This window comes from Chanodichthys erythropterus, chromosome 16 (genome assembly GCF_024489055.1).
Source record: "Chanodichthys erythropterus isolate Z2021 chromosome 16, ASM2448905v1, whole genome shotgun sequence".
NCBI lineage: Eukaryota > Metazoa > Chordata > Actinopteri > Cypriniformes > Xenocyprididae > Chanodichthys > Chanodichthys erythropterus.
Genome location: NC_090236.1, coordinates 6,201,548 through 6,260,748, shown reverse-complemented (window position 1 = coordinate 6,260,748; position 59,201 = coordinate 6,201,548). Strand labels below are relative to the sequence as shown.

Here is a 59,201-nt window from a genome sequence, read left to right as displayed (position 1 = left end):
TAAATAGTTTTATTCACTAACTAATGCTGTAGATGGTCTAAACGGATGGATTTCTGGATGGCTGGTGAATGGCCACCATGTTCCAACAAGACTGCAACGTCAGCAAGGAGCTAGCGGGTGATGATTTGGGCTGGAATATTGGGAAATTAGATGGAAGGTCTCTTTAGGGTCTCTGAGGGTATTTAAATGACTTTTGCAAGATATGTGGAGATCATAACTGGCCATTTTCAGCTATGGTATAAAAAGGAGGATAGTGCCTTCTGAAATACTATGCACTATGCACTATTCCATGCTGCAAAAAAAAAAAAAACACCACAGCAATAAAACTGTTTGAAAATGTATTTCTACACTCACTGTAAATGTTTCTCTTTGTTTGGTTTGGTTAGTGGTGTCTGAAATGCATCTTTACGCACAACTGCCAGCCTGCATGGAGAGCTTCTTGAGACTCCAGAGACTCCAGCAGCTTCAAATACCTGTTTGCTGCTCAACACTGGCTTTTTTATAGCTGCCCTTTTAATACAGTTAATTTTTTTGACAGGAACTTTCATTAGCCTTTATCTGACCGAGTTCTGCTGTGCTCTAAATCACTCACAAATCTTATGATAATTCGATAATCTCCATTCAATTTCACACAATATTAGTTGTTTTCATGCCTTTTGCACAACATTGCACCATTTCATGCTTTTCATCTTCAGAAAGATCTTGCTTCCTCTCCATATTGCATGAAAACTGTGACTTGCTTAATAATGTGGAACAACCTCTAAGTAGGGTTTCCAGATCTGGCAAATTATTTTGTCTGAGATTGATACCAGTTATCTAAAAAGACATGGATAAATAAACAAACAAACATTTTCTTAGAAAAACTAAAATCTGAATGTTTATTCTAGTGAAATCTTACTGATACTGTATGTCACTTGCATAATAATTTGGAACGCAGTGTATATCTCATTTTTGGGGGGAGTTAAGTTGATGTCATTACGCTGTAAAGAAAATTGATATATTTATACAAGTTGGAAACTAAAAAAACTAAAAAAAAGAGCTTTAGAACTTTTGAGAATAGTGTATATTGTGTTAGTTGAACTTAATTACATTAAAATTATAATTATACAGTTATTTTAACTTAACTGTTGTTTGGCTTTGAAAATAATGTTTAAGTTCAGTAATCTTACATTAATACAAATGATGTGAAACTTCCTTAGTTACTCTACCTTGTGTAGACCTCCATACAGTTATTTATACTTATTGAAATGGAAACTTAACTGAAAATAACCTTATTCACTCTAATAGTGACTTGAAACAAAACACAACTGTTACAATGAATTATAAAAAAAACATCATGTCATCATAACTCAAAAAAAAAGTTATTCAGGAGCATCATCCGTGATCAATCTGAGCATGTTCAGCAGCCTATTAGTTGCACCTGACCATAAAACCTGACATTTTAAGCTCTTGCCTTTTAATATTTTAATAATATAAGTTGCTCCTACTAAATTAAGTATAAATTTACATCTTTTTAATGTTGACCTCTACATTTGAAAGTTCGGTCAACCTTTAAAATAGATTTGACAAAAATTTTTTTACTGGGACATTTACCTGCTGAGTCAAGAATGGCTGTTCTTTTGGGGCAGCATCTTGAAGATTTTCTTGAACTTCATTTGCTTCTTCAAGAATTCTCATTTCCGAAACAGAAGTTCTCTTTACCGCAACTGCTGTTAAATGGTTGCGGTATATGAGAATGGTGTTGTGGAGGATGAGGTACCTCAGTATGTTTTGCTAACAATAGAGAAGCCATTAAGGCTTTGCTAATTTTTTACTCAGTGCATATAATTAGACTTTAATAAAGCACATTTTCATAAAAAATTGTAAATCTAACAATTTTCGAAATGTAGAAAACTACCTGTTTCGGTAATGATAATCGAAATGTCGTGTAAGCATTCTGACAAGAGAATATTTAACATTTAACTGGAGAGATATAAAGAGATGATCTTACCTGGTAGCCATCTTGAAGTAATTGGCCCATGTGCTTGGCTACTCAAAATCAAACTCTATTTAAATTCTGTATTCTGTGCTTAAACAATCCTCAAAAAGTGTTGCGGAGGATGAGAACATCTGGCATGGACACATCATTTTCCTAATTTTTCTTCTTTATTATTATACATGAATATTCAGTAAATTGTTTTTCTGTCATCTGAAATAATCTAGTAAAACATCCATTAATTTTTTTCTAAATTATTTTATGTTAATTTGTTTAAATTACAACATAACACACGTTCAAACACAGCCGGACGCATTGCGGTAATGAGAATTTCAGCAGAAAATGCAATAAAATTGAAAAATAATAAATTCTTATGTTGAAATCACACATTGTGCAAGGTAGAGAACAGTATTGTCTTTATTCTGATGCTTTTTAATATTACTATATTACACATTTTATATTTAAAATCATTAGTGCCGTGGTGTTTTAATGGTTTCGTGAGAATCACCCACATACAACTAACCTGACAGTTGAGTCCTTTACACAGGTTTTGTAATGAAAACTAGTCTAAAATTAAGAAACCCTTAGAAAAGAGTAAACATTGAGTTTACATGTGATTCATTTAAAATACTTAATTTATTATTCCAATATCCAAATATGCTAAAATATTTGGATATTGGAATAATATTGGATAGTAAATCCCACAGAAAAAAAAGGTATCTATTTGTAACATGCTGTATTTGAACAAGACAAACATTCGCTGAGGTTAGCCAATACAAACATATTTATAGAAAACAGTAAACAGTGAATAGACAGGACCCATAAGGGCAAAACGAATCGAGTATTCAAGAATATAAAGAAGTTAGTTATATAACGAGGGGTTGTGTTAACTAAAGAGTCCGCCATTTACCGAATCTTAAAAACACGGGTGGATAATTAAAAATGTTTTCTGACAAAAAAATAACACAAGCAAGAACAAATTTTAAACCACGGTAATTTTCATTTTACAATGATCTTCCCTCTCTGTGCTCGCGCGCGTTTGTGTGTATGAGAGAGCTCGCGCAGCACTGAGACAACGGTGCTTTTAAATGTGCTAGTTTTCATACAAAATAAGTAGGCTATGTAACATAATTAGGTACTTTAGTTAGTATTAACACAATAACGCAACACATGTAGGCTATACGTTTCTCAACACTGAGAATAAATAAATAAACGCCTGTTTCTCCAGACTCGCTCTTGTCAGTCAGTATAAGTTACACATCACAGCACTTTCATAATCACTAAGCCATATAGCGATTTCAATTTTATTTAGATTTGTTGTTCAACATTACTTGAGTATTTTATACCCGTTTACCTCAAGGAGTCAGAAGTACCGTGACTGCTGTACTGTCCTCGCCTGAGAATTCAGTCACTGAGACTGCAAGAGTGGAAGGAGGATCGCGCAGGATTTTGTGTTGCTGTCGATTTGCGGTCTCTTTTTATTGATAGGCCGTATACATTTGTCAATCATCCCCGCTTGCTATTTGGGGAAATGAACCCAGCGATATGATTGGTCAAACTCTTTCTTTTGCTACAGAGTGACAAATCGTACCAGCGTACTTTGAGGTCAAAATGCGTACTTGGTACGCAAAATGCGTACATGTTGGCAGGTCTGAAATAGTAATGAACTACAATTATATAATAGTATAAGTACAATAATATAATATCATAATAATATACCCAGCAAACACAGTACGTTGTGACGACGTCGTCAGTTAGTCGTCATTTGGTCAGGGTGACATTACTTTATGACAACGTTGTGAGGACGTCGTCGTAATGTTCCATTTTTTAGAATCTTGGCTAACGTTCCAGAAACGTCGCGGGCACGTCCTCAATAAGACGTCGCACGGAGAACGTTGTAGCGACGTGGTCCATAGGTCTCCTGATAACTTTCCAGATATTGCATTAAGCCAGCATTATGTTTGTTAATATGGCATTTGGATATTATGAGTAAATTTAATTGATTCAAGCTTTTTAAATGAATCGACATAGTTTTATTTATATTTAAGATATACCTACATATTCATAAAATGTTTGCCAGCAAAACTACCTAACATTTTACTTAATAAATTGTGATTATTCATATGTTTGTGAACAAGAGGTTTACTGAATGACAACGTTGTGAGGACGTCGTGGTAAAGTTCCTTTTTTTTTTTTTTTTTTTTTTTTTTTTTTTTAAGAATCTTGGCTAACGTTCCAGAAACGTCGCGGGCACGTTCTCAAAAGACGTCGCTGGTAAATCCCACGGAGAACGTTGTAGCGACGTGGTCCATTGGTCTCCTGATAACTTTCCAGATATGTAACTTTTTGTGTTCAAAATTTACAAAAGTTATACAATGGGAATGTACAACATGAATACATCTAAATCGTGTTTTTGTTGGACCCTATGGTACACCTAGATAGTGTTTATATTCGGACTATTTTAGACCAGTCTGGTATGAACCGCTGCGGAGTAGCACAAATACCTGCGTGACTCGTCATCGACATAAACAGAGAGAAGTAGCTCCGGCTACAATGTTCTTCCGCAAGATGCATGCCGTTCTGTGTAACCGTTAGAGCGCCACAAGTTATGGACATGTTTATATTATACGTTGTGTTTGTGAATGTAGGAGATTTATTGGATGGGGCACGCGCGAGACAAATTCGAAATTTTAAACGAGCAAGTCAAACGGACTTTTGTAACGGTCGACTTCCAGCAGACGGACACGGAGTAAAAGGTAAGCCCTACAAATGTACTTTTATTCATCGTTTTTGCCCATGTGACACTAAATATCACTTGTGATGAGTAATGTTAGTGCAGTGTTTTTGGTTTTCTAAATGTATTTCATAAATTACGTTTGGTTAATGTGCGCACGAGCGCTGTCCCCGTGAGGCGGTCTGAGGTAACGTTAAAATCTGAGACGCAGTTTTATATATATATATTTTTAGTTATTTTAAGTGTAACGTTCACTGTTTAATGCTATAAACGGCAGAATAATCACTTATATTCGTTAAACGGCATCTGTAGTAGAGTGTTTGTTAATTTTAGACCCTGCCTGGCCTCCCTGAAGCTCATATGAACCATAATGAAAATCCAATAAAATCTGTATAAAACGATTAATCAGACACGGTTAATTACTTCACGATTTGTTTACTTAAATTCTTTGTAATGACAATGAACCAGACAAATCAATGATTTAGAGTTGTTTATAACAAAATATTCTGCCTGTGCAGCAACAACAAGACAACAATGAGCATGCTGGGTATTAAATTAATTTCTGACTTATTCAGTACCAATAGATATAAGGTCTTGGACTAATATTGCTGCTATCGGTATGTATGTAACGTTCAGTCATTAATTACCCTTTATATACAACCACATATCATTCAGATAATCTCCAGGTGGACTGCATGGATCCAGGATCAAGAGATCATTCATCATGCAGACCATGTTCCAGGAGAAGCAGCGTATACTGGGTAACAACTATGCCTCATTTTTCCAATATCACTTAGGTAAGACTAAATGGATTTAAAGTGATTTCAATCATGGGTCATTTGTTTCAGGTCTGCTTGATCCTTTTGTTGTCCTGGATGTGAGAATATGGTCAAAATATGTGCCAATCAGCATCCAGCCCTAAAAGCAGCCTTCTCGTTCAAAGGCTCAGGAGGACAAACAGGTAATTCACAGGGTTGAATTTCACAAGTCAATTACTCACAGAGACAAGGAGATGTTAATAATTCTGAATTTGAGGGGTCAGCAATTTTACTATTTGATACATTTACACTTTTCATTTAATTCAGAATGAAATCATTGTGATTGATGAATCCGAATATAGTTGATGTGTACATTTATTTAGAAATCGGATTTGATATTTTAAAATGCACTGTCTGTCCAGAATTACAGACTTTCCAGCTTGTTCCAAAGCTGTATACATTTCTTCTGTTAAAAACCACCATTGACTTCCATAGTTTTTTTGGGGTTTTTTTCTACTATGGAAGTCAATGTTGGCCCAAAGCAGCCTGGTAACAAACTTTCTTTAAAATATTTTATATAGCTTTGGAACAAGCTGAGGGTGAGTAAATGATGATAGAATTTTCATTTTTTTGGTGAACCATCCCTTTAATTCGACTGTGCAACTAGTCCGATTACAAATTAATTATTAGGGTCCATGTAAATGCAGCTATTGTATAGTCCCAAATTATACACAATCACATTACATAGGCTGCTTGGCAACCCTATAACTTTTTAAAATCTGAAGCTATAGCAGCAACATTAGCTGTGTTTACATGGGCTCTAATAATCAGACTTTAATCAGACTAGTAGCACAGATGGAATAAAAAGTCACATGTAACCACATTAGTTGAAATGAATTGGCCGATTGGCATTTCATTCGGATTCAAAGGGCATGATTAAAGCTTTTTTAAAATCCGTTCGATTAAAACTGTTCGAATCAATTCAACTATCATATACAATCCCAAATCTTCTTCCCCTCATCATCTCATCCGCAAGCTTCTTGTTTTGGGCGTTGAAAGGAGCATTTTTACTGCTTGATAAATATAAACCGCATGGCACAAAGCTTAATGTGCTCATCATCTCCTAATTAGGACCCATAATAGATAAATGTTAAGTCTTTTTTTAAAACAAAGAAAAGCTGTGTAGTGCAGTCGTGCAATGTACCAACTGCTTTGACATGATTATCGGGTTAATTAACTTGTATGCAAAGGCTCACAAACTACTGAGTGTTCGAACTTACAAATTGTACGCCTGCCTAAAGGGTTAGTTCACACAAAAATGAAAAAAAAAAAAAAAAAGACTCGCCCTTATGTCATTCCGAACATGCAAGAATGTGTTGTTCATCTTCGAAACATAAGTGAAGATATTTTTTTATGAAATCTGAGTTATCTCCCTCAATTTACTGACCATGCAACTAACACTTTGACACTTCAAAAAGTTCATAAAGACATTGTAAAAGTGATCCATATGAATGGAGCAGTTGAGTCCAAACTTGAACTTCAAAGAGACTTGTTCGCTTAATGCAATATACAGTATGAGTTTAGACTTTTATTCACATATAAACATTAATTAGCGAACATAAATGGAAGCTCAACTGTACTTGTTTGTATATTCACTTGTGTATTAAATTTGTTCATTATATAAAGTGATCGAGTTTATTCAGAAAATTTGGACTAAACCCCTCAATATTCATTAGATTAGATTTACGGTCTGTATGAACTTTTGTTTTAAACATCAAAGTGGCAGTTGTGTAGACTGTCAATGGAGGGACAGAAAGCTCTCAGATTTCATTAAATTATCTTTGTTTGTGTTTTGAAGATGAACGAAAGTCTTAACAGGTTTGGAACGACATTAATTCATGTCATGATAAAAACAAATAATGTTGTAACTTACAATATATACATGATATTTTAATGGTTTCAAAATATAAAATATCAAAAATTAAAAAAAAAAAAAAAACGTCATAATCACAATTCATTTAGGCTACATGAAATATGCCCTTACTGTATTTTTTCTTAAAATATTTTTTTCTTGCTTTCGTGTACAGAAAGATGTATTTTTGAGGAGGCTACAACAACGATTAAAGCCAGGGCACACTTAATGACTGTAAGGCCGATTATAAATGTAATTTGATACTTTCAACTGATCTTGCCCAAACACGTGGAGTCAGAGCCAGTTGTGTTCAGTCTGTTTATAATCTGTAAGTATTTAAATCCACTTCAGTCGAAGGAAACAGTTTTTAAGTGTGTTGATTTCAGTCTTAGAATGTTTTTTCTAGTCGTTCAGTGTGTCCCCAGCTTGAAGGAGTCAGCAGTGAGGGAAGTAATCGTTAAAATGTAAGTTCTCTGAGAATTTGTGCACTGTTTATTATCTAAATGTAATAATGTACACTGCCAGTCAAAGATATTGAGATTTGGAAGATGTTGCAAAATTTAATTTATTCCATTGACGGAAAATTTTCGGCATATTTTTTCTAGTCTTCAGTGCCACTTGATCTTTCATCATTCTAATATGCTGAATTGATGCTTGGACATTTCTTTTGAAATGTGCTGCTTCATTTTTTTGTGTTCTTGAGCATCAAATCAGCATATTAGAATGATTTCTGAAGGATCATGTGACACTGACTGAAGACTGGAGTTAATGATGCTGAAAATTCAGCTTTGATCACAGGAATAACTTACTTTTAAAAATAGATTAAAATAGAAAACAGTTAATAGTAAAACTATTTTAGAATATTAAAGTAAAACTACTTCACAGTATTATTATTTTACTGTATTTTTTTTTTCATCAAATGCTGCCTTGGTAACTAGAAGAGACTGCTTTCAAAAGTAAAAATGCAACTTGTAACAATGTAATTCAACCTTTCAGCTGCCAGAGGAGGATGATGATGGCAGTAGTGACAGAGGTGACAGTGCAGCTCAGGATGAAGAAGAGGAACATGTAAGTTAAACATGCTTTCCTCATACCCTTCTAACAAACAATAAACCTTACTACAATAACTACTACAAATTTTTTTTTAGCTTCCAGTTTGCCAAAATCCAAAGTGAATATATAGAGACCATCCTCATATCCTTGCCTCAGAGGAACCTGAGAAAGACACTCTTCCTCTTCTCTCACAGCTCTCCATCTACCTCTGCAACACTGTTGGCAAGAGTGTTCTACACAGCTGAGGACACGGTAATGAGAGATCTCAAATTCTTCCTGAGAAAGTCCACATGTTCATTTTCTTGAACAAAAACTGTACTTTTATGTATTTTTGGGTGGGCCAAACTATTATTTGAAGGAATGCTAAAAATCTCTATATTGTTCTTTATACATATCTTTTACTCTTTATGAATGTCATCTTCTGGATTTTTTTAGCATTTGAGAAGCTCAAGGACTGTATATCTTTGGTAATTGTGATATTGTCTGGCAGTAAAGCAGTATTAAAGCAAATTACCTCAGTATATTTGTAGCAGCTGCCTCATACAGGACACTTAGGAAATGGTTTAAAATATATTTTTTGCAAATAAAGCAATAAAATATCTGCTGAATCTTTTTCATATCTTTGTCATTTTTGTGCCAAATTATGGATAGTAGTAATCATAAGAGTATCTATAAATATAATTGATAAAATCATTATTTAAAGGAACACTCCACTTTTTTTGAAAATAGGCTCATTTTCCAACTCCCCTAGAGTTAAACAGTTGAGTTTTACCGTTTTCGAATCCATTCAGCCGATCTCCGGGTCTGGCGGTACCACTTTTAGCATAGCTTAGCATAGTTCATTGAATCTGATTAGACCGTTAGCATCACGCTTAAAAATGACCAAAGAGTTTTGATATTTTTCCTATTTAAAACTTGACTCTTCTGTATAAATCGTGTACTAAGACCAACGGAAAATGTTGTGATTTTCTAGGCTGATATGGCTAGGAACTATACTCTCATTCAGGCGTAATAATCAAAGAACTTTGCTGCCGTATCATGGCTGCAGCAGTGCAATGATATTACGCAGCGTCTCTCACAAACTCCATGGTTGCAAGGCACGTTCCCTGTGCAAGCAGGGGCTCACGGGTGCTGCGTAATATCATTGCGCCTGCTGCAGCCATGGAACGCCAGCAAAGTTCCTTGATTATTACGCCTGAATGAGAGTATAGTTCCTAGCCATATCAGCCTAGAAAATCGCAACTTTTCATTTTCTGTCGGTCTTAGTACACTACAGAAGAGTCAAGTTTTAAATAGGAAAAATATCAAAACTCTTTGGTCATTTTTAAGCGCGATGCTAACGGTCTAATCAGATTCAATGAACTATGCTAAGCTATGCTAAAAGTGGTACCGCCAGAACCAGAGATCGGCTGAATGGATTCGAAAACGGTAAAACTCAACTGTTTAACTCTAGGGGAGTTGGACAATGAGCCTATTTTCAAAAAAAGTGGAGTGTTCCTTTAACTATACCTATATAATGATAAAACACTTTGTCAATTAAAAGAATAAAACATTAATTACTGGTTACATTTATTTATTGATTGTATTGTTTGATCTATGTGTTCAATTTATGAATTCATGTGTTAACACTTTACATGGTTAAAACATGGTTACATGGTAATGTTCAAATGTATTGGCTTAGTAATTGTACAAAGTAACAATGCTGATGATTTCATGGATGCAGTGTGTTTCTAGCCATTTTCTATCAGAATTTAATGAGGGTTTATATTGGTTTCCACTACATATTTTGATCTGCAAATGTATTAACCAAAGCAACACAATTCCCTATAACAATTAGAATTTATTAGGTTTTATAGCAGAGAATGAAGTGTTTATCAGTTCTGCATGGATTTCAAGGTTATGGACGGTGCACATCTCCATTTCCCGGAGTAAAGGTGAGAAGCAGATTTTAAGATAAAGGTCGAGGTGGTTTTTTGGTCTTTAGGACTTACCTGTCACGTTCCAGCAACGTACCACTATAACGTCGGCACGACGAATATGGGAATCACAAATTTACGTCGCTGGAACGTTATTCGGGACGTCATTGCAACTAATATGAGCCGATCCAGTTACGTTTTCACAACGTGCCAGTTTGGTCGTTGAGACGTACCTGTCACGTTCCAGCGACGTACCGCTATAACGTCGCCACGACGAATATGGGAATCACAAAGTTACGTCGCTGGAACGTTATTCGGGACGTCGTTGCAACTAATATGAGACAATCTGGTTACGTTTTTACAACGTGCCAGTTTGGTCGTTGAGACGTACTCCTCACGTTACAGAGACGTACCACTATAACGTCGCCACGACGAATATGGGAATCACAAAGTTACGTCCCTAGAACGTTATTTGGTACGTCGCTACAACGAATATGGTCCGGTCCAGTTACGTCGTCACAACGTAACTGTGTTAGCTGGGTATTGATTCACCTAACCTAAGTCTCTGAGATCCTGACACCTCACACTTCTGAAGACTCCAGGTAGGTTTCAGTACTGGGAAATGGTGGCGCTGGAAACTAAAGGGTTCCTGATGGTTTCACACTTAATTCTTCACCTTAATTCTTAATTATTTTGCAGTTAACGTGTCTTTTCTTCTCCAGCTGTTTTTGTATGACCCAGCTGACCCAATGAGCATTTCACTGTCCAATGGTCATGCTTTAACTTTGCAATTTCTAGTATTACATTAGTATTGCGTCCTTCTCATGAGTATTTAATAATTTTTGACTTTTCAGTCTGAGTTAAATCTCTTTTTTGGCTCATTTTATCTGTATAAGAAAACCTGCCTAATAACTCTGCACACCTGAATATAGGGCATTCTTCATTTCCAGCCTTCATGAACAATTATATATCACTTATAAATGATTAAAAACAATATTAATAGTAGTTATTAAGATTGATGTGGATTGGAATTGGCAAAATGTGCTTGGAAAAAAAATATGATCAGAAAATCAACTTGCCTAATAATTCTGCACTCCCTATGGAGTGCATAAAGGGACCTTTCTGCATTGTATTTATTCACTTTGTTCAGCCATGTCACTTACTCTGACTCAACAAAAACTTGTATAACATTGAAAACACACTTTGAACTTAAAGAAGTTTACTTTGAGTAACATGGACAGAAGACATTCAGTAAAAATAAAGTTAAAGTTCAGTAAGATCAGCATGATCATTTCAAGCATAGCAACATTGAATTCTTTGCATTTGTAATTATGTAGCTGAGCTTTTAAAACATATGCTGAAGTTTTTGTAAAATGTTTTAATGAATCAGAAAACGTTTTTCTCTGCATTTTTGTATACCCTCATTTTCGGCCAGCTGGCTTCTTCACTTTCTTGGGTGCAAGGGCCTTTTTCACTTTCTTGGTTGCAGGGCCCTTCTTCTCTTTCTTGGGTGCAGGAAGCTTCTTCTCTTTCTTGGGTGCAGGGGCCTTCTTCTCTTTCTTGGTTGCAGGGGCCTTCTTCTCTTTCTTGGTTGCAGGGGCCTTCTTCTCTTTCTTGGTTGCAGGGCCCTTCTTCTCTTTCTTGGGTGCAGGAAGCTTCTTCTCTTTCTTGGTTGCAGGGGCCTTCTTCTCTTTCTTGGGTGCAGGAAGCTTCTTCTCTTTCTTGGTTGCAGGGGCCTTCTCTTTCTTGGGTGCAGGAGGCTTCTTCTCTTTCTTTGCCACAAGAGAATTCTTCAACACAGTTTTGGGTACAATGGACTTAGGGTTATTTTCCATGATATAAGCAGGTGGACTTCCTAGGATCAGTAACATAAAGCACAACGATGATATTTAAGCTGTGTACATAAATTACATCACAACTGTATGATGTACAACCTTATTTCCAGAAAAGTTGGGACATTTTGTAATATATAAAAGGGTATAAAAGGAGCATCTCAGTCTTTGTAACAAAGATCACCAAGGCTCTCCACTTTGTGCCAAATTTCATGAGGATTGTCAAACAATTCAAAAGTTATGTTTCTCAGTGCAAGACTGTAAAAATTATAGGTTGTTCACCATACAGCATACATAATATTGTGAATTGATTCAGGGAATCAAGAGAAATCTCTGTGCAGGGCAAGGCAGGAAACCTCTGTTGAATGTGTGTGACCTTCAAGCCCTCAGACGGCAATGCATGAGAAACCATCATGCTACTGTGTTAAATATAGCCGCATGGACTCAGAAGTACTTTGGAAAACACTTTACCTTACAGTTTGTCGCTTCATTAAGCAATGCAATTTGAATTTCCTTCACGCAAGGAACTATACATCGAAGCTATACATCGATTTAATGCAAAGATGCTGCCAAGTTCTCTGGGCCTGAGCTCATCTCTTATGGTCCAAAAAAAAAAAAAAAAAAAAACAGTGGGAATGTGTGCTGTGGTCAAATAAGTCCACATTTCAGCTTGTTTTTTGGAGAAAATAGAAAAACAGTTCTCAGTACCAAAGATGAAAGGGACCATCCAGACTTTAATCAGCGACAGGTGAAAAAGCAATGGGGGTGCATCAGTACAAACAGCATATGTGTGAAGGTGCCATTGAGGTGGAGATGTATACTGGGATTGTACAGATACTGACATATACTGCCATCAAGATGACATCTTTCCTGGGAAGCAAGACAATGCCAGGCCTCATTTTGCATGTGCTACAACATTGGTTTTTAAGACACTATTCTACACCGTAGAATGGATGTGCTTGACTAGCCACCAGCAGCTGCAGATCTGTCTCTTACTGAAATGTATGGCCCGTCATGAAAAAGAGAATTAGACAATAACGACCATGTACTGTTCAGGTGAGATTAGGCAAAAATTCCACTTTCAAAACTGCAAAAATTAGTATTCTCAGTTCCCAAATGATTAAAAATTGTAATTAAAAGGCAAGGTGATATAACACAGTGGTAAACTTTTCATTTTGTGTTGCAGCCATCAAAATCTAAATTTGTTTATATTTACAAAATACAATTAAGTTGGTCAGTGAAACATTGAAAATATTTTCTTTGAACTTTTGTCAGTTAAATAAAGGTTAAATAGAACTAACAAATCACAGATTCTTGATTTTATTGCATTTTACAAAATGTCCCAACTTTTCTGGAAATAGGGTTGTAACATTACATATGAATGACATAGTACTAAACAAAATTAATCTCAGCCTCAGACCCACAGACCATCGGCTAAATGTGCATATGGCACACCTCAGGAGTTTCACTGGTTGGTTGAATTCTACAGGATTTTAGGTAGACGTGTGTGTTGCGTTCTTTAATGGTCCGCCTGGAAACAAAGCCGCCATGACACCAAACCCCCTCATGGAAGAATTTAGCCCTTGAGTGTGCACTTATACAAGGTAATGAACAACTAACCACTGGTTTGTCAAATGTAAAACTCTTAGACATATTTTAAAATGTCAGTACCATGAACTTTACATCATGGAATAGACATTTTAAAGGTCCCGTTCGTGATTCCATGTTTCAAACTTTAGTTAGTGTGTAATGTTGTTGTTAGAGTATAAATAAAATCTGTAAAATTGTAAAGCTCAAAGTTCAATGCCAAGCGAGATATTTTATTTAACAGAAGTCGCCTACATCGAACGGCCAGTTAGGACTACATCCCTCTACTTCCTTCTTTAATGACGTCACTAAACATTTTTTGACTAACATCCGCCCACAGGAAATACACAAGAGTTGCGTTTGTAGAGTGTGTTTGTCGTCGAAACGCTGTTATTTTCATCCCGCAGTCCAATCACCGGGTCTGATTCCGGCTCAAATTGATAGGGTAAAATTAAAGACATGTTTACAATAACACTGAGCGCGTGCATCTCCACGTTATGGTAAGAGGCGTGACCTTTCCGGGCAAGGAGCGCTAAGCTGCTGTCGAATCACAACACAGGAACCGCTGGCACAATCAGAACTCGTTACGTATTTCTGAAGGAGGGACTTCATAGAACAAGGAAGTCATCAGCCCGTTTTTATGACAGTGGAAACAGCGGTATACAGATAAGTAAATTATGTGAAAAATACTGTGTTTATTTACACGCGAGACATGAAAACACACGTTATATTGCACACTATAAACACAATCAAAGCTTCAAAAAAACACGAAAAACGGGACCTTTAAAATGTCTAAGAGTTTTACATGCCCATTTGTTATTGTAGGGACATCAACTTTAAATTTCATGCCCCTAATCATGACACTGAACAAAACAAACTGTAATGGTTGCTTTACATGTCAGTCAGACGGCCTCTTGGGCGGTCCATGCAAGAAAGCTGCCATGGAATCCAGACCTTCTACCATCAGTCTGATGGTCTGGCTACACGAGACTAAAACAAAATAAATTAGCAGAAAATGCAAAATCCCAACTTACCATTAACTATGTTGTACACAGTGGTGTATGCTGGTGCTGGTGTTTGTGCTGAGGTACTAGCATTGTTCAAATTAAGGTTGTCTTGTTCATTACTCCCAGTATTAAGTCCTGTGGCAAAGAAGACACATGAACAGTTCTTGATGATGCCATCCTTGCACATGAAAAATACTGTTACGTACAGTTTATAAAAGAAAGCATTCATGTTACACATATTAATGTATTGTGAGCAAAATTATGAATACTGTTGAACTTGTTTAATGTGATAACTGTCAAGTATGAATAACAAATTGTTCACAAGCTTTTGACATAATCATAAATGGAGTCTAAAATTGTTTGCCTTGCTTTCTAGCCTGACAAAAAAAATAATCAGATGTTTATATGGAATATCATGTACCATTTTTTCGCTTTTTGTTGTACTACATAAATCCAACATGGGATTTTTTATTTTCATGAGATGCATTTATCTGTCTAAAACACTAGCCCAGGACAGTTTTAATGTGCTAAATAAGATTTTAGGCCTACAGACACATTTTGTACTGATTACTTTCAAATATTTTAATGTATGCATATGCTTTAGCTTAGTATTTTTACATCATTTTCACAGTTGTGGCAGATAAACATTTGTCCCACTATCAGTACAGCATGGTATTGCAAATTATCATTATCATATGTAAATAAATTATATTACCATGTTTCCCTGATTTGCTAACAAATGTTTTTAAATGACAAATTAAACTGTGCCAGTTATTGATAAGTTATTCACAAATAAAAAAGGAGGAAGAAAATGTCTACCAATAACAAGGTAAACTCACTTTTACATGGTACTGGGGATTCAGGATCAGCAAGCTTGCGTTTCCTGCAGACACCACCTGTTAAAATGAACCACAGTACAGGTCAAAGATTACACATTTTACTGAATTATTGAGCTTATGAATCTCTTTCATAAATGACAACTGTTCTCTTACCCAGTTCTTTGAAGAGGGTTAGTTCGTGCTTTTCCAGCAATTCATAAAAGGCCATTTTGACCGTGTTGCCAGCTTTAAATGATTCAAACAGCTTTCTCATTTTTTCCTGGTCAGTTTTTTCTGCTCTGATCTCATCATATTTTTCTCCATGTAACATGTCCTTACTTTGTAACTCATCTGCTATTGGCATCACTGAAGTAACCCTTTGAATAAGCTCTGCTCTTTTATCTTCCACAAACTTGGCCTCTGGTGACAAATGAAAAAAATTACACTACAACCTTTGCTGACATGTAAACATGCAGTTCTTTGTTGTTGTTGTTTTTACATGTTTAATAAAAATTATACTAAAAGTTAATGTTAAAATTAATGATAAAATGTAAAACAATGTGTTAACGTATACATAGGCCTATAGAATTCCAAACATACAATGGATAACCTATAAAATCACAAAAATACCAAGGACATACAGGACATCTTCGCACACACAGGCTCTTCTATTTAAATCTCTTTTATGAAAATACTCTTTTGCAAACAGTCCTCTTCTCAAACAAGCCAAACAGTTCGGAGCCACAAAACTGAGTGAAATAGCCCGTGTTTAGTGACACATAATTGTTCTGGAAGCCTATATTGGAAGAACATGCAGCATCTGAGACTGGTTTCTATCAGCCATGTTGATGTCTCCAAATTTTCTTCCCTCTATCAATGAAAAATACCAAAATTGTTTTCTTCAGCAGTCTGAAGCATTATTGTCAAGCACTTTCATTAGCCTATATTTTTGTTGTCAAATTTCTTAAAAAACAAAACAAAAAAAAAAAACATTAATTTGCATACAAATTTAGTTTATCTCAATAGAGCTACCTTTGCATCGCTCCCGCTGCTCTCCTTCAAGGTTGTTCTCACTCATTTTGTGGATAACCCCAAAAACACGAACTCAGATGATAATCTAGGCTATTGAAGTGTTTAAATTTGAAAACCTGACGATAGGCTACCGTTGAAAAGTTTCGTTTCACGAATAGGAAGTGGATTTTAATCGACTAAAACGAAAGTGTTTTAAGGTAAAATACAATATGATTGGTCCAGGCGATCTGCGGAGATTGAGGTCACTGCGGGCGTTTCCCAAAAAAAGGCGTTTCCCAATTTTGGGGCGAGAGGTAGTTTCACAGGAAAACACAGAGATCGCCTGCATATGAAGCAGATTGTTGTAAACTATCAGTTGTTTAACATTTAATTTGTGTGAATTTGCTGGCTGACTTACCCGTTGTAAACAGCTCCAATCAATACTCTTGCTCACAAACTTGAGTACATTTCTAATGAAAAATCTGTACTTTTACTTCGCTACTTTATTTTAATTCAATACTGTACATATTAAGAATATGCGTAGTTTATTCCAAGCGCGCTGTTTCTTCTTTCATGAACGATGCCCCATTCACAAATGAATCACTCTTTTGAGACGATTCTGTTCAAAGACTTGATCAAACAAGTTGGCAAAACTGACTAAATTGGTTCGCGAATCAGTTTGAATGATTTGTTCAGTTCCTGCAAACGCTCAATCGTCTGTAGCGGTTTCTCACTCGGAGTGTTGGATTAAGTGGCAGTGGACCTCCAGTCAATTAAAAGCAAATCTGCAAATACATCCAATTGTTTGCCAGGGATGAAGATTTTTATTAGTTGAACTGCGTATGCTGTCTGTGAACAATTCCACACAGGTATCGATTTCATTTGATTTCAATTAATACAGCCAATAGCCGACATTTTACAACCAAGCAGATTTTTACGCCACGATAACAGTATGTAGCATTTTTTTTTTTTTTTTTTACCGTTTTTATGGACATATATCTTAATTTATACATCAAATAAGATACCATTGTTCAGAGAAATGGAAACCCGCGGCGCGGTTGCGCAGTGCAAAATTAAGTTCTTGCTTTGACAGTTAAGCAGTTTACATGCGCCTGCAGAAATATACATTTTATTACATTTCGGAGAACAGGCAGAAGAAGATCCGTCAATGTACATTTGATCATTGTTTGTGTTCAGATGTTCAGAGGTTATGAGCGCGAGCTCGAAGTTTCTTTCTTCTTTCAAATGTAGCTTACATTATTATTATACAAAGCAAAAGACATGCAGTGATATTTGGGCTACAGATGCCAGAAATAATGCTTGTCTCTTCTGTGTTTGTTGCAAAGTTATCTAATTATGATAAAAATTGAAATATCTATCTAAATAATAACATGATATTGTATTGGTATATATATATAGTAACGAGTTACTTGAGTAGATTTTCATTGGATACTTTTTTACTCTTACTCAAGTAACTATTAGGATTATTACTTTCACTTTTACTTTGAGTAAATATTTCTATAAGTACTTGTACTTTCACTTTTACTTTGAGTAAATATTTCTATAAGTACTTGTACTTTTACTTGAGTACAGTTTTTGGATACTCCCACCTCTGATTGTAGGCTATACATTTTAAGTGGCCAAAACCCAAATGTGGGTCACTTTGCATACAGTTGATAGTTTTTTTTTTTTTTTTTTAAAGAGAAATATCTGAAGAACAAATAATATTGAATGTAGAAATGGTGGTTGAGCCCCTGCCCCTTTGATCCAGAAAGTGCCCTTTGCGTTCGTATCGCGGTGCCCATTTCTCCGGGATGCCATAAGGCCATCTGTATTTTATATTTTGTTCACTCCTGCTAATGATTATAATTTATAACCATTCACAGACATAGCTTGAGGTTAACCTTGCTCATAAGCAAAACTGTGCACAGTCACGCAAATGAGGAGAAAGACATGGAGAAATGGAAAGGTACCAGATGAAGAGTCTGTTTCATTCAAATCCTTATGTTCTTAGCTTGGGCATCGATCTGCTGTAATATCAGACACCTTGTAGTAACTTTCTAGAGATAAAATCAGAGTCCAGAATAATCAAATTTATTTGTCAGGTAAGAATGTTTCATGTCAATTAAGAAATAAAAAGAACAGTTTAAACCAATTCACAATCAATTTATCGAGGAGAACAGAATCCTTAACCGGAATGTAAAAACAGATGCACAATAATTATTTCATGTGTTGTGAAAAGAAATGAACAGTATAAAGGCAGCTCTAAATTACACAAAGGTGAGTAAATTGTGACATCATCACTGACGTATATTAATGGATGATTTTCAAAGTTTAATCTCAAATGTATTTACTTTGCAAGCACTTTGTAAAATCATTCCTTATTTCTTTTTTTTTTTTTTAAATCATTTTTATTAATATAAAGACTTTAATTTATATATACCTAAAAAATTAAAGCTTGAATGCCACTTTCTTCCATGTAAAAAAAAGTCAAAGTTTACACATTTCAAATGTATAAATCACAGCCTACAAATTCTGGTAAATTAAACATATATGATAAACTTTTGTGTTTCATGAAAGAAAAAGAGTCAATTTTCATTGACAATGTGGACAGTAGATGAGAATTTGAATTTTTGTTTGGGTGAACTGTTCCTTTAACTGCATTTTAACATTTTTTCATGTTCCTATGGCTGCATCTTCTCTCTTTTTCCATGTTAGGTCTGTAAAGTCTTGCACAGTGTTTAATGAGCATCAAGGACAGAATATCAGCAATCTGTAAAATAATAATAATTAAAAAAAAAGAAATTGCAGCAAAAATATTCCTAACAAAGGTTTTTATTGTTTGATTTCAGAGCATAAGTGTTTGACATATAGGCCTATATTAATACAACATGTAATTGACACTCACTGTTCAGATCACAATAGCTCCATTTTCTCCTGCAGGTTCTGCTCACAGCTGTCCACCTCAAATGTTTTTTCAGCTGTCACACCACCTGTTACCATCAACCACAGGACAGGTCATATTAGACTACCTTAATCTCACATTAAAACCCACTGTAGATTCTCTTACCCAGGTCTTTGAAGAGGAATGGTTCATGATGTTTCAGCGCATAATAAAAGTCATTTTTCACTCTGTCTCCTCCAGAATGCAGAGCTTCAAACAGCTTTCTCATTTTGCCCTGGTTGATTACTTCTGCTCTGATCTCCGCATATTTTTCATCATGTATCATGCCCTTATTTTTGAGCTCATCTGCTAATGGCATTACTGAAGGAACCTTTTGAATAAGCGCTGCCCGGTTCCTATCCACAAACTTAGCTTCTGGACATAAAATAAGAATTAACCTATATGGCAATTTGAGGCTTAGACTAACGGTTATTTTGTAGCCAAGCCAATACAGAGAAAACAACCCAATTGCCTATTTCAAAGTTTTCGTAACTCATTATTATAAAAAAAATAAACAGGTTAATTGTTTAATTGTACAAAATATGGATTTAGATTTGTTTAAAACTATTTGAGTTTGGTAGGCTAAGTATCCGATCGCGCCGTGTCTTTCACTTACCAAAGCTGCTCATCTTGTTGAACAACAGACCTTGATCCGCGAATTAAAATATGTCGATCAGCCTCCCTTCTTAGGCTATAACTTTTGGATTTTTTTTAGGCTACTTTTTAAAACTGCTGTATCGAACACGCGTTCGCAAAATTCTATTTCAACTGAACTAGTTTCACGTTAAAACAAAAGAGGTGCAGGAGTCCCTGACGCAGTGGTGTAGTCTTTTTTGTAGTGAGTATACTGTGAAATTCCCATTGCTCGTACGATATACTGTCCATGTCCAGAAAGGTAATAAAAACATCATCAAAGTAGTCCATGTGACATCAGTGGATTAGTTAGAATTTCTTGAAGCATCGAAAATACATTTTGGTCCAAAAATAACAAAAACTACGACTTTATTTAGCATTGTCTTCTCTTCCGGGTCTGTTGTCAATCCGCGTTCACAACTCAGTGACGCTGCTGACGTGTTATCTGGTGTGCCCAAGCTTCGTTGGACTGATTTTCTACTGTTTAATGTCAATCACCATCTAACTCAGCCAGTTAAGATAGCCTTAGATGTTATGAATATGGTCCCTGGAGCATTATCAGCTGCAAGTTTCAATGCACAATTAAGAGTTCAAGTTGCAACTATTTTTACAAAATTCTGGGTTACATATTTTGGGTTCATTTTAATCCAGCCATATTCCAGCCGATTTAGTGTCAGTTATTTTGGATATACTGTATATCAGGTACAGTTCATGGCAAATTTTCACAAGAAAAAAAAAAAAAAATCTCTCAACTAATGCTGTAAAATATATAGTTGGTACTACATTCATATTGAAGGTAAAATTAACTGATTTGTATACAAACTTAAACTACACAAGGACATTTTTGTAATATTAAAGTTATAATAGGCCTACTAACTTTAAAATTATTTTTTTGAAATTTATTTTTTGAAATATAAACATTTAAATGGTGGCTGTCAACTTGACGGATTTATTCAAACATTCATTATATAGGACATCAATAAAGGACATTAAAAAATATAATTAATAAGTAATATGGGGCATATATTTAGCTAAATGCTCCTCTCTAGAGTTAACTTTTTGGTCACGAGTTTATTCACTGAATATTGAAATCTCTTCTGAGGTAACATTAGCCTAAATCTGACGTTACGTGACATTGTTTACAAGCGTCTTTCCGCAGTTTTCACCTGATTACGCTAATACACAAGACATGATATGGATTTTATTAAGTTGTTCTGTATCTTTTAACATACCTTTTAGAAGTTCGTTCATGTTTATTTCGCGCTGTAACTAGTATGAAAACGGAGGAGAGAATCAGTTAATGTGCGCTTCATGCTGCCGCTTCTCTTGAACTGATGAGGCGATACAGCGGTCATGACACATCAAAGAGCGCCAAAGCGGTATTTGTTTTTTTTTTGTTGTTGTTGTTTTTTTCAGTGTAAAATGGGCAGAATTTGAAATATGAAACTTTGTTTCATGTCAAAAACAACAAACCACAATTCGTATTGTGATTGGATGGTTACGTATCCTCTCGATTTTTAAGTGGGTATACGGAAATCCTTGAACATTCCTAGTGTGTATACGGAGTATCCTGCGTATCACGTAGACTACACCACTGCCCTGACGTGAAAAACGAAAGTACTTTCCAACCTAAATAATTTATAGGCTGGGCGTAGCTCTATATACCATAAGACCATCACCCCTATAGCCTACAGCATCACGCTATTTGTACGTATTAGCAGGGGCGGAGCAAGACATTCAAATCTATTTTTTTCCAGTGACATTTTAATTTTCTGTTAACAGCTTTACTGACGTGAAAGAATGTTTTTTATAGTATTCTTGAGTAAAGTTCATAAAATGTACATGATTTGGCACTTTAATTTGTAAAAGTTTGTTAGGCATACCTACCCTAGGGGGGAGAAAATTTAGTACATTTTAATGTTAAATGCATCAATCTGGGGCACTTTGGAAGCTCAAAATTAAGAGCTTCAACCCATGTACAGTGTACAAATTGACCAAAGAAACAGCATTGTACCTCGACATGAAAGAGGGTTTAGTTCTTTTTAGTCTGTATCATCTTTTAAGTTGTGATATAGAACAATTATTACAATGAAATAATAATATAATAATGTTTTAGGCCTATAATTATTCATATTCATCCTAATTTTTTCTTTAAAAAGTGAATCTGATGGAAAATACACATGGAGAATGAAGTTTTTTGTTTTTTGTCATAAAGACCAGTAGATCACAGTGCACTTCCACTGGTGTCCCTGTAGTTTCATAGGTACTGAGTATTTTGGCAAGAAAATGAGTCAACTCCACTGATTCAAAGGTTAATCCATAATCTTCAACACTGAGGATCTTCACAGTGTATTCACATAGTTCATCATAAACACATTAGCATGTTTCACAAACTTTGACAACCAGAAAGTGTTTAAGACATTTTATCATTTTTAAAAGTGTATCTATTTTTTCATATTTTAAAACTTAAAGGTGCCCTAGAACTTTTTTTTTAAAAAGATGTAATAAGTCTAAGGTGTCCCCTGAATGTGTCTGTGAAGTTTCAGCTCCAAATACCCCATAGATTTTTCTTAACTCATTTTTTTAAACTGCCTATTTTGGGGCATCATTATAAATGAGCCGATTCAGGGCTACTGGCCCTTTAATTCTCCTGCTCCACGCCCACGGAGCTCCCGCTTGCCTTGAACAGTGCATAGACAAAGTTTACACAGCTAATATAACCCTCAAATGGATCTTTACAAAGTGTTCGTCATGCATGCGTCGGATTAAGTGAGTATTGTATACTGTTATATTGTTTATGTTTGATTCTGAATGAGTTTGAGGCTGTGCTCCGTGGCTAACGGCTAATGCTACACTGTTGGAGAGATTTATAAAGAATGAAGTTGTGTTTATGCATTATACAGACTGCAAATGTTTAATAATGAAAATAGCGACGGCTCTTGTCTCCGTGAATACAGTAATAAATGATGGTAACTTTAACCACATTTAACAGTACATTAGCAACATGCTAAAAAGACAATTTACAAATATCACTAAAAATATCATGATATCATGAATCATGTCAGTTATTATTGCTCCATCTGCCATTTTTCGCTATTGTTCTTGCTTGCTTACCTAGTCTGATGATTCACCTGTGCACATCCAGATGTTTATACTGGCTGCCCTTGTCTAATGCCTTTCATAATGTTGGGAACATGGGCTGGCATATGCAAATATTGGGGGCGTACACCCCGACTGTTACGTAACAGTCGGTGTTATGTTGAGATTCGCCTGTTCTTCGGAGGTCTTTTAAACAAATGAGATTTATAAAAGAAGGAAGAAACAATGGAGTTTGAGACTCACTGTATGTCATTTCCATGTACTGAACTCTTGTTATTTAACTATGCCAAGATAAATTCAATTTTTCATTCGAGGGCACCTTTAAACATAATTTTGTGAAATGTTTTGATTGAAAAGTGTGCTTGTGCTATATTCTTTAACAGATATATTTAGATACCAAGGTACATCACAAGTATTTCAGCACTAACCGTCTTCATCATGTCTGTGCTAGAAATTTGCACAATTTAAATAGGAAAAAGCAAAAAATTAAACACTACCAATTCACAAAGTATCAGTTATTAATGTGAAAGGAACCCTTCACAGTGAAATGCAAAAACAGATGTTAATTTGTATTAGCAAAATGTAAAAAAGTGCTACTTTGCAAGCACTGTAAGAAATCATTTGCAAGTGTATTGTTCATCTTCTGTTTGTTAATATAAATACATTTATAATAATAAAAAGATAAAAATATGGAACACAAATAAATGGATGATTACATACTGTAACACCTTACAGTCTTTCTGCTTCTCAATTCCATATCAATTCAATGTGTTTCTTTTCATTTCTTTATTAGTGAAGTTTAGCAATTTTTGAGTAAAAGTTATTCCTACACAGTTTTTTCTCAATGTATAAAATGTTGGACTTTTGGCATTAAAACAGCATAAAATGTGTATGGCTTAAAAATGTTCACCTAAAAATTAAAACCTGTAGGATGTTTTCTTCCATGGATCACAAAAGTAAAAAAGGTCACTTTTATACAAATGTGTAGAACAAAGTCTATCTGATAAATTTCTCCTTTTCATTGGCATGAGAGTGAGTTTGAGGTAAAATTTTCCTCTGCATTTGGAACATTGTTTTATGTTCAGGTGACTGCATCTTCTCTTTCTTTTTTCCAGGTCATGTCTGTTTCTTGGTTGCAGGGGTCTTCTTCCTGTACACTATCATATCAAAAATAAACTTGACTGAACAATATATTATTGTAAATTTTTGCACCAGAGTCTTGCATTTACTGTCTGTTGAGCATCAATGACAGAATATCATCAACCTATAAAAAATGAAACGTTTGCTCACAAAGGTGGTTATTGTTTGATTTCAGTACACCTCGTCCACCTCATATTTGTTTTCACTTGTTACACCACCTATTACCATCAACAAAGGAAAGGTCATATTAGACCACCTATACAGATAGATTTGAGTTTATAATCTCAAATTAATACCGACTGTAGATTCTCTTACCCAGGTCTTTGAAGAGGAATGGTTCATGATTTTTCAGTGCATAATAAAAGTCCTTTTTCACTCTGTCTCCTCCAGAATGCAGAGCTTCAAACAGCTTTCTCATTTTACCCTGGTTGGTTTCTTCTGCTCTGATCTCTGAATATGTTTCATCATGTATCATGTCTTTATTTTTTAACTCATCTGCTATTGCCATCACAACCTTAACCCTTTGAATAAGCATGGCAAAGTTCCTATCCACAAACTGGGCCTCTGAAAAACAAATTATTAAATTAATCACAGTTTTACACAGAACTCAAACAAGCCAAAACAGTTCAGATTAGAGTGACTACCAGCAGCATTAGAGCCACCAGCAGAATGAAGTAAAATTGCAGGAACAAGCAGCATCTGAGACTGCCACATCTCTGTCTCCAAACTTTACTTCCCACTATCAGTGAAAAATAACATTTCTTACTAACCTAAATTGTTATGATCACTTCCATTATATGTTTTCTTTGTTTGTTTTGTATTGTTTTTAATTTAAACATCTTAAAAACAAAACATTTATATCAATTTACATACAAACTTAGTTGTCCCTAATAGATAAGGCACATTTGCTGAAAACATTTCTCCAGAACTATAAGGAAGGATGAATGAATAGACAGATAGACAGACAGACAGATAGAGAGAGAGATGATTTGATCAAATCAATGTACACAGCCATCCAATGTGCGGTTAAACTTGGAAACACACGACACAGAAATATAGTGTCTTCTCTGTGCAGATGACCTGGTGCTCCTGTCACCCACTAAAGAGGGGCTTCAGAATCTGCCGGAGGATTACTGTCAGTCCTGGGCCTGACAGTCAACCTCCAAAAACTAGAATCATGATGTTCCAGAAACGCTCCAGATTTTAGGGACCAACACACACATTCACACTATCAGACAGAACCACTGAAAGCACAAAAACATACACTTACCTTGGCCTGAAAATAACTCCAACAGGTAACTTCACTTTGGCTGTAAATGAACTCAAAGAGAAAGCTTAAAGGGCTTTCTATACCATTAAAAGATCAATTGAAATTTACATCCCAATCCAAATTTGGCTCAAAATTTTTAAATCTATAATTGAAACTATTGTTTTATATGGCAGTGAAGTGTGGGGTCCTTCTAAAAAATTTGATGTCTTAACCCTTGTGCGGTCTTCGGGGTCTTTCGAGACCCCAAACAACGTTTGCTCAAATAAAAAATAAAAAAAGTTCTCTTTGTCCAAATGGCTTGAGACTTTGTACGGTGGTTAACACATTTAAGATCTACAAATAAAAAATAAAAATAAAAAATGGAATGATATATAAAAAGTTACACTCGTGGTCTTCGGGGTCTCTGGAGACCCCAGGCAACAAAATTTAATTTTGTAACAATAATATATTTTTTAATAACCAATGTAATTTTACTATGTTTATTAATGTTATTTCTCAACATTTGTGGATGATTCGTGATATGTTTTAAATTTATATAAATAAATAAACAAATATTTTTTAAAATAGGCTTTTATGCATAAACAGCTTTTTATGTAAAATTCACTTTATAAAAGGCCCAGATTTCTAACTTTCATTCATGTGGAGAACATGGATAATTTGACATGGTTTAGTGTAAGATTTTTGCCCATCTTTTGAAAAATGCAGTTTTAAAAGTAAAAAAACGATCACTTTTACCAGTAGATGGCTGCAGAGCTCCTCTATTTGCTATGTGCTATTTGAATGACTGAAAGATGTCTTTTCAGAAGTTTGACAAAAAGTAATTTTTATTGTTATAACTGTGATTTCATAACATTTAGATGTGAATCCAACTGAAAAAAAAAACTTGTGAAAAGACACACATAGCAAATAGTGGAGCTCTGCAGCCATCTACTGGTAAAAATGATAGAAAACTGCATTTTCCAAAAGATGGGCAAAAATCTTACACTAAACCATGTCAAATTATCCATGTTATTCCCATGAATGAAAGTTAGAAATCTGGGCCTTTTATAAAGTAAATTTTATATAAAAAGCTGCTTTTGCATAAAAACCTATTTAAAAAATATTTTTTAATTTATTTATATAAATTTATTTATATAAAAATCCTCCAAAAACTGCACAAATGTCGAGTAAAAACAGAGTAAAATTACATCGTTTTTAAAAATATATATTATATTGTTACAAAATTACATTTTGTTGCCTGGGGTCTCCAGAGACCCCGAAGACCACGAGTGCAACCCCCAAACGAAGACCGCACAAGGGTTAAATCCGATGAAATTCTACATTTAGAATTCTGTAAAAGAATACTCAAAGTCCAAAGAAAGATGCCAAACAATGGATGCAGGGCAGAATTAGGCCAATACCCTCTCCTTCTAAACATCCAAAAAAGAGCCATAAAATTCTGGAAACACTTAAAAACAATCGACCCCAACACATACCATTACAAAGCCCTAAAACACCAACAGCTGAGCATAAGTAAGAGTCCCCTGTGCCAGCTAGTGCTGAGACTGACTTACCTCACACCCGCAGAGATCTGCCAGCCTCAGGACTCACACACTTTCAGCTTACACAAATTATAAACACAGAAAAAGACAAACACATCACCCATTAGACAAACACTATCAAAAACCAACACAAACTAGAATGTTATTCGGCACTAAATCGAGAATACACTATTGCAAACTACCTGAGCACAGCGAGTGATGCGAAACTCAGGAAAACACTGACGATGTACAGACTCAGCGAGCACAGTCTGACCATAGAGACAGGCCGGCGCAGATAGACCTGGCTCTCCCGTGAGGACAGACTCTGCTCACACTGCATCCTTCCTCACAGAATGCCCAAAATACCAAGATATCAGAGACCACTAATACCCCAAAATTAATAAAATATTTCCCCAATTTAACACCTGTAGCCCAATTCAAAAACTATGTTACATTCTTGGCGAAGAAGCCAAATGTTCCAATATAGCTGCAAGATTTGTATCATCTTGCCATCTCCTGAGGGACAACCAGAAATGAACAAACAGCCAGTAAACACACCCCCATCAGACCTACACACATGTATATAATGCAGTGGTGTATAAAGTACTCGAAAACCATACTTGAGTAAAAGTATAGATATCTTACCTGAAAATGACTTTGGTAGAAGTCAAAGTCACTGTTTAGAATGTTACTTGAGTAGGAGTTTCAAAGTATGTGTTATTTTTTGTACTTAAGTAAGAAAAGTATTTTTTGTGATATTAAACGTACTTGAGTATTGAAAGTAAAAGTGCAAGTAAATGTAAAATACAAAAGGAGTAAAAAATATTATTAAAATTTGTTCTATACACAGTTTGAGCAGCATAATTATGTTCAGTTTTAACTCTTTCTTACATTTTTCTTTGAATTAAAAAATGGCTAAATGTTTATTGTAATTTTTAAATATAAAAAATACTAATATTTTAATTATACATTGATTGTTCATGTTAATTCATAGTGCACTATAACTAATGTAAGAGACAACTTTAAAATGTGAAAATGTAAATGTCGAAATTAACAATGAACAATACTTATTACTTAAACAATATTTATACAATACTTATACAATACTTATTAATATACAATACTTATTAACCTTTTAATTTACAAATGGACTCATATTGTAAATTGCTACTATTTCATAACAGTCATGCTTAAAACTTACTTGCCGATTTAGGAGAAACTCTTAAAAATAATGGGCGTGTCAGTCCTAATTTTAGGAGTCCTACACTGTAAAAAATGATTTTTTGAACTTGTAAATAAAGATAGCATAATTTAAGTATATTTTACAAACAAATCCTATTTTGTCTTTTTACTTCAGAATGTCATGTTTAATTCAATAAACTACTTGAGGTTTCGTTTTATTTTATTGTGCTTAAATACATAAGTAAATGTAAATGGAAATCCCCAAGTAATATTTACTTAGTATCTTGTCGTAAAATGAACTAATGCAAAAAAATGACAAACGCAAGTAAAACTTACTCCACGAAGCAAGGCAATCTATGCGCATGCGCTCTTGGTCCCCGAAGTGGCGCGCAGAGGAAGAGGAAAGCAACGGAAAATTTCCTGGAAGGACGATTTGATTTTTACACGGTAAGTTATAAAATATTTGTTTATTTAGTTATGTTTCCAGAGAAGTATAGAGCAATTAGGCTGTCTGCAGTTCGGGTGGTTAAAGAGTTAACGCATTAACTGTTATAGTCGACAGAGTTGAGTTTGCTAAAGAACCGATTAGCACAAACATCCGTTATTAGCAAACGGCATATGTGTCGAAAACAACTGACTTGTATTTTACAGTGAAGTTTAAAATAAACTTTGCCGGACGAGAGCGGCGCGACAAATGCCAATAGAAGGGCGTCTGTTTATTCATCTGTGTGAATAAATAATTGTGTCCTCATGTGCTATCTGAATTATAAATACAAGTTTTCTAATTAGAAACTGGACATGTACAGCATCGGAAGTCAAATTTACGAACCCGGAATGATACCCGAGCCCTGAGATGGGTGGCCATTAACTTTAAACGCGACTGAGAAAACCACTAATACCCCATTAATCCACATCAACTACACTGCTTTGTCTTATTTATAAAATAGATAAGCATTTGATGCATATCAATCAAGTAAAACAGAGATTATACTCCCTATTGAAGCTATACAATAGTGATACATTTTCTAGTGTATGTGTTCAGACAGCCTTAAAGGGATAGTTCACCCAAAAATAAAATTTCTTCACCCTCAAGTTGTGCCAAACCTGCATACATGTCTTTCTTCTGCTGAACACAAAAGATATTTTGAAGAACATGGGTAACGTTAACCAAACAGTTGATGGACCCCATTGACTTCCATATGAAAAAAAATAAATAAATACTACAGAAGTCAATGGGGTCCATCAATTGTTTGGTTATCAAAAATTTTCAAAATATCTTCTTATGTGTTCAGAATAAAGAAATTCATACAGGTTTGGAACATCTTGAGGGTGAGTAAATTATGACATAATTTTCATTTTTGGGTGAACTATTCCTTTGACTCTACCAGATGATTGAAAATGTATTGTTGATAGGCTACTTACTTGAATGCAGTTTTTCCTAAATAAATTAACTGTTCAAATTTCAAATCAAGTATATTTATTCAAATTTTATTAAAAGAAATCTATTTCTGACATTAACATTTCTAACATATGTTCCACAGATTGCACTCACCGTTCAAGCTCATGCAAGGTAAGTTGGCAATACTTCTTACAGCCTATGCAACACTGATTAAGCTTGCAGTATTCACTCTGCCAGGACATGTATATAGTTGTATGTAGATGGCTGTTAATGTTCACTGCAATTTACTTTTATTTTTAACAGCAAGTTGAAGATAAGCGAGATGCTGTTATTTGCTGGGAGAATCATCTGAGGAGCTCATTGAAGCCTACCAGGTACATTAATAGATTAATTCAAATTTTGTTTTGACTTAGCATATGTACAGTACTGCAGAAGTCTAGGGCACATTAGTATTTTCATCCCCCCAAATTTTTTTTTACTTTTTATATCTTTGTGCTTTAGTTTGGCATAAAATATCAGTTTACATTCCTAAACATTTATTTTGCCATTATTTTTAATAATCCAGTGAGATTTTTGTATGCACAGGGAGTCTGACAACAGTTGGTGCTCCACAGAAGATCTGGTCTCACCATCATTGAGTCTGTCTATTATAACATGAAGAAAGAAATGAAGCTGAGAATAAATGCGTAAATTAAGAAAAACTGTGGCAATGTCTGCAAAATGTAAAAAAAAAAAAACATGCAAAGCTATCTGAAAAACAATATCAAGTGTACTAGGCCAAAAACTGTTTTAAGTGCAAAGGGTGATCACACCAAATATTGATTTAATCAATAGAAGGTAAATGAAAATCAATTTATGAAAGCATTTTAAAGGCATCCTCACTTTACAGAATTTTTACACAAGTGCCTAAAACCTTTTACAGTACTGTAGCTTTGCAGGTATTTTCTAATCGACTTGCAGATACAGCTCTTCTGGATTTAGTCTGTCATAGTCCCTTTTCCCTCTTTCTTCATGTAATTACAGATTTAAAGGTGCTAAAGAGGATGTTTTGTTTTATACATTTTTGCAATATTACTTGAGACTGTCTTTACTAACTGATAAAGACTATTTATTAGGTGCACTGAAAGTAATAATATTAATATACATCATCTGTGCACGAGGTAGGGCCTTAAAAACATCAGCCAATCGCGTAAACGATTGGCCCTCTGGCTTGTCAATCACTGCCATGACGTTCCTTGTGAGAGACGAGAGCGGCTGCGCGCTCCAGTAACTTTCCACACTCCACAGGCGCCGCATGCAATGTTTTTGTCCGGAGACAGGAGTAACAACTGCAGATTATGAGTTACCTGCGGTGAGTCCGACATAATGAATCCACTAACACAACACAGCGAATGCCGGTGGTAAACACTCGTGTTCCAATACTCGTGCACGAGTTTTGGGAGGCGTTCCTTTGTTCTTACGCATGCGCTCATTTCAAAAACTCACTAACAGTCTTTGGATTCTCAGTCGACGAAAAAATCCTCTCTATCACCTTTAATGATGTCGAGACCAAATCTCTGTGTGTGGCACTTATCACATAAAATTAAAGAGAACATTCAACTTACTGTACAGTATTATAACCACTTTGCATTTATTTGTGTATTTGACAGGATGTCAGCAGAGACATGATTAAAGATTGCTTCACCAGTCATGTAACGAAGATCATTGAACTGGGCAGCACTGCAGGAGAGGAAGATGCCAACACAGCTGACATCGTTATCGTCATTGAGGGAACTAAGGTGTTGTTTTACTCTGATTAAATCTGAGAGCTTTCTGAACCACACATTGGCAGCAATGTCATTGGCCCTTTTGAGGTCTGGATAAATAGTAAATACATAGTTAAAATAGTGATTGTGACTACAGTGGTTCAACCGTAATATTTTGAAGAGAGAGGTATACTTTTTGTGCACAAAAACAAAACATATTCATTCAACAATTTGAACCATTTCATACCTAGTGAACTCAGTGCAGGATTCCATGTTTACGTCTGGATGCCGGCTCATTTTATTAGCCGCCTCCTGCGTCAGCATCAAACCCATGTGTTGTGCCGCTCACATGTTCAGCTTCGGCCATTACTTATTCGGCATATGGACGTAAACATGGAAGCCTGCATTGTCTCTACCTATGACAATGGTTCAAATTGTTGATTTAAGTCTTTATTTTTGTTTTGTTTTTGTGTACAAAAAGTATTCTTGTTACTTCATAACATGAAGGTTGAACCACTGTAATCATGTTGACTATTTTAACGATGTTTTTACTATTTTTCCAGACCTCAAAAGGTGCAATGACATTGCTGCCTATGTGTGCTTCAGAAAACCCTCGGAAGATGAACGAAGGTCGTATGGGTGTGGAATGACATGAGGGTGAGTACTTAATGAGAGAAATTTCATATTTGGGTGAACTTACCCTTTAAACTAACCCCCAAATCTGAGAAACACATTTGAAGTATTTCAAAAATCTTTCTTGGGCTGGATGCTTTAAAGGGTTAGCTCACCCCAAAATTAAATTTCTCTCATTAATTACTCACCCTCATGTCGTTCCACACCCGCAAGACCTTCGTTTATCTTTGGAACACAAATTAAGATATTTTTTGATGAAATCTGAGGGTATCTGATCCACACATTGGCAGAAATGTCATTGCATCGTTTGATGTCCAGAAAGGTAGTTAAATATTTTTAAAATAGTCAACGTGACCACTGTGGTTCAACCCTTATGTTATGAAGTGATGAAAATAATTTTTGTGCACAAAAACTAAACAAAAATAACGACTCGTTTACGTCCAAGTGCCTGTTCATTAGTGGCCATTTCCTGCGTCATTCTGCTTATGTGTTCAGCTTCGGCCAATACTGAGTTGCTGTTCGGACATAAACAAGGAAGCCTGCACTGAGTTCACTATGTATGACAACGGTTCAGATTGTTCAATAAAGTCATTATTTTTGTTTTGTTTTTGCACACAAAAAGTACTCTCGTAGCTTCATAACATAGAGGTTGAACCACTGCAGTCACATTGACTATTTTAACAATGTTTTCAATTACCTTTCTGGATGTCGAAAGGTGCAATGACATTGCTGCCAATGTGTGGTTCAGAAACTCTTGGATTTCATCAAAAGTATCTGCAAAAAGTCTGCTAGTTGGCCATTTTGTTTGACACTTACACTTTTTGTATTTGCTCATTTGTTCAGCAAGTCTCTAAAAAGGTTTGTTATTTTAAATTAAGTTTGTACTATACTGTACTGTTTCAAAGAAACATTGTAATGCAGTGTAATGAATAAGTAAGTGTTGTATGTAAGATCACAGTTAAGCATCTCACGTTAAATTGTTGAGCTCTGTTAAACACATTGAAACATCTGTGATAGGATAAAGATGCTGAACCACTTTGGCCATGTTTTTGGCCGACAGCAGTTAATCTTAATGAATGTGTCCATTCATTTTTGTCCATTTGTTTTATCATTGCCTTTGTTTAATCTGTTTTTTGAAGAGTTTAATTCAAATAAAAATACTCAAGGAAAATGTCTGTTAGTGTTGTTTTTACTGAAAACATCAGTAGTAATACATCACAAATTATATTAAGTAATGTTTAAATAATATTTGAAGTAAAGGTTACTCGGGATAACTAAGAAAGATAACTAGGACTCTTAAGTAAAAGAAATGCAATAAATCCTAATACATTTATAAGCATTACTTAAGTAAAATTTACAAACAAAGAGTCAATAAAATTTACTGGGAATTCCCAAGTAAACTTAACTTAAAATTGTCTAATTAAAGCTACTAATAATTATGTTTAGGCTTTTACTTGGCAATTTTTTGTAAATTTACTAGCCTTTTCTGAGTGAAAAAAATGTCCAAGCTTTTTTCAAGTAAATCCTACTCCAAATTTTTTACAGTGTAAATTTTTGCTCTAAGAGTATTTCACAAAGCATTTTAGCGCTAAAAGTAGCTCCTAAAATCTGTCAAACGTTAGGAGTAGTCAAGAGGACTCCTAAGTTACTAAGACCAAATCACAAACAGTCCTAATCCACCCAAAGACACTGTACACCATTGAGGCAATAGCAATAGAGCCTTGGGTGCTGGACCTTTTCTTCATAAATGCAATACATTTTTATTTATAAATTTGAATCTACGATGAGACGCAAAAAAAATAAAAAAAAATAAATATTGTCGATTACCAAGTTCGATTACGAAATTCACACTTACAAATGATTGAATGGAGTAAAAAAAAAAAAAAAAAAAAAAAATATATATATATATATTATAAGCGTATTTGTTGTGCTGTCCAAGGGGATTGAGTGCTCCGAGCTTGGAATTTAGCCCAAACCCAAAGTTATCCCCGTATCCCCAGGCCGAAAGTGAAGAGTGGGGTGGCGGAGGGATGCAGAAAACTGTCGAAGTAACTATAGACGACTCGACTTTCGTCTGTGTATATATTACTCCTCTCTCGAGCTGATTAGAAAAACTGTTCGAATGTGTTTCTCCCAAACTTTGTTTACAATCTCTTTTAGATTGTAGAATTTACAATTCTACAATCTCTTGAGATACAGACATCCAAGAGGTGGACAATTAATTGTATATACTAGTTTAATTAGTGACACTTAGCCTATTTTAAAACCTTTATGCCAACATTTTAATTTGACTATGGCAACATTTTTATTAAAAAATATTTATTTGACAATTGTATTTTAAAACCTTTATTTTAATGTGGAAACATGACACCTCATTCTACAATATTTCTATGATTAAATCGCTGACTCCTCCCCCATCAGCCAATCACTGTGTGTATACTGCATAGCAACGAGGTCAATTCCTTAGTAAAAGTTTGTCTCAGCAGCTTTGTGAATTGGTTTTTAAGAGAAAATGCGGCCCCTGAAATTGAATACATTTCTGATAAATGTTTCTGTCACTGCATGATGAGGATACAGTTTAAATATGCAACTTCACTGGATAATGAATGCATAACAGCGAACAAATGGATATAAACTAATGCAAATGAATAGTAACAATCGTGATATTAAACAGTTTTTTTTTGTCACATTGTTTTAACCACTTGAGATGCTACTAATGTTAGCATCCTCTCAGCCTCGACGGCAAACATACTAACGTTACCGTTCTCCACTAATTAAAATTTTAAATCTGTTTTTGAAGTGTCCCGCTCTGTACATGGCGCAGCCTCACGTCACGTGTCAAAACAAACTATACGAGGCATCAGTAATAGTTTTTATTTCGCCTCTAGAGGTCGCTCTCGTACTGTATAATCTCAGCCGCTCCAGCAACGGTCGCAACCCGGAAAATGAAATCAACCGCGGTTGTGCGAGCAGTTAGCCTGACTTCGTCATACTCATATTCTAGGCAGAATGTGAGTCTGATACTGGAGGCGGTGCTAAGATGGCGGGTTGAGCAGTCGTGTTTTCCGAGGCTCGTGATAGTTGTTCCCAAAAGTTTAATTAAAGTGAGTATTTCTAACAGCTTATGTCAAGATGTCTGCACAAAAACTGATTAAACCTGCCAAGTTGAAATTAGACCCCAAAGGAAAAGATCTGTCACCTAATATCGAAAAGAAAGACGAGGCCAGAGAAGCGGAGCACGATTACGCGATGGAGGTTACTGTGCTAAATAAAAGAGAACGAGGTAATGGCTCCCTTCCTTCTACGCCATGTAAAACTCCGGCAGAAAAGAGGGTTAAGTCAGCAGCTGAAAAAGAGAAGAATGAGATTTCTAACGAAACCATTCTGGATGCAATTTTAAATTTGGAAAAGAGGGTGGACGAGAAGTTGGCGGATTTGAGTGAACAAGCCAAGCAAAGTAGCGCAATGATTGCAAGCTTAACGAAGGCGATTCAGTTCAACACGGAAGAGGTAAATGAATGCAAGAAAAGAGTAAAGGACTTGGAGACACAAAATGAACATTTGCGCAAAGACAACTGTGATCTTAAAGAGAGAGTGAGAGAACAAGAAAGATACAGAATGAGGTGGTGTCTCCGTATCAAAGGCATAGAAGAGAAAAAAGATGAAGATATCAGATCACATGTCATCCAGTTACTCTGTAAAATTGCACCGGAGATGAACGCAAAAATGGATGAGGCCGTTGACATCGTCCATAGGCTGGGAAGAAGAATGGACAATAAAAACAGAAATGTCATCGTGCTGTTCACTCAAAGGCGGGTGAAAGATGAAATCTGGCGTCGCACAAAAACTTCTCTTATCTGCAAGACGGAAGGAGTTCGATTCGCCGAGATGCTTCCAAGGGAGGATTTGGAAGACCGACGAAAGCTGTGGCCTCAAATCGATCAAGCAAGGCGGGCAGGAAAACTTGCTTTTTTTCGTGGTCCATACGGTTTCATAGATGGACGACGGATCGAGGTTGACGGATGAAGTGATACGTTTCGAATTGTCAGGTAGTTGGTAACTTTTCAATGGGACATGGGAGCGCTATCTAAGGCTTCGGTTCACACAGAGACTGAGTTATTAGTAGTAGTTCAATTGGTGTTTTACTAGTTCTCTTCATCTGTGTTTTTGTTTTGTTTTAACGTTGATGATTAAGGACAAAATTATTTTTAGTTCACTGAATGTTAGGGGCTTAAAGGACATTGTTAAAAGAAAAGCTGTTTTTTTTATTTTGTAAAGGGCAAAAGGCTAACTGTGTGTTTCTACAAGAGACTCATTCTTCAGATTTAGATGCTTCTTTTTGGACTAATCAATGGGGCGACAAGATATTTTTTAGTCATGGTTCAAATCGTTCTGGAGGAGTGGCAATATGCTTCAATAAATGTCCTGGAGAAGTCATCACTTATAAAGCTGATGAAAGCGGTCACTGGTTGATGGTGGTACTCAAAATTGATGTTCTTTTTTTTATTTTAATTAATATTTATGGCTTTAATAATGCAGCCCAAAATAAAAAATTAGTTGAAGATATTTCAATGATAATTTCAGAAACCAAAGTTTTGTACCCATCAGATAATGTTTTAGTTGGAGGGGACTGGAATATGGTTCCAGATGAATGGAAAGATCGGTGGCCTCCTAGACTCGACAAAGGGCGGTTTAATATTAGTGTGGATTTTTTGAAAACAGAAAACAATTTGAATGATGTTTGGAGATATTTAAATCCTGAAGTTGAAGGCTTTTCATGGTTTAAGCCTAATGGGGAGAGTAAGTCTAGAATTGATTATTGGATGGTCAGTGACAACATTTTAAAATATACTTCACAATCTACAATGTCTAAAGCTCCACTAACAGATCATTGCTTTATAGATCTTGTTTTAGAACCTAAATTTAAGCAATTTAGAAACAAAGGTTACTGGAAGTTCAATGCCTTTCTTTTACATAATGAAGAATTTTGCAATAAAATCAGAGAATTAATAAGGGCTATAGAGAGAGATAATTCTTTTGATTGTAATATAAGTAAATGGGAATTTCTTAAATTTAAAATTAGGGAATTTTCTATTACTTTCTCTAAGAAACTAAACAAAGAAAAAAGGGAATATGAAAAGAATTTAATTCGTGAAATAAGTCAGTGTTGTAACAAACCAATTTTAAATAATTATGAAAAGGAGAAGGTGATGGAGCTCCAATGTAAATTAGATCATTTGTATCTGGAGAAGGCGCAAGGTGCTTATATAAGATCCCGCGCTAAGTGGATTGAGGAAGGCGAAAAGAACTCTTCATATTTTAGTAATTTAGAAAAAAGCAGACAACAAAGAAATACTATAAGTACTTTATTGATCCTAGATGAGGAATGTAAAGATTTTAGAAGAATCGAAAAAGAAGTGTTCCAGTTCTATTCAAAACTTTATTCTTCAGATTTCTCCTCAGTTGAGTCAGATCTCTTTTTTGCTAAAATTCAAAATAATATTCCACGTATTGAGAGCTCGTTTAAAGTCTTATGTGATTTAGATCTTAAGATTGAAGAATTGGATTCAGTGGTGGAGAGGATGCCTTTAAATAAATCCCCAGGGACAGATGGGCTCTCTAACAATTTTTTTAAATTTTTCTGGGGAGATCTAAGAAAACTATTATTTAATTCCCTATTAGAATGTATTGAAAGAAAAGAACTGATAGAAAGTATGAAACAAGGCTTAATTACATTGATTCCCAAAAGTGGCAAAGATAAAAGATTTTTAGACAATTTGAGGCCTATCACTTTGCTTAACACAGATTATAAAATTTTTTCTGGGGCTATCGCTGCGAGGCTAAAAAGGGTATTTCTACTATAATTAGTGAAACACAATCTGGGTTTATGGGAGGAAGGTCAATTCATAATAATATTAGATTGGTGTTAGATCTAATTGACTATAGTGATGTGGTTCAAGGGAGTGGATTTCTTATTTTCTTAGATTTTTACAAAGCATTCGATGTGGTTGAACATCCATTTATTTTGAAAACTTTGCAACATTTTGGTTTTGGAGCAAGATTTATAAGTTTAATTGAAATGTTATATAATGGAATAAATAGCTCGGTAGCTCTTGGTCATGGAACCTGCACAAGATTCCCAGTTAAAAGGGGGATTCGTCAAGGATGTGGTAGCTCACCACTGCTATTCATAATGGTTGCAGAGCTTTTATCTATATTGATAAAAAATAATAGTATTGAAGGTTTAACAGTGTTGAATAGGCAAATAATTATTAGTCAGTTTGCTGACGACACAACGTTGTTTTTAAAAAATGAACACCAAATTCCACTAGCCTTAAATGCGGTTAGTCAGTTTTCCAAAGCCTCTGGGTTACATTTGAATCTTAAAAAATGCGAAATGTTAACATTACATGACTTCCCCTTACAGTCATTATTTAATATAGAAATCAAGAGGGAAGTTAAATATTTAGGGATAATTATTTCTAAAGATAAAGAAACACTAGAGAGTAAAAATGTGTTGAATAACATAGATAAATGTAAATCTATACTAAATAGATGGCTGCAGAGGGATCTTTCAATCTTTGGAAGAGTTCTTTTGTCTAAAATGGATTGTTTGTCTAGATTAATCTACCCAGCCTTTTCCTTGCCCATATCGACACGAATGATTAAATTAATAAATAGGGTGAATTTTAATTTTATTTGGAGGAATAAATGTCACTATATAAGAAAGGATGATATGATTAAAAATTATGAGGAAGGTGGTGTGAATGCGATTGATTTTGACGTTATGAATGGGGTTTTGAAATTGAAGTGGTTAAAATCCTTTGTTCAAAATAGTAACTCCTTTTGGTTTATTGTCCCCAATGCAATTTTTAGCAAATTGGGCGGAATACAATTTTTTTTACGTTGTGATTTTGAGTGTACCTCGCTACCAGTTAAACTTTCAACCTTTCATCAGCAAGTGTTGCTGTATTGGAAACTATTGTTCAAACATAACTTCACTCCTCACAACACTCCAGTTTGGAACAACAGATATATAAGGTTTGGCAGAAAATCTGTATATTTTGAGGAATGGAAAAGCAAAGGGATTTGGGCGGTGGCCCATTTCTTAGATGTTAATGGAAATTTGTTATTGTACAGAGAATTTTGTGAGAAATACCAACTGCAGTGCTCAGTTAATATTTATAATAGAATGATTAGAGCTATTCCAATTGTTATAAAATTAATGGTTAGAGAAGACATTTTGTTTTCCAAGGTCTCCCCACAATTAAGGCAGCTCTCCTTGGAAGGTTGTGACTTTTGTGATAAAAAATGTACAAACAGAGTCATTAGAAAACTAATTTTACATGCTTATTATCCAAACCCAATTAAACGGGATTATATACTTAAGGATTTTGATAACTCTGAAATTAAAAGAATAAGAAAAAAATATTTGTCTTTTCCCCTCCCTCCTAAAGCGAAAGAAGTGAATTTCAAAATTTTAAATGAGATTTATCCCACCAATGATTTCTTAAGATTAAAATTTAATCTTGATGTGAATAATTGTGTTTTTTGTGAAACAAATATAGAAAATTTAGAACATGTGTTCTTTTTTTGTGATAGGGTGCAACCTTTTTGGAGAGATATGCAAATCTGGTTACGGTCTAGGGAGGTTGAACTCCCTTCCCTTACTGTAAAGACAATTAGGTTTGGTATTTTTTTGGAAAACAAAGAGTTTGAGTTTATTTGTAATTTTTTGTTATGTCTTGGAAAATTTTTCATTCATAAGTGCAGATGGTTTAAATCTAGTCCTAACTTTAACCAGTGGCTGAATGAGTTTAAACTCTTGTGCAAATCCTTAAAATTAGTTAAACACACAAAAGCCCTCAAATTGATTTCTCTGTTAGTCAGATATAAATTATTTTAAAATTAAGCCCCTTTTGACTTATTTTATTATATATATATATTTATTTATTTATTATTATTATTTTTTTTTTTTTTTTTTTTTTTTGTCAGTTTATTTTATTGTGATCTATGTTTGTTATTGGCTATGCTCAACCTATGGCTGATCATTGAAATTTTATTTTGTGAATTGATTATGTACCTTGTTTGTTTGTTTGTTTGCTTGTAACTGGTTCATTAAAAAAAAAAAAAAAAAAAATGTGAGTCTGATACTGCTCCATTGCACTTGAATTATGGGGCGTGTCTTAACCGAACCAGTAAAAAACAAACTCTGCACTCAATTGGATAGACCTACAACCAATCAGAGCAACGCAGTAAGTGACGTATGTTGAACTTGTACTTAAAGTCCGCGTGAACCGGAAGTTACAAACGACTTTTCTCCAGTGCTGTGACGTGTTTCCAAGTGAAACGGAATATTGAATAGAGGGCAGAGTTTTATTTCAGCGCTCCTCCTCTCCATCTCTCGCTCATAGCAGACTAACGGTCGGAGGGGAGTGGTTTAAGTGTTTACAACCCAAGCTGTCAAACTGATGTCATCTGAGAAGGGGCACCGTTGCAGAGGGGAGGAGCATTTTCAGATTTTGATTAAATATTACGAAGCCAAACAATTTTTTTGTGTGGATTGACTTTCACGGATGAATTGTTCACCACAAAACTAGCAATTTGAGCTAACAAAATAAATAAGGTCAATTTTGATTTCATTAGTGATGGCCGATTTCGAAACACATGCGTCATGAAGCTCCGAAGCTTCATGAATCATTTGTTTCGAATCAGTGATTCGGAGCGTGTATCAAACTGCCAAAGTAACGTGATTTTAGTAAACGAGGCTTCATTACGTCATCACTGTTTCGAAACATTTCAAAACAGTTCGAAATTTCAGTTGTTCACCGGTAGAGGGCGATGATAAAGTTAACCCATGAATCATGCAGATTCACTGAGAAGCATTGAACACCTGATCTCTGACCAGTTTTATAAATTTGTAGATGTTTTAATTAGACATTAGAATAATTAAAATGAATAATGGTAGTTATTAATCTCTTATTGGCCTGTTTAGTTTGAGCCATGGAACAGAGAAACAAGCCTTGAAAAATGATAAAAGAACAGATATACAGTCACTCTATGTAGCCTAATCTTATTAGAGAATTAGTTAATTGCATTTAATAGATTTTACTTTCAATAAAACATTTGCAATAGATTTGTAAAAAGTGTTTTTACTGCATGTTTAGTTTGAGTTTTGTTGCATTTACACTCTTTTGACCACTAGGGGTCACCGTGGAGTCAAGTGTCAGATTGTTTCGAAGCCTCGAATCATCACGGCACATTTGATTCAACTGCTTCAGTGTTTCACGAAGCCTCGCTCTGCCCATCACTAGATTTCATGTGTACTTTAAAGGACGGCAAACACATCTTTCCCATCGACAAATGCCTTGATTGTGGTTCTTTGTTAATGCGCTGTCGATTTCTTTTATTACAGACGTGATAGCGGAATCTAAACATCTTACTTCTCCAGCTGCAGTCATCGTTGGTGAAAACTAGGGCTGCGTTCCAGTTCAGTTTTTAAATGCCCTTCCCTCGCTAACTTCACTCGGTCTCGTTGACTCGGATGTACATCATTGCTTACGTTGCACGAGTGCCCACTTCTGGCGGAACCTTGCAATGGGCTGAACTGGAACGTCCTAAGCCCTTGATCACTTGGAATTCGCAATGGAGCTGATTTATTATTTATTTTGTCCCCTTAAAAAATGTTTAATACAGCATTCTATATGTATATATGTGTGTTTTAAATGCTTTAAAAAATAATTAAAATATCATAGAGTTGTTTGTGGTGGAGTAAATTAAACGTGATATGCGGTGATGTCATAATCGTGTTGCATTGTGGGTTATGAAGCTGCCTGAAGTGTACATATGAAGTAGACTCGCTCCCTCGGTCAAAATCGAGGGAGCGAGGGTCTGTCCATAAACTTCCCTCGTCCACTTCGCGAAGTGGAACGCACTTCAAAATGGCGGCAGGGATTCCCCGGAGGGGAAGTGTTTAGGGAAGTTTGCGAGTGTGTGTCTAAAACTGGACTGGAACGCAGCCCAATTCAACCCAAGCGCTCTTTGATGACGTGGGTGGTTACGTAACCACAGATAGCCTGTCCATCATCGAATAAAGCCCGCCCTGGCAATTTGATTGGCTCGGCCTTCTGGGAGCCGAGCATAATTACGTTGCGTTCACGTCACCTCGTATTTACCGGATTCTTGAAATGACAACACGTGACGTTATATTCGGAGCTGTTCACGTCCTCGGACTGGGAATTATGCGTTTCCATGGCACCACTATCAACGCCTAAATTAATCTACAACGGTCAGGTGGTACAGCGGCCACGTGGTACATGTGGGAGCTTTCAGAAAACTCCCAGCTTACAAGCTGTAATTACGAGCTCTACGAGGACGTGAATGCTTTTTACAAGCTAGAATCTCGTAACTACAGGAATTACGAGACCGCGTGAACGCACCTTTACTCCACAATGGATCGAGTCCAGACCGAACTTCCTGTCCAAAAAATGTTGTGGGCGGGGTTCGGGCTGGCACCCAGGCTAGCGAGCAGTCTGTGTTCTTCCGACTTTATTTTAAGTAACAAAAATGCTTTGGGAAAATGTATCGGAGTAAAAGTATACATTTTATTTAGGAAATGTATTGGAGTAAAAGTTGACAGAAATATAAAGACTCAAGTAAAGTACAGATTCTCCCAAAAAATACTTACTTCGTTACATTACACCACTGATATAATGTATTTAATGTTCAAATTCTAAGTTTTGTATTGCTTATAAAGCTATTTGAATTGAAAAAAAAATGAAAAAAAAAATTGAGAGAGAGAGAGATAGAGAGAGAGAGATGGAACCTTTGGATGGCTTCTGCTTCTCTTCTTCATGGTTGTTTTTTATTTGTGTAGTTAACCTGTCAAATGTACACAGATAATCTATTAAGATTTTCAATGCAAAGTTAGGTTTCATTCATTTCATAATTCATGATATGATTGGTCCAAGTTGTTGACCTGCTTGGCGATATAGACCTTAATACCTGTTTTACTTAAGCTGATGCTTAATAATGTGATAATCATCTAGGACAGAAATATTTAAATTCAGTTCATATATCAGTATCTATATCATCTATCTTACATTCTAGAACTAAATAGCAGCATTGTTGGCATCTTTTCCAAGATAAATTACATAATTTAATGATATGTAGCATAGCTTGGATAGCTGTCTAAATGAATTTGACTTTTGCAGTCACGCCACTTGAATGCACTGTGTAACTCATATTATCCTGACTGCTTAAATTACAATGTGTGATTTCAGAAAATAATTCCTCATAAATTATTCTCTGCTCAGGCAGTTTATCTGCAATGCTCTTCACGTTTTTAACCCTTTCAATGTGAGCTGATCTGTGTTCCTCATAATACTGAGCTTTATTAACATCAGAATTGAGTTGCGGCTCATCTTGAACTTGCCTTTGATTTAACTCGTCAAGTTTGGCTTTCCATATTGTGGCAGTCCACACGGACTTCTTGTCCTCCTCTCTGATAAGATTCATTTGTACGTCACCATGCTGATGTTGCATGATCTCGAAGAAGTTTGGATCAACATCTGTTGTAAATGAAATCCCCTCTACAGGATGGACAGAAGCACCAGGAACCTCAAGAAGGTGTGGTGTTTTCATCCGAAATGGCCTGTTAGGTCTGGGATGGCTGATCGGATGACTTGATTTTTCATTCTGCTTAACTTTTTCTTTTGAAAAAGTGTCATTCACTGGAAAAAAGTAGATGTGAAGAATGAGAGGATCTTTACAGCGCATGTAGAGAAGAAGGTTACAGTGTTCTTCCCACTGTGTGAACAGGCTTATAATTAGAGTTATAAGAGAGAAGGATGGTTGGAGTATTTTAGCATGATAACGGGTCAACTCTACAGATTGTAAAGATATTCCTTCATCTCTTTTGTTGAGGAGCTTCACAGCATCTTTGAGAGAGGGGTCAGACTCTGCTAAACAGGCATAATGAGGCAGATGGGCCTCCTCCAGTTTCCCTGAGATCACGCTCACATCAATCACTGGACCAATTCGCTCACACTGAAGCCTCTCCAGCTCTGCTCTGAGGAAACGTCCATCCACTGCATGGTACTGGAGATTGACGTCACCAGAACAGACCCATCGCATTCTGGTCCTGCTGCACTCGAATCGACCCGCCTGAGTGCTGATCCTGAACTTTGACCCTCCTCCATCTGTACAGACTGACGGCTCCACCTGAACCCACTGATCACTATCAACAATGTGAACACAAGACTGACAGTGAAGATCCAGTCCAGACAGTTCAGAGTCAGAGATGTTCAGCCTAGAGAACAGAGATGATAATGATGAAATGAGATGATTAATGTATAAATAAGAAAAATATAAAAACTTTTTTTTTTTTTTGTAAAATTAAAATGATCTCACTCTTCCAGCTCCTCTAAAACCTTTGGTTTGAAGTGAATCTCCACTTTCTTATTACAGCTCTGACTCCAGTCCTCTTCTGTGCACTGGTCAGTGGGTTTACTGCACTTCCTCCTTTATAAACATGGAGGAAATCAGAATAAATAAAATGATGCAAAATATATCACCATTATGCTAGAGATTCTATTTAAGAAACCATGATAATGATCTGTACCAAAATGGTGATTGTATTTCAAATTAAGAAATTGGTTACCCTAGAATGGAGACTAGCAGCTTTACATTACAGCTAATAAATAGATGATAACAACAAGGAAAATTAACATTTATTTATTTATTAAAAAAAAAAAATGAAATAATAGAAATTATTAGTTATTTTCAGTAATAAAAGTTCTATAGATTCTTAATTTCTTTCACTAAGTAATTTATCACTTGTTTTGTGGGTTTTAATCTACTTTAAAAAAAAATGCATCTAGGCATTAGACTAAAAAAAGCACATTGAGCACACATACCCTTCAATTTTCACAGTGCAGTGTGGATCCATCAGTGATTTTTGCAGTAACTCAAGTCCCTCCTTCAGCAGCAATCCAGTGACACTGACACTACAATATTAATGTTACATAAACATCAATAGTCAAAGAACCTTCATAAGAACATTCTATTGTCACATCACCAAATTTTTTTTGTATGCCATGTGGGTCTTAGTCCACTAGGTGGCAGTAGTGGTCGTTTTCTTTCCCCCTTCTTCTTCTTTGTCTGAGCAGGAACAGCCAGGTGAGAGTGCTCATCATCCGCTAATTGGTTCTCAATGAAAGGAAGAGTGTATAATGCTTCTTTCATGTGCTATCAGAAATGTGACAATTCCCACTTTTGAAGTCGTGATTACGAACTCATCATACTCAAAATGGGAGGGCGTTCATGTGCAATTTTTACCAAGGAAACTCATATTTAAGATAATTCCGAGAGCATGTGAAGGCAGCATTAATCCTGGCTGATCTCCAGAAAAAAAGAGAGCTTGTTGGTTGTTGGTTTGCTTTGTTGCTGTTGATGTGTTCTACTGCCGCTGTGTGTTTGTGATTCATTACAAAGCTTATTTTATTTAGTTTGTCTGTTGTTATTCTATTGGGATCTGTTGTAAGACTTATTTTATTTATTTTTGTTAAAAGCTTGTATAAACAGTGTTGCGTTCATTTAGACACTTTTCTTGCTGAACCCCAGTAGTTGTTAAACTGTTAATATGTTTCTTTTGTAAATATTGTATATAGACAAAACTTGGAAGTTCAAGGGAGTATATGTGCCGTTTTTATTTTATTTGGAAGTTGTATGGTTTTCTCCTGTTTAAAGTAGAGAGGGAGTCAGGGAATTATTTGTTTATTTCCTTTTATTATCTTGAGGTAAGTGCAGTTTGGTTCCCTAGTTAGAGGTACTTTGTTTGTTTGTTTTGTTGGTAACACTTTACAATAAGGTTCATTAGTTAAACATTAATGTATTAACTAACATGAACTAACTATGAGTAATTTGTTACCGTATTTACAAATCTTCATTAATGTTAATGAAAATACAGTTTTTCATTGTTTGTTCATGTTAATTCAGAGTGCATTAACTAATGTTAACAAGATTTTAATAATGTATTGGTAAATGTTGAAATTAACATTAACAAAGATTAATACATTCTTTTCATGATTAGTTTAACTAATGTAGTTAACTAATGAACCTTATTGTAAAGTGTTACCGTTTTGTTTGTTTGTTTTTTGGCTTTTCCCACTACTGAAGTTATATTACACTTCCTACACTTTTGGTACACCAATAAACCTTGTTGCACCATATTTCTTATGTTTTTGGCATGTAACTTATGGAACCAAACTTTGCCTAATGCTTTAGTTATCATTAACTTGAATGTTGCTTCCCCTATCCTACTATTAAAATGTTTTGCACTGCTTTCATAGCAAAACACTGAATTCTTTTATTATATTTAGTGACTGTTTAGTCAGCTTACAGCACACGTTAAACAGTTTAAACTATTATTTATGATAAATATATAATGTGTAATTGTAGCATATTGATTTGTAGTTTGACGTGTTTGATTCTCCATTCAACAAAAAGAAAAATTTGCTTGCACTTTTTACATCTGTACAATTTGCTTTAAAAGGACACACATGCTTTCATCATATGATTTATCTATTTGTGTGTTCAAACATGTAACTGTCATGTTTGGTCTCATCTGACAGCTTATGAGCTGAATAGAATTGTGGTTAACCTAATAGAGATATTAATTTACAATATATGGATATAGGCCTATATTAATGTTTTTCTCCCCTCTTGATCATCACCCATTTGCCTTATCTTTTTATTTCCTGTCAGTTGGTTTCTGTGTTTGTATTCCACTCATGTTTCACAATGCTTTGCTCAACGTATTTGATATATATATATATATATATATATATATATTTTTTTTTTTTTTTGCCACAGCACAGATGACTGAATTATGCACATCATCCTTCAAATGCTTTTTGTTGCGTTTATTGGTTCAAAATAGCGTAAACTTCCAGTCTTACAGTTTGATATCAAATGCAAACACAAGTGTCCACTAAAGTGTGACTTAAGCATTTAACGTTTTAAGGGCTACTGTACCTGGTCACAACATGACAGAAATCAATTTCATAGATAACAGCAAATGCTCGTACCTGATCTCCTGTAGACTGCTGCATTTCTCAACGAGGGAAATGATCCCAGAAGCCCAGCTCTCATTCAGACTGAACACCTTCAGATCCAACTTCTTCAAACCCACAGAGTGAAATGAAGACAGCAGCAAACTGACATGATCCTCAAGAGCTGAAGAGCTGCACAAATATGTCCCACAACAAAAAATACTCAAAAATGTGAGCATGTTTTTTTTTTTTTTTTAAATAATAGTAAAGCTACTGATGAGATATATGCCAAAATGAACATTTTCTTACTCTTCTGCTAGTTTTTCTGCCTTGCTGAGTGTCTGTAAGAAGAGTGTCCAGTCAGTGTTGGTTATCTCTGAACATGTAAGACTGATGTTTAAGACTGCTGGAAATGATGGATTCTTCTCTGAGGAGCTCAAAGACAACCTGAAACAGACAGAGACACAGAGGAACATTTGATAACAGCACCTTTGTTATGAAGGTTATCTGTTGTGTTCCAAAACATAAATTATATAAGTATATAATTATTCTATGAATTATTCTTGATTAAGAAAATTATAGTTATTGTGCAATATTTTCTTACAAGATTTCTCCAGAAGTGACTGACAGATCAAGCGTCCATCTGGGACTCTCTGCACTGTATTCATCCTCTTGAACTCTACCAAGTCATAGAACCAGATCACTTTTCAAACAATTTATTTAAATTCAATAATTTATTAGTTGTTAAAACATTTCATATGGCTGTATTGGAAGTATGTGTTTGTTAAAATTACTTCAGTTTTTTCAAGATTTTTGATTCAGCAAGAACTTGGATGAAATCTCCAACTTCTGGAAGGATTTTCACTGACAACCTTGAGTCAAAAACAAAAGTGATTTAGAATTTAAATGTTTTACTGAGTAAAACATTTAAGCCATGACATAAATATGATATTTGGGTCAATGTCAAATAAGCACGTCCAAGATAAAGGAGAAATCTCTTAAAAATCTAGTTTAAAATAATTCTACATACAGATCTCATCTTGTGCTGATTTCATATGATTTTGAAAATTTCCTTTTTTATGTAATGTAAAAAACGACAATGAAAAATTCAAAACCACAATTTTTCCAGTTTTAGTATTGTTGCTGTTGTTGTTGTCATGCCACTGACCCATATACCACAAAAACACTCGCAAGTCACAATATAAGTAAAAATAATAATTATTTGTATTTTTAGAAGAGTTTCAACCAATCATGAATTACATTACAATCAACAAGAGTTTCTCCATGCATCACACTGACCTCAGAGTCTCACACATACAGAGTGCTGGCTGAAGAATCTTGAGTTTATCAGCTGTTAAATCACAGTACATGAGGTTCAGTTCTCTGATGTGTGGACAGCACTGAAGACAGTACAGCAGCACCCAACAGTCTGTGCTCCTCAGGGAAATGTTGGACAGATCCATGGATACCCAATCTGCCAAAGCTCTCCTCACAAACACCTCATCATGGAGCTCATACAGACAGCGGAGAGCAAGTAGCTTATCATCATCCTGAAGAGTAAGGATTGTGCTCTCCATCTCTTTTCTTATGATGTAAGGAACAGTCCAGTTGCGCATTTTAAAGAGTGAACTGTTCGCGTCTTCATTAGAGAGACCACAGAGGAACAGCAGAACTGAGGAAATGGGATTTGATATTTTACCTTTCACACTCTCAGCAGCTAGAGTGTCTCTGATGTTCCTCTGGGACTCTTCTTCATTCAAAAACACATAATAAAGAGCAACGAAGAACTCCTGAAAGCTGAGGTGCATGAACTTGAGAACTGTTTTCGTTATATAGTCTCTATTCCAAAGTTCTTTATGCAAGAACTGGCTACTATAAGCCTCTAAGGTCTCAAACACAGTCTTCTCTTCAAAAAGGACTTGTTCATCCAGCATCCCTTCCTCGGCCAGCTGACCCAGATTCTTCAGCATGGTGAGGTCAGACTGACTCTGATCATGATGCTCCAGTAGAGTGGACACAATGTTCACATATATGGAGGTGGTTGTCTTTAGTTCTGCCATCACATGATCATCATCTGTAAAGTGTTTCTTCAGACAAAAACAGACCATCCAACACAGCAAAGGCACAGAGCAGGTAGTCAGGAGAGTGTCATTTATCTTCACACTCTCATATGTTTTCCTGAAGAGTTGCTCGTCCTGAAAGAACTTGTGGAAGTACTCCTGCACCCCTCTCTCAGAGAAGCCCATAATCTCAGTGAAACGCTGAGGTCCCTTTAGGAGATTCATCACTGGATCAGCAGCTGTTCTGAAGGTAACCAGCAGGAAGGACTCAGATACGATCCGTCCATTCAACCAACTCATAAGAGTGTCCATTGGTAGTGCTTCATGGGATGCAAAAGTGGGTCGTGATGTATGAATGTGTGGACCAAATGAAAAGTCATTAATTCCATCAATGAGGAAGAGGACTTTCTCTGGTGTCAACTCTAATATCCCTAAGATCTGATCTGATGTTAAACTGCAACTCCAGCTCAAGAGCTCAAACAAGCTCCTCTTGTGAGTTCTCGTAAGCTCTTCACAATTCAATAGAAAAACTACTTCAAACATTTCAGAGTAAAGTCCTCCAGAAGCCCAGTCCAACATGATCTTCTGTAACATGAAGGATTTACCGCTTCCAGAATCACCACTGAGAATCACAGTTTTCGGTGTGTTTCCATCACTGTCGGGACTGAACAGCTGGTCTATTCTGATGCTGTGATTCTTGTCATTTGATAACAGTTGAGATGAAGCATCCACAGACTTCACATGTTCACGATAGTATTTCTCAGCCTGCTCTTTGCTCTTCTGAATGATCACTGGTTCAGTGTAACGGGCGGCCAGTTCCACACGTTCATCAGATGGAAGCTTATACTCGGTCACAAACTTATATTTCTCAATGACTAAAGACTTGTACTGAAGAATCTCAGGGTTGTACTCTAAAGGAAACATAAAATAATCATTGATTTTCATGTCTGAAGATATTAATTTTTCTCAATTGATTTGGCTTTTTTTTTTCAAAACAATCTCTGAACAATTAGTTTCTTGTTCACATCAGATTTGAATTTCTTATTGATTTAAGCATTGCTTATGGAGTTGCTGACAGCACAGTCACTACCATTTTTGAACATGGAGGAACATCACAACTCTGAACAACAGCAGCTTTATCAGTACTGTACAAATACAATTGTATTTATACAGTTCATTTACCTTTGTAGAAATGTGTAAAATGAAAATTTTTGTCATGGACGAGCAATAGGAAGATATGTAAGAAGATATGTAATAGGGAAAGACACCATAGTGTGTAAAAATGAACAAGCAACTGAGAATCTTCAGTTTACATGTAACACATTTCTGCAAAAATAAATGTACTGTAAAAATATAAATGTTCATTTTTTGTGTGTGTGTTTGTACTATATTGACTTTCCCTAGTCAATTTTACCTACTGTCTAAATCTGTATTTAAAATGATCAGTCTGATACACAGACAAAACATTCTTGTATAGTATAGAAAGCAATTAGTCAACAAAAACAAAAAGTAGAGAAAAACATGAAATTTGTATATAAATATTCCCATGGTGAAAAAAACTAAACTTTGATCAGTGTGACTCACACAATAACAAAAACACTTTATTTTGGTGCCATTGGCCAGTTTACTAGCACTGTCACGATCACCGTCTGTTCCTGCCAGTTCCCGGACTACATTTCCCATAATCCTCCCTGCCAGCATACACACACTCCACTCCAATGCCACATACACCTGATACTTGTTATCTGGACTATAAATGACTCACACACACCTCCTGATCGCAAAGTCTTGTTTACCCAAAGTCTGAGCGGTTCCCTGTGTTTATTGTCTGCCTGTTTATTGTTACCAATCCTGCCTGTTTCCTGTTTATTGACCCGTTGCTGCCTGTCCTAACCCTTGCTTTGTATACCGACCTATGAGTGATATCTGCCAGTCCTGACCTCTGCCTGTGTCTGGATTACGTTTCTGTCTACCCTCTGCTGTACCTGTTTGCTCCTGTTTGACCCTGCTTGTACGACCACGCTCACCTTTAATAAAATGCTGTTTTGAAGCAATAATTAAATGTTTTGAAATGTTCCAGCAAACAGATGTGACAATTGAACTTACAGTTTAGAGAATCTTAAGACTTCCAAAAAATGCCAAAGTGATTGAGAAAAACTGTAAGCTCAGAGAAGTGGTCCGTATTATCTTAATGCAACTTAATTCTTAATGCAAGCCATTCAGAACTGGTTTTTGAATGATTTTTAAATCACAATTGAATATTTCAACATGAATTGAGGTGGCATGAATTGCAGAGTTGCAAATCGAATTTGAATGCAAGAAAGAAAAAAGAAAATTTATATAAAAATTCAAAGAAATTCATACTGAATTCAACTAATTTTCAACTAGAAAAGCAAAAGTTGTCAAGACAAATTTTGAATGTTGGCTCAATTATGCCTTGTTTAAATGTTTTGAAAAAGGTTTAGAGAGACAAAAAAAAAATTAACTGACAGACCGACAGACAGATATAATGACAGACAGATTTTTTTTTTTTTGCAAATAACTGCCTTTTCTAATTGATATGGCGCATTGTCATGGCACATGATACTTTTAGATTATTTACCCAGGTAACAGAACAGGTGTGGTTCATACTTCCTCAGAGCAGAGTAAAAGGCAGATTTCACATCATATCCTCCTTCATCCAAGGATTTATAAAACTCTGTCATTTGCTCCTGGTTGGTCGGTGCTCTCCTGATCCGTGCATATGTCTGATCATTGAGCTTGCGTTGTGCCAACAGCTCATCCACTATTGGCATCACTGTTGTAGCCCTCTGGATGAGCTCAGACCGATTAGCTAAAAACCTGTTATCTGGAAAATATGACATGAATGAATTATTATTACCTTGTTTTCTCCAAATGATTGAATGTTTAAGCATTTTTATGTACAATGGAGATCAGTAATGAAGCACTTACACTTCCTTTCCAGGAATGAAGTCATTTCCAAAAAACGACCATCATCATAAATATCTTCATCATCAATATCATCATCACAATCTATTGTATAAGGAGAGAAGAAGAGAATACAGATACTTCAGGGTGTTAAGTATAACCAATATGTGTTCTAAGGGATTATGCACATTGCTTTCGATATTTTGTAAACTTCTGAATAGATTATTTTCTGTAACATCTTTACCTGGGTAACAGAGATTCGGTTCACACTCCTTCAGTGCAAAATAAAATGCAGATTTAACTTCATGTCCTCCTTCATCCAGTGCTAAATAAAGCTTTCTCATTCTGTCCTGTTTGGTTCCTGCTCTCCTGATCTGTGAATATGTCTCCACATTGATCATGTTCATTGACAGCAGTTTGCGTGACACTGCCATCACCCTCTGAACCCTCTGGATGAGCTCAGACCTGTGCCTGTCCACATACCGGACCCCTGGAGAAGAAGACAAAGAAATTATTTCCATGTAGACATTCAAATTATTGGAAGTTTCAAGCATTTTCTAAACATTTACAACATAGATTTGTGATTAAAAGAATAGTTTGTGCAAAAAAAAAAAAAAAAACATTTTCTGACATTTACATCATACCATTTTAAGCCATAATTCTTCATGTGACTATCTAACAGGCTCAAAAAAAAAAAAAAAAAAAAGAAGAAGAAGATGAAGAAAAGGGCTTTCTGAAGACAAACAAGTAACACAGACCACTTTTATGGTACTTTTGTAGTTTGGTACTGTGTGTAAACTGACAGAATCTTTATTTTTGGGGGAACTTTAATAATGGATTTTAAAAGTGGAATAATAAAACACTAAGCAAGAACAGGAAACAAAGATACAAATATTGCCAAAATTAAGCTGACACTCAGTCAGGGACAAAATTATAGTTCATAGTTACTGATAAATATTGCCTATTGTATATTTGCCATAAATGTAGAATGTTTTTTTTTTTAAGGAGGGAAATCATGTGAAATTCAAGTTGTATGACAAAATGTAGGACACACCTAAATTTTAAATTTGTAGTGAATAATAAAAAATATTGCAATGAAAATCTAAAATTTTGGGACAAACATATTTGTGATAAAAAACATTTTGTTTTTAAATCTTGTTACATTTTGCTAAACAGATCATCAAACATATCTGTTTGGATAGCAACATTCTTCAAAATGTCTTATTTTATCATGTTCCACCGAAGAAAGAAAGTTATACATGTTTTGAATTATGAGTAAATGGGGAAATGCTGAAAAAAGACATTGTCAATACAAACATTTTAAAATTTTCAATTTTAATTTCATGCTAGGTTAATAGATTATCAAACATATCTAAAAATTATTTCAAAAACATGGATTGTGAGCCTGCTATTTTGTTCTTTCTTTTTCTAGTGTAGTCGTTCATAATGAATATGCCTACTGATAATGAATTTAGTCCATTCGCAGGAAATAGATTGAACAAAAGAGGCACAGTCAAACAGGTAACTTTATTAATAGGCTAATACAACTTATTAGTGTTTATAAAATAATTTATTTTTTTCGTTTTGGTTAATACACTTCCACGGTTTATATTTATTATATTCTTTATATTTATATCAGTTTGAACTTCAATACAAAGTAAAATGTGTGAGAACACTATCAAACTCTGTAGACTGCAAACTTTCGACTCTTACCTTGATTTGACATCGTGTCTAACCAATGGAATTCCTTCATTCAAATCCAAAGGAACGTCATGTTGGAATAACGGTTTCGTTGAGTGTAATAAGGGTGTTTGACCATCATATTTTCCACCATCATGTGGTGACGTGGTGGTTTAACCGCAGGAATTTAGAAACATCCGGAATAATGCAGAGAAAACAGAGAAGTGACATTTCGAGCGGTCCTCACTTTTACTTTTATTGTTATTTTAATCTTTGTTTTTGTTAAAATATGGTTATCGGTTTCATTTTTGAAACAGGTCATTTTAATTCATGACTCAGTACATCAGCACTAACAGTTTTTATCTTACATTTACCTCAGTTAAAACTAGTCTTTGTCTTGCCAATGACTGTGCTTCACAGTGTATTGAGAAATAGCCTAACTGACAGATTCCAACACGATCACATTAGAATGCGTATCAACAGTACGAGTGTGTAATCTCATAGAATATATACGCCAAAATGAGTTTTGGCATGCAAATGGTAGCCTACGCAGTTTTTCGCGTGCATATGATACGCACTTTATGGAGTGTATATGACACGCTCTCGGGTAGGATGGGGGTGGGGTGTGGTTGTTTCGTGCTTATGATACGCCATAAAGTGCGTATCATATGCACGCGAAAAACTGCGTACTATATGCACGCCAAAACTCATTTTGGCATATTCTACGAGATTACACACTCGTACTATTTTCGTGTGATCGGGCATTCTGTCAAATGTAGGCTACTCATGTCCTAGTACTGGACAAGACTATTTTTCTTAACAAGAAGAACTATTCTTCTTTACATCCAATTAAAATAATAAAAAATAAAAAAAGAAGTACAAAAAAGACATTTCAAAATTAAATTTTAGTCAGAATTCATAATAAAATAATACTCCTTATATTTAACTCTAACATTTTTCTGATAGGGCTAAAAAAAGAAAATATATAGGGCTTAGGCTATATAGAGGGCATACTGTATAAAAATATGTAAATGGGTTTCAAAGACGTCGCTTCCGCCATATTTGTGTCCGCAATGGCAACTAACACAGCATATTGTTGTCATATCATTTTCTGCACTGGGTCTCGTTAAGGTTTTAACGGTATTACTACTGTTACCGATACTGCTTATCGATCCGGTACTTTAACGGTATTCTTATTGGTACTTTTTGTTTATATATAATATAATATAATATAATATAATATAATATAATATAATATATAAAACGAGCTGAATTAACTTTGCTTTATATTATATAGTGTCTGGCATTTTTGGTCTTTTATTTAAGATACAGTAAGAACATGAACAAAGAAACAAATTAAAACAAACTGACAAATACAAATACAATAAAACAAAGATACAAATGAAATAAAGTGCTTTCATTTGTTCATGTGTTTAGGTAAGTAACATCGGCCTAGCCTATAAAAGAAATCTAAGTAATGTAACCAAATGTAAAATAACACTGCATGATTTTCACAGTAGCCTAAATGAATAGATTAAGGCCTATTAAAGCTAACTATATTCAGCTTAATAATTAGCTTAATATCACAGGCCTAAAGTGTAAGCAGACGTTTAGTTGTTTAGTTCTCTCCTCCCTCGTCACCATTAAACAGCGCTTTCATGTGAGCGGCTGCGCGCGCTGTAGCTCCTCTCTTCTGGATTGCGAAAGCAAAAATGCATCATAGACCTAATATTATTGCATACAGACTCAGCTGGCGACTCTGGCAAGATAGAATTTGCAAGATAATCAGTGGCGGCTGGTGCAAAAAAATTTTGGTGGGGCACAATTTTTTTTTATTTTATTTTTTTTTTAGAAATGCAGGAATGAATAGGCTAATTGTTAAATAATCATTTAACAAGTGATATAATAATGTATCATTACTAATCTAAAACATGGAAAATTCAGTATTTAAAGCATGCATAGGACTGGGATCTAAAAAAAAAAATCTGTATTTAATTAAAAAAATATATATATTTCACATCCTGCCCAATATTGTCCTAGAAACAATGTTCATGTTGAAGACTATAAAAACAAACATGAATGCATGCGCGCGGCGGCGCTCGTTCACGGAATTTTGTGCTTGCTGAAGGCTCGTCCCGGCTCGTCCACGCCTGACTGCAAAATGGAAATATTTTCTCGACTTTCTAACATTTGCAGATTCTCCATCTGCAAATGTTAGAAAGTCGAAAAAATATTTCCATTTTGCAGTCAGGCGTGGACGAGCCGGGACGAGCCTTGTAAATAATGCACTGAGAAAATTATTGGATGTCACTTCAGTTTAAAAAAAAATATTAAGAGGTATGTTAGTTTCCACCAATCGCTGCTGGGGCCAATATAATACCGGGTTTCGGTACCCATCCCTAGTTACACTTCTGTTCCGTGTTGCCACTGTCTAAAAACGGATGTAAAAAACGATCGCAAAAAAAAAAAAAAAAATAATTATTTCACACTCCATGGGGGCCAAGCTTGTTGTCACAGGGGCACTGCAACAATGTATATATTATGACTTTATAAGACAATTTTGAAAATTACCCACCTCCATCGAGTTTTCTTGTACTGTATTTGCAAAACTACTGCGCTGGTGAGCGTTGTAGTCGTTGTAGTCCAGAGCTGCGCTTGGAGTATTTACTACAGTGTGATTCACTGAAGGAATCTGTAGGGGGAGCTTCGCAAATCTTGCTGAGTTCCGCTTTAATGTTTTGCCTTACTCTTTGAGCGCTCGCGCAGAAGCTATTGATGATGCAGGTTGTTTACCTCAACGATATATATCAGATATTTATACCTAATAAATTTAATATTACGAGTTCCCTTTCGATACTTCACTCGTACTGCATATGGGGAAAGGTCTCCCTTTTTCCCCGCTGCTGAAGCCTTTTTCAATAATGCAGTGTAACTGCATCGTCATTGGTTCACTCATAGACAAGTTGTTGAACCAATGACGAAGCGGCATAGCTGCGCGGCCTATGGCGACAAAGCGCACGAATATTCCCGCCGAAATGGGCGGGGTTACGGGCTATATAAGCAGGCGTTTCGCCATAGGATTTCAGTGTTTTCTCCTTCAGTGACGACCTCTACATCTCTTCGCTGATCTCCGCCTGAAGCCGAAGAAGCTCGCCGCCTTCCTGACAGCTCTCGCCGCCGTCTGAAGAGGCTCCCGCAGCGGACTCGCCTGGACTGCCTCACTGACTGCAGCATCAGCGCCATCGTTGAGCCGCCGCCTCCCGCTTCCCGCTCCCGGCCGCTTCCTGTGTGTCCCCTGCCGCCATCTGGCGCGCCGCCTGTGAGCTTCACCCGCGGCTTAACGCCGCTCTAAAAGAGTGATTTCAGCAGTTTTCACCGCTCCTAAAAGAGCTTCCGCGGTCCTCGCCGCTCTAAAAGAGCCACCCAACTGCCGTTTTCACGGCACCGGCGTCTCACGATGCCCCGTCACTCATGTGCTACGTGCAGGGCCCCCCTGCACGATAGCGACGGTCACGGGCAAGCCCCATGCGGACGGCGCGCTTGCTGGGGACTCATGCCCGCACTGCGAGTGCATGAGTCTCAGTTCCCTGCACTCGCGGGTCGCCTTCTTCACGGAAGGCGATCTCGCCGCTCGCGCCCTCCCGTCTTCTTCCTCCCGCGAACCGGCCAGGAAGAGACAGCGGGGTAGAGCGACTCAGCGCCCGGAGTCAGATGAGCTCACGCCGGCCCAGCCCCCGCGTGCCTCGCTTTCTCCTCCGAGGGAACCATCTCCCGTCCTGTTCTCCCGCCCTGAGCAGCGTCCCCTGCCGAAGCAAGTGACCTCGTCTCATTTGGAGGAACAGACGACGAGCAGGATGACTCCATGTCACTTGCGGCTTCCGAAGCAGAAGCATGGGCTGGCGAGCCGGAAGACACTAATCCGCCTCCCTTGGAACCCGTTGAACACGGCCAGGGCATGGATGCCGAGCTTTTCCGTGTCCTGTCCAGAGCCGTGGAAGAGCTGGACCTCGAATGGGCCCCTCCAGAGGAGCCATCTCGCAGCCGCCTGGACGAATGGTTTCTGCCAGGCCGCCGTCAAGCACCTCGCCAGCACTCAGCGCCCTTCTTCCCCGAGGTCCACGAGGAGCTCACTAAGTCGTGGCGCGCTCCGTATTCCGCCCGCCTTCACACGACGCACCGCTCCGCCCTCACCGCCGTCGACGGCGCCGAAGAAAAGGGTTACGAGCACCTGCCACCCCTAGACGAAGCGGTGGCTGCTCACCTCTGCCCTCCCGCGGCTGTGGGATGGAAGACTAAGAGGGCCCTTCCTTCCAAGCCCTGTCGGACCACCTCTACTTTGGCCGGACGGGCTTACACCTCGGCGGGCCAGGCTGCCTCCGCGCTTCATACTATGGCCATATTTCAGGTCTTCCAGGCCAAACTCCTCCGCTCCCTGGACGAGTCTGGGATTGATGCGCCGGCTTTCAAAGATCTTCGCAGCGCCACCGACCTTGCCCTGCGAGCTACGAAGGCCACGGCCCAGGCCATCGGGCGTTCCATGGCCAGCCTGGTAGTTTTGGAGCGCCACCTGTGGCTCAACCTAACGGAGATCAAGGACCTAGACAAGACGGCCTTCTTAGACGCCCCGGTCTCTCCCTCTGGTCTCTTCGGGCCTGCAGTGGACGGCTTCACTGAGCGCTTTACTGCTGCGCAGAAATCGTCTCAGGCTATGAGACATTTCTTGCCAAAGCGCTCCAGCTCTGCTTCCAGCCGCCCCAGGACTGCGCCGGCTCAGCAGAACAAACCAGCCCCACCCGTAACACAGGCGGCGCCGCCCCAGGAGCATCGTCAGCGCTCACGCACTGCAAAGCGCCCTCCCTTCCCGAGACGCCAGGGACCCCGGCCCAAGATTGTGCTGGACCCGGTGCCCCCGAAGTCGTCCTGATTCGTCAGGAAGGAAGAGGATGGGGGATCGTCCCGTTGCGACCAGACAACCCCAAAAGCTCCCACGAGTAATTTCCCCTCCGCCTCGTTTAATTCCGGGCGTGGGAAGCATGCTCCAAGTGATAGATGGGCCCACTCCTGTTGCGCCCACCCCAAACGGCGTTTTCACGGCGAACAATATTTTACCTCATCTCAAAAAGAGCAAATTTCCTCTTCCACCCCTCTCGGTGTACGACCCCCTCAACGGCGGTCCGTCATCCGATATCATTCAACCCCTCGCCACTCGGGCCGAGGCCTGGAGGGCCATCCCCGATGTGTCGGATTGGGTTATGGGGATCATAACCCAGGGCTACTCGCTCCAGTTTGCAAGACGGCCCCCTCGCTTCGGC

The 59,201-nt window shown here is 36.4% G+C and overlaps 2 protein-coding genes and 1 long non-coding RNA gene across 4 annotated transcripts; 1 reads left to right on the top strand and 2 right to left on the bottom strand.

Moving 5' to 3' along the window:
* Nucleotides 1-11,476: 11,476 nt before the first annotated feature.
* LOC137003483 (histone H1-like) lies at nt 11,477-16,801 on the bottom strand. Of its 2 annotated transcripts, XM_067363658.1 has the most exons (6): nt 16,625-16,760; nt 16,234-16,462; nt 15,767-16,012; nt 15,614-15,670; nt 14,802-14,909; nt 11,477-12,203 (listed from the first exon to the last, which is right to left on the bottom strand). In XM_067363658.1, the coding sequence occupies exons 3-6, from the start codon at nt 15,954-15,956 to the stop codon at nt 11,770-11,772; spliced, it is 789 nt and encodes a 262-aa protein (XP_067219759.1). In that variant the 5' UTR covers nt 15,957-16,012; nt 16,234-16,462; nt 16,625-16,760; the 3' UTR covers nt 11,477-11,769. The 2 variants fall into 2 exon arrangements, with proteins under 2 accessions (XP_067219759.1, XP_067219758.1); XM_067363657.1 differs by lacking the exon at nt 16,234-16,462 and having other exon boundaries at nt 16,625-16,801.
* Nucleotides 16,802-28,550: 11,749 nt separating this feature from the next.
* On the top strand, nt 28,551-32,090 carry LOC137003424 (uncharacterized). The gene is made up of 4 exons (XR_010891963.1): nt 28,551-28,838; nt 29,933-29,961; nt 30,094-30,164; nt 31,440-32,090. It is a non-coding gene; the product is annotated as an uncharacterized lncRNA (long non-coding RNA).
* An 11,268-nt stretch (nt 32,091-43,358) lies between these two features.
* LOC137003150 (NACHT, LRR and PYD domains-containing protein 1 homolog) lies at nt 43,359-54,037 on the bottom strand. The gene is made up of 12 exons (XM_067363196.1): nt 53,923-54,037; nt 52,454-52,699; nt 52,234-52,314; nt 51,884-52,129; nt 48,521-50,192; nt 48,016-48,093; nt 47,826-47,900; nt 47,531-47,668; nt 47,258-47,413; nt 45,086-45,175; nt 44,580-44,690; nt 43,359-44,478 (listed from the first exon to the last, which is right to left on the bottom strand). Exons 1-12 carry the CDS (start codon nt 53,960-53,962, stop codon nt 43,359-43,361), a joined length of 4,053 nt encoding a protein of 1,350 aa, XP_067219297.1. The 5' UTR covers nt 53,963-54,037.
* Between the last annotated feature and the right edge of the window lie 5,164 nt (nt 54,038-59,201).

Coding starts and splice junctions, on each gene's coding strand:
- LOC137003483 (XM_067363657.1), bottom strand. CDS start 16,670: ATGAGTGAGAACAACCTTGAAGGAGAGCAGCGGGAGCGATGCAAAG. Junction 14,910..15,613: donor ATCCCCAGTACCATGTAAAA/GTGAGTTTACCT, acceptor TCTTTGCCACAG/GACTTAATACTGGGAGTAAT. Junction 12,204..14,801: donor TGTGTACAACATAGTTAATG/GTAAGTTGGGAT, acceptor TACTGATCCTAG/GAAGTCCACCTGCTTATATC.
- LOC137003150 (XM_067363196.1), bottom strand. CDS start 53,962: ATGAAGGAATTCCATTGGTTAGACACGATGTCAAATCAAG. Junction 47,901..48,015: donor AAAATCTTGAAAAAACTGAA/GTAATTTTAACA, acceptor ATGACTTGGTAG/AGTTCAAGAGGATGAATACA. Junction 47,669..47,825: donor GTCACTTCTGGAGAAATCTT/GTAAGAAAATAT, acceptor TGTCTGTTTCAG/GTTGTCTTTGAGCTCCTCAG.